At 34.9% G+C, this 72,089-nt stretch overlaps 4 protein-coding genes across 5 annotated transcripts; 2 read left to right on the top strand and 2 right to left on the bottom strand.

Moving 5' to 3' along the window:
• The first annotated feature begins 19,371 nt into the window (after window positions 1–19,371).
• LOC110008440 (oxoglutarate-dependent flavonoid 7-O-demethylase 1) lies at window positions 19,372–19,653 on the top strand. The gene has a single exon (XM_020675880.1). The coding sequence runs from the start codon at window positions 19,372–19,374 to the stop codon at window positions 19,651–19,653; it is 282 nt and encodes a 93-aa protein (XP_020531539.1).
• Window positions 19,654–21,916: 2,263 nt separating this feature from the next.
• LOC110008439 (fe(II)/2-oxoglutarate-dependent dioxygenase 1-like) lies at window positions 21,917–24,842 on the top strand. The gene is made up of 3 exons (XM_020675862.2): window positions 21,917–22,326; window positions 22,425–22,655; window positions 23,585–24,842. Exons 1-3 carry the CDS (start codon window positions 22,321–22,323, stop codon window positions 23,687–23,689), a joined length of 342 nt encoding a protein of 113 aa, XP_020531521.1. The 5' UTR covers window positions 21,917–22,320; the 3' UTR covers window positions 23,690–24,842.
• Window positions 24,843–42,539: 17,697 nt separating this feature from the next.
• LOC18447945 (fe(II)/2-oxoglutarate-dependent dioxygenase 4) lies at window positions 42,540–44,412 on the bottom strand. The gene is made up of 4 exons (XM_088858317.1): window positions 44,260–44,412; window positions 43,497–43,551; window positions 42,859–43,181; window positions 42,540–42,776 (listed from the first exon to the last, which is right to left on the bottom strand). The coding sequence occupies exons 1-4, from the start codon at window positions 44,410–44,412 to the stop codon at window positions 42,540–42,542; spliced, it is 768 nt and encodes a 255-aa protein (XP_088714443.1).
• Window positions 44,413–54,657: 10,245 nt separating this feature from the next.
• On the bottom strand, window positions 54,658–68,574 carry LOC18447943 (syntaxin-22). 2 transcript variants are annotated; one of them, XR_016049130.1, is made up of 7 exons: window positions 68,022–68,574; window positions 65,757–65,850; window positions 56,497–56,636; window positions 55,902–55,976; window positions 55,545–55,787; window positions 55,322–55,422; window positions 54,658–55,134 (listed from the first exon to the last, which is right to left on the bottom strand). XR_016049130.1 is itself a non-coding variant. In XM_006858026.4 (7 exons), exons 1-7 carry the CDS (start codon window positions 68,207–68,209, stop codon window positions 55,069–55,071), a joined length of 822 nt encoding a protein of 273 aa, XP_006858088.1. In that variant the 5' UTR covers window positions 68,210–68,574; the 3' UTR covers window positions 54,658–55,068. The 2 variants fall into 2 exon arrangements, 1 of the variants encoding a protein (XP_006858088.1); XM_006858026.4 differs by having other exon boundaries at window positions 55,545–55,702.
• Between the last annotated feature and the right edge of the window lie 3,515 nt (window positions 68,575–72,089).

The following is a 72,089-nucleotide window of genomic DNA, read 5'->3' as shown; positions in this document are numbered from 1 at the left end:
TATCACGGGTGAAATACAATTGAATACCATCACGGTATTTCAGATGTCGTTATATAATTGAAGACCATCAAGGTATTTCAGATATCGTTATATAATTGAAAACCAATTGAAGACCATCACAGTGTTTCAGATGTCGTTATATAATTGAAAACATTTAAGTGTCGTGATACTTCTCATAGTCATCATAGTAGTTTCAGTACCGTGATGCCTCAAAACATACGACCATCACAACACTGAGTCTACCGTGACTATCACAGTATTTCAGATGTCGTTATTTATTTGAAGACCAATTATTGCACCAAATTTCAAGTCTTTGTGTATTTAATATAGAGTTTTAGTACCGTGATGCCTCAAAAGATAAGACCATCACAACACTAAGTCACCGTGACTACCACAGTATTTCAGATGTCGTTATATAATTGAAGACTAATTATAGCACCAAATTTCAAGTCTTTATGTATTCACAACACTGATCTATCACAGTATTTCAGATGTCGTTATAGAATTGAAGACCAATTATTGCACCAAATTTCAGATAATTGAAGACCAATTATTGCACCAAATTTCAATCTTTGTGTATTATAATATGACCATCACAACACTGAGTCTACCGTGACTAGCACAATATTTCAGATGTCGTTATATAATTGAAGACCAATTATTGCACCAAATTTCAAGTCTTTGTGTATTTAATATAGAGTTTTAGTACCGTGATGCCTCAAAACATAAGACCATCACAACACTGAGTCTACCGTGACTATCACAGTATTTTAGATGTCGTTATATAATTGAAGACCAATTATTGCACCAAATTTCAAGTCTTTGTGTATTTAATATAAAGTTTTAGTACCGTGATGCTTCAAAACATAAGACCATCACAACACTAAGTCATCGTGACTATCACAGTATTTCAGATGTCGTTATATAATTGAAAACTAATTATTGCACCAAATTTCAAGTCTTTATGTATTAATGTGACCATCACAACACTGGTCTATCAGTGTATTTCAGATGATGTTATAGATTATAGAATTGAAGACCAATTATTGCACCAAATTTCAAGTCTTTGTGTATTATAATATGACCATCACAACACTGAGTCTACCGTGACTAGCACAATATTTCAGATGTCGTTATATAATTGAAGACCAATTATTGCACCAAATTTCAAGTCTTTTTGTATTTAATATAGAGTTTTAGTACCGTGATGCCTCAAAACATAAGACCATCACAACACTGAGTCTACCGTGACTATCACAGTATTTTAGATGTCGTTATATAATTGAAGACCAATTATTGCACCAAATTTCAAGTCTTTGTGTATTTAATATAAAGTTTTAGTACCGTGATGCTTCAAAACATAAGACCATCACAACACTAAGTCATCGTGACTATCACAGTATTTCAGATGTCGTTATATAATTGAAAACTAATTATTGCACCAAATTTCAAGTCTTTATGTATTAATGTGACCATCACAACACTGGTCTATCAGTGTATTTCAGATGATGTTATAGATTATAGAATTGAAGACCAATTGTTGCACCAAATTTCAAGTCTTTGTGTATTATAATATGACCATCACAACACTGAGTCTACCGTGACTAGCACAATATTTCAGATGTCGTTATATAATTGAAGACCAATTATTGCCCCAAATTTCAAGTCTTTGTGTATTTAATATAGAGTTTTAGTACCGTGATGCCTCAAAACATAAGACCATCACAACACTGAGTCTACCGTGACTATCACAGTATTTTAGATGTCGTTATATAATTGAAGACCAATTATTGCACCAAATTTCAAGTCTTTGTGTATTTAATATAAAGTTTTAGTACCGTGATGCCTCAAAACATAAGACCATCACAACACTAAGTCATCGTGACTATCACAGTATTTCAGATGTCGTTATATAATTGAAAACTAATTATTGCACCAAATTTCAAGTCTTTATGTATTAATGTGACCATCACAACACTGGTCTATCAGTGTATTTCAGATGATGTTATAGATTATAGAATTGAAGACCAATTATTGCACCAAATTTCAAGTCTTTGTGTAATATAAAATATGACCATCACAACACTGACTCTACTGTGACTATCACGGTATTTCAGATGCCGTTTTATAATTGTAAACAAATTATTTCAGATGATGTTATAGATTATAGAATTGAAGACTAGTTATTGCACCAAATTTCAAGTCTTTGTGTAATATAAAATATGACCATCACAACACTGAGTCTACTGTGACTATCACGGTATTTCAGATGCCGTTTTATAATTGCACGGTATTTCAGATGCCGTTTTATAATTGTAAACAAATTATTGCACCAAATTTCAAGTCTTTGTGTAATATAAAGTATGACCATCACAACACTGAGTCTACTGTGACTATCACGGTATTTCAAATGCCGTTTTATAATTGTAAACAAATTATTTCAGATGATGTTATAGATTATAGAATTGAAGACCAATTATTGCACCAAATTTCAAGTCTTTGTGTAATATAAAATATGACCATCACAACACTGAGTCTACTGTGACTATCACGGTATTTCATATGCCGTTTTATAATTGCACGGTATTTCAGATGCCGTTTTATAAATTGTAAACAAGTTATTGCACCAAATTTCAAGTCTTTGTGTATTAATATAATTATATAGTCAACGTGACTAGCATTCTCAGTCTAATGACTTTCAATTTTTTTTTTTTTTTGATGGACCACACAAATTCATCTTCTCTACCCTAGGAAGGAATCGAGCCTGGGAATTAGGCTTGACAATTTCAAGCGCTAACCAATCCACTCTGGAAATGCATCTGATGCTTATTTTCAGAATTATCAAGCTACCATTTGGAGTGTTATTTTTTTTGACCAGTTAGTAGTAAGCAGTAAGAACTCAATGTCGAAGGAGCCTTTGGCTTGATGTTGAGATGCCTGGTTAGCTCTCAGAGATCTTGCGTTCAAATCTCTCTTACAGACCCACGTTAATCTACCAAATTAGAGGGTCTTGGGTTCAAATATCTCTTACAGACCAAGTTAATCTACCAAATTATAAAAATAGTAAGAACTCAATGGCAGAAATGTTTAGGGCCTTTTGGATGAACCCATTGTTGCCAATAATTCACCGTTTTTATAAAATTACTCATGATTAGCCGACCCAAATAATTGAGATGGGTGCGCTCTAATTTGATATTTTAGAGCGTTGTACATATATAAATTTTTTTCCTTACATGTAAGTTAATATTTTAATAGAAAATAATGTGATAGGGCTGTAGCCTTTCTAAAATAAATAAAGTCTCACCTCATAACTCATGGAAAATTGTAACTCAAGCATTAAAAAATCTTTGCATCAATAATCAACATTATGGTTGTGAGAAAAAATAAGATTTCAGCCTCTAAAAATAGTGTATATTGTAACAAATTATATAGACCATCAATTTCGCCTTAAAAATAAGTGTTTATAGATCCACAAGATCTGTATCACTTTTTTATTTTTAAATTTCATTGTCGGTGTTAGAAATTGATTTTAATGCCATCATAAGAATTTCGATCGCAAAAAGTACTTTCCATACCAGAATTTGTGGTGGGGCTTTATTTTGTTTTCATAAATCCTGGCCTTATAGAAGCCTCCAATCCAGTCCAGTGCTTGTTTTGTCTAGCGTGGGGAACGAAGAAAAGGAGCCCTCTCTCGCCGTTCTACATCTAAATTCTATCTTCCAATCCCTGATCACCTATTCTCTCCAAATGCCATTGAAGTCTTGACTGTCGGTCTCTCTTTGAGCACCATCTGAGCTTTCTCTCTCTAAAAACCACTTTCTCTTTCTCTAAAAACCAATGGCACTTTCTAAAGTCCTCCCTTGTTTTACTCCCTCCACAACCACCATAAAATCTTCCTAACAAGATAAAGTTCTTTTCACTCCTTTCGCATCTCCATTACTAGGCTCAAGCTTTCAGCGATTATCCCCATCGAATTCTTATTACCAGGCTCAAGCTTTTAGAGATTATCCCCATCAAATTCTTAGAGGATTTTCTCTCAAAATCATAGGATTTTTGCTTCGACGAGGAAGAAGATGCATTGTAAAGAGTCAAACTCATTTTAAGGGCTGAAAAAGAACAATCAAAGGAAACATAAAATGATATGTAGGGCTGGGATGGGGCCTGGGATGGGGTGAGCCTTCATGTTAATCTGTTTTCCTTGTCACCATAGTGGGTTGAAAATAAATACACACATCTTCCACCTTCCAATATACTCTTCCCCTTGTTTTTTATTTGTCATCGAAATGAAAACATGCATCATCTTCCCATTTCAATTCCTCCCACCATTTTATCTACCTCATATGCTACTTGTAGGGTTCTTGTGAACCCCTAGCTTGCGGAATCGAAAATCTCAAATAACATAATCCCACCTAAAATCATGTACATGATTGACTAAATGCAAAGTAGATGATTACAACTATAAATCGAGTGCGAGAAATAAAGTAAACACAAAAAATGTATACCACTACAATACAAGATTTACGTGGTTCACCTCATACGACTACATCTACGGTCTCGGCAAGTAGAAATCGACTATCACAATGAATATTACAGTTTTTACAATAGATAATACATATCTCTAAATATTGGTAAAAAACCATCCTCAATTTTCCCTTCTCCTGCTCTCCCACCGAGCACTACCGTCGCTCATGATCATCTTTCCCACCGCAATACCGCTATTGAAAAGATAAATATAGTCCTTTTTACTTTCTTATAACAATATCGCTCTCTTGCTTCCATAATTTTCTATTTTCCATAATACCCTAACCTTTAGAAGAAAATATAGGTATAGTGATTTAGCTATCACCAAACCCAACACACTACTTAATTTTAGTAGGTTATAAACATCCAAGTACTCTAAGCGTTGAAATGTTGCTACTTTTATAACCCCCAAGTACTTTAAGCTTGGAAATGCTGCTACTTTTTTCAAGCATAAACCTCTTTAATTCCTGGCATAACCGGTCCTTTAGAGCTCATCTTGCTTACTAGTAGAGCGTCAATGAAATTCTTGCAATTTTTTTTATGCATAATCCTCTTGTACATGTTGCTAGTTTTCTAATGTTGAGTTTTGATATGACTCCTATTGCTTGTGACTTATAGCAAGTGGGTTCAGCTGTGTTAAAAGAAAAAAATGGTATAGACACGTAGAAAAAAATAGTATAAACATGCAAAAATTAAATCAATGTTAAAAAATCCGTGGATCTAAAAATTCATTTCAGTCAATTGAACCTTTTGAATACTAAAAACATTTATGCCGATTCATTTCAGCTAACTTAACTTTCTTAACCAAAAACAAGATGCGTGAGAGAATAATAAATTCCAAAAAAAAGCAATCCCTATTACAAAAACCAACGATGACGCGTTGAAGAAGCAACCCATATTGCAAGAAGTATGATCTTATGCAACATCATTTCATTATTTTTCCAACTATTCTTTACTATCCACGAATTTATGAGACACTCAATATTACATATCCTTTTGATTCTATCTTCGATTCTATGTTATCTTCTCATATATTGTCAAATCCTCTTCCAGTATCCTAATATTCTACTAGAAGTTGGAAACACTAAAAGTAGATGTATCAAAATAACATGTTACTCTAGAAACACCGAAAGTTATAGGAATTCAACTGGTCATTGCAAAGGCAGAACATTGCAATTCCATGGTGTGATCTCATAATCCTCCCAAATAGATCCTTCAAAATATCATCATCCTCTCGAAATACCAACAATATCTTCTAAAATAGCATGCTACTCAGGAAACTCCGAAAACATATGGGAAGCAATGCTTAACATCATTACCTAACTACTCATAATGGTATTGCAAAATCACTCTTGAAACACCTAAAAATATAGAAAGCTATGCGTGAATCATTATCTAACTGATCATAATTGTATTGCAAAGGCAGAAACACTCAATATTCCCTAGGCACAAACACTCAAAATTCCATACCTGTGATCTTTCGTGAAAATCCTCCTAATAATTGTGCTACATTTTCAATATTTGTATGCTACTATTAGCTGTTGAGAGATATTATGATAGAGAGATGAGTAAAAGAAGAGATATAACCTAGATCCAAACAGCTAAAAGACATCGGGTAACTACTATTATTTTTTAAATTCAAATTACCGAAAACTAGTAAAGGGGCAGGTTATTTTCAAAATTCAAATCTCCTACAAATTCAAAGAACCTCTTACAAAATTCGAATAGGTGTCTATGATATAACTATTTTCTCTTTCCTCGTTCTCTTATTGAAAGCTAAGAAGATAGGGTTGAATAAAAAGAATCTCTTACTAAAGCCTAACAACATGCTAAGAACATATAATTGAATAAAATGAAGTGATAAAAGATAACCCTTTATCCTTCTCCTTTATATTTCTTATTCTATTTTTAAATTTAAATGGATAGAAAACATGCGGTTATCTTATAAATTGATGAAAAAGAGAAGGAATAGATTGTGAGTTTCTCAAAAAATTTCAGAACATTGGAAAAGATCATCTCTGTATTTTCCTACAAAAAGGACTCTGTATTTTCCCACAAAAAGGTTTTCAATAACTGCATATGAGTGGTTTTTGTTGCTCAATTTTTTTAATGGAATTGATTTCTTAATGGGATTCTAATGGGTAAGTTTGGTTGCTTGAAATTTTGAACGGAATTCCAATGGGTAAGATTAGTTGCTTGAATTTATTTAATGGAATTCCAATGTTCAAAGACACCTTTGAACAATATTGTCTTAGAAAAAAAATATTACTCTACCTGAAAACTGTTGTAAGCTACCCAAATGCTAATGTTAGAAAAACTGTAGTCTGATAGCCAAGCTTGTAAAAATGCAGTTTCGTCAAAAACCATCTTGTACTCAGGAAAGGCCTTAAAATTACGGGAAAAAAAAAAGGTAAATTTTTAAAAATAAGAAATGCATAATCCTACCTCTAACATTTATAAATACGAAGTAAGGATGGATTATGGCACACAATAACCAACCAATAAAAAATATCCTCAAAAATTAAAATGATCGCTTGGTTATAATTGACCCATTACCTTTTTTTTTCTTTTTTTTTAAGAAAATTTTACAGATTAAAAATCTAATTTTGTTGAAATATTGCTCAAATTTAATACAAAATTTTTTAATTTTTAAGTATTTTGTAATTATCTAAATTAAAATACAAAACTAATTCAAATTTTTTTAATTTTTTAGTATTGTGTATTTATCTAATTAAAATGATTGAATGTGACTATTTTTAAATTGAGAAGAGATTGAGAATATGATATTTGTTTTTTTCTTTTTTTAAATATTAATGAATCACTTAAATTAAAATTAAAACATTATAAGAAATGCATCATCCTAAATCTAAAATTCACACCTACCAATTAAGAATGGATTATGACACACGATAAGCCACCAATGAAAAATATCCTAAAAAATTACAATGATCACTTCCCCTATCGTCAGGGTTATAATTTTTCATATTAAAATTTTTATTTTGTTTAACTATTGATCAAAATTATAAATAAATAATTTTTTAAAAAAAATTAATTCAAACGTTTTTAATTTTTTTAGTATTGTATAATTATCAAAATTAAAATTATTAAATGTGGCTGCTTTTAAATTGAGAATAGATTGAGAATATGATATTGATTTTTTTAAAAAAAATCAAATATTAATGAATCTCATAAATTTAAAATATTATAATATTAACTAATATTATATATATATAAATAAAAAAAAACCACTTAAAAGCAATATACCTCACTTTAGTCTCTTCCAATATCCTAATATATTGTATTCCCTATTCTAATCATATGTTTTGTTTTGCTAAATAAACTTATCTTGAGCTTTTGGTTTTTGAAAATTAGGTGGAAGTTATATAGAAAAATGCTTGAAAGGCTTAAAGAAAAAATGAAACAAAATATATATATCACAACCAAAGTATGTTATTCCAAAAATGTAATATTAAAAGCATGTTATTCTAAATAATATAATATTAAAAGCATGTGATTCCAAATAAAGAATCATTGCTTGGGAAAATTGAATTTTGATTTTATATATATTTTTTGGAATATTTTTTTGTTATTTCATTTTTGGATATATCAAACAAAAGTAAAAATAAAATAAAAAAGGAATACATATTTACGCCAAAATCACAATTGAATATAGCCAAAAAGTAAAGCATTACCTTATTTTACTTTATTGTCATTTTAAATATTTTAGGATATTAGATGAGACTAAAGAGGGATATTGATTTTAATTGGTTTTACTTTATTTATATAACATTAGTTAATATTATAATATTTTAAATTTAAGTGATTCATTAATATTTGAAGATTAAAAAAAAATCATTACCATATTCTCAATCTATTATCAATTTAAAGGTGGCCATGTCTAATAATTTTAATTTAGATAATTTCAAGTTTTAGTTTTGAATGTTGGCAATAAAGTTATATAAAAAAATACTTCAAAGGCTTATAGAAAAAAATGAAAAAATATATATATCACAAAAAAAGTTTGTTATTCCAAAGCATGTAATATTATAAGGATATAATTCCAAATAAAGAATCATTTTATTTGGAAATTGAATTTTGATTTCTTCTATGTTTTTAAAACCTTTTTGGTTATTTCTTTTTTGGATTACCAAACAAAAATTATAGAAAAACAAGAAGAAGAAAAGGAATGCATAATCACGCCAAAATCGCAATTGAATATCGCCAAAATAAAAATAAAGCATTACCTCTCTTTCTTTCTTTTTTATCGTCATTTCCTAAAAATAAAAGTGAAAGAAAGTTTAAAAGTTAAATGGGCCAAATTTACTTCTGTTTTTTTTCTTTTTATTTTATAATGTGATATTTTACTTTGATTCCTTGGATCAAGCAAAAAATAATTCCAATGATATTTATGTTTTACGTGTTTTCATTTCCAGAATAATAATTTTCATACATTGAATGTTTTATAAATCCAAAAATGCAAATAATTATTCAAAAAGAAAATTCTTTTTATAAAGTTCATTTTTAGTTTTTTGTTTCGTTTAGTTATGCATTTTATGTTTATCCTTTATTCATATAACTAAAATTGTAAAAAAAATAAAAAGATGCATAATCAGGTAGGAATCATGCCTATTCCATTAAACATTTTTCGCGATCCAACATGAATATGTGGTTACGAGCATATTTGATATTCTAGAAGGCCAGAACTTCGAAATTCACTTATTTTTTTTAATTTGTTACAATACACTCAAACTTCTTTTATTGCTTACATTTGCTATTTGAAATATTTTGTTATTCTTTTATTCTCATTGAGTATCGATGCTGTCTCCTATTGCAAGAAAGTGTGATTAGTTGTGTGAAAACCTTTCACATATTGAAAATGGGGTGGGGTTGTGGTGGCAGCATTACTTATGCCCAAGCTATGGTCTAGACTTCCATTCTCACTTAATACCTCAAAAAACCAAAATACTATTACATAGCATATACTCTAACTATGGCAAATATATCATAATATTTATGCCATTGACTATTTAATTTTTTACGTGTCCCATTCTCACCTAATGCCTTAAAAAACCAAAATACTATTACATACGTGCTCCATTCTCACCTAATGCCTTAAAAAACCAAAAACTATTCAATAACATGTACTCTAACTATAGCAAATATATCATAATATTTATGCCATTGACTATTTAATTTTTACGAACCCACTATTTTGGTGAAGGGAAAGTTAGAGTAAACCCACTATTTTGGTGAAGGGAAAGTTAAAACGAGAGGGAGGATACTTTATATGCCTTCACCCAAAGGAGAGAGACCAAGCATATATGGTATTAGAGAGAGCCAGAATGGAAAAAAATGTTAAAGCACAAAAATGAACTTCGAAATTCATTTATTTTCTTTAATTTACTACAATATACTCAAACTCCTATCACTTGCTTTATGATGTCAATAACTTTTATTGCTTACTTTTTCTATTTGAAATCTTTGTTATCATTCTATTCTCATTGCAAACCTATTCAATCTCCTATTGAAAGAAGATGTGATTAGTTGTGTGAAGACCTATCGAGCATCAAAATACTATTATATTACATGTACTATGTAACTATGGCAAATATATTAAAATATTTATGCTATTTGTTATTTAATTTTTACGTGCAACACATGTAGACCCGTTATTTTGGTGAAAGGAAAGTTAGAGAGAGAGATAGAGGTAAAATATTTTTTTATATGCCTTCACCCAAAGGAGAGGGAGACAAACACCATTGAATATGCGGTTACAAGCATATTTGACATTATAGCAGACCACCAGGAAAAATAAATGCTAAAGCACAGCGATGAAATATATTGTGTGTGAGATATGTTGTTGATGTAATACATTAATACGTAATACATTACATGTAAATGGATTGTTATTGTTTGGGTAGTATTTAATGTAATATGGGAAATTCATTATGGTTGGATTACACAGTTTAATATGGAATTATCTACATTGCACCTTAAATTTTTTTTTACATTACTTTTATTGCACATAGCAATTTAATATGGAATTATCACCAAGAGATCATTTATCTTTTGTATGCACAATCATTTGTGTTCTTTAAATTTCAAAATGAGTGGTTGTACTAGTGTCATTGAATAAATACAAAATTTCAAAAAGTAAATTCACTTCATCACTCACATCAAGCCATCCAATTTGACTTCTAATATTTGAGAATGATTGTGACCTCCCTTCACAAAAGATAAATGGCCTCTTTGTAGATATTCTTATTTAATATTGAAATGTATATGTATAGATAGCAAGACTATATCATGTTTGTCATGCCTCACACAATAATAACTTAATTGTGTGAATTAATATTGGTCATAAACAGTGAGTGAACTATTTTAGTCACAACCTTTAGATATAGTTAATTTGTAGTTTAAATAGTAAATGGTGATGTATTTTAAAAAAAATTTATTGTGAAATGGTCAAGTATTTTAAAAATTAGATTGAATTTTTGGAGGAGGCCAATGTGGAAAAAAAGAAATACAGCTAATATATTATAAGCAATTTTTCACTGCTTTGTAGGTAAACCCTAATCCCAAAAAATCATTTAAAGGGCTACAAGAAAATTGGGGATAGAGAGATATAAAAATCAATGTGCGCAAGAGAGTGTACAAATGGATGTGTATTAGTGGAGTTGAGAGAGAAAGTTGAAATGAATGTCCGCAGGAAAGAGGGAGAATAGCGGAGAATAGAAATTGATGTGTATAAGTGGAGTTGAGAGAGAAAGTAGAAATGGATTTGTGCATAAGAGAGAATGGCCGGGAATGGAGAGAGATAGAGGAGTTTTTTGGGCAACAGGCGCATAGATTACCAGTTAAGCGTGTAATGGATTTGACGGTCATACTGTGCGTTTGGGGAAATGTTGTGTAATTTATTTTCATTTTCTTACTATTGAAGTGTATGGTAAATATCATATTTCCTCGTAATGTACTTCCTTGTAATAGATTTTCAGGTACCCAAACCACTCCTTATTTTCTTAAAAACGTTACAATACACTCAAACTTCTATTAACAACTTTTATTGCCATTTGAAATCTTCTATCAACAACTTTTATTGCTATTTGAAATCTTTGTTATTATGCTATTCTCATTGCGTATCTATGCAATCTCCTATTGCAAGAAGATGTAATTAATTGTGTGGAGACCTATCACATATCAAAATACTATTACATTCTATGTAATCCAACTATGGCAAATGTATTCTAATATTTATGTCTTTGCTTATATAATTTCTATGTGCAACACGCATAAACCCACTATATTGGTGAAAGGAAAGTCAGAGCGAGGGAGAAAACCTTTTTATATACCTTCACCCAAAGGAAACAGAGGATTGCCTGGCTTTTTAATTAGGGTTTTTAAAGAGGGATTTGAATTTTAAGCGAGGAAATAAGGTATTGGGTTTTTAGAGAGAATTGACTTTAGAGAGAGAAAGAGAGAGAAAGGACTTTTAGGTAGAGAAAGAGAGAATGGGGTTTTACATAGAGATTATGAGTTTTCAACGAGAGAAAGAGAGATTGGATTTTAGAGAGAAAAGAGATATTGAGCTTCAAGAGAGAGAAAATATTTTAGAGAGAGATTAGTTTTTAGAGAGAGAAGGAGTTCTGGAGAGAAAGAAAGATTGGGTTTTTAGATAGAGAAATTAGAAAGAGAAAATTAGATTGGGTTTCTAAAGAGAGAGAATAGGTTTTTAGAGAGAGGTAGAGAGATAATGGATTTTTAGATAGAGATTGAGTTTCTAGAGAGAATGAGTTTTAAATTTTTTTAGCATATATATAGGGCGATGATTTCGTGCAATCGTTGCACAGTAATATGATGCAACAACATTAAAAAACTATCTTAGGACCATTTGTTTGATCCAAATTTTGAAATATACACTCTTTTTATTCTAATGAACAATCACAAGAAAAAAAAAATGAAAACACAACCTAGAAAGCATTTTTTTAGCCCAATTAATATAGGCCGTTCATTTTGGTAAGATGCTTAGATCTAGGCCTTAGAAGGATTTTTTTATTTCAATTTCTTTGGATGGTTGTATTATCATTAGATGAACAATGTTAAAAAAGAAAAAACTGATTTGAGTTTATAAAAGCTAAGACCTTGAATTCACAAAATGAATGCTCTATATTCGTTTGTGGAAGGGACTCATTTTAACCATATCTTGAGTTCAAATTGAATTTTTTTTTTGTTTTTTTGGGGGATTGATTATTGAGATTAAAAGAGTGCATGTATAAAATTTGGGGTCATACAAATACCACAAACATTGTTTTCTATAAATGTCGTTGTATTATACTATGATACAATCGTTGCATTGGATCATTGCTTTCATATATATATATATATATAGGAAAAAGCTGGGATTAGCCCACTAGCTCATATGAACATATGAGCCCAATGGCTCAGATTGAATCTGGGTCGATTTGACGATCACAGATGTTCGATAGTATTTGAATTTTATAATTTTTATACAAATCCAAATCATTTGAAATTTTAGGCGTGTATTTATCAAAAATAGGTGAACATTTAAAAAATATAAAAAAAATATTTTACATGAAATAAATTGGCTAAAATACCCCAAAAAATATTCAAGGGTATTTTGGTTATTTTATTTTTTGTGAATAATTGTTTTTATATTTTTATTATGTGCGTCTTGATGAAAATAGCAAATACCTAAAATTTCAAGTGATTTGGATTTGAAGAAAAAAAATAAAATTCAAGTACTTCTGTGATCGTCTGATCAGCCCATATTCATATGTTCATATGAAAAAAAAATGGGATTCATTAATTTTGTAGTCTATTTTTTTAAAAAAAATTACTTTTTTGGGGCAATTTTGTAAATTTTACTATAAGACAAATGATAGTGTCGTTATCTCTATAAGGGGTAAAATTGAAATTTTAACTAAAGGATAATGATACTCCATAAATAAAGTTTCAGGACACTAACTTCTCAAATACCATTATACTTTTGTAAAAAATTTAAATTTGTAAAGTTACCTATTTAAATAGCATCAAAGTATATTGTTTCAATACTAAAAATCTTTGAGGTGGTTTGATGTTTTATCTTCATCATAATTCTAAAATTTAGAGCTTAAAAAATAGTGTAGATTGAGCATATCTATAAACACTTGAAAATCGAAATATTGACTGCCCAAAAATACATTACAAGATGTACTATTTCAAGACTTGAAATTCGTTGTTTTTCATTTTATACACATTGAGGTCAAGATAATAAATTTGAGGATTTTTGGACATCAAAACAACTTTGTTTTAGTGAATTTTTTAGGTCCATCCTAATTTGATTGTTACTATATAAACTTTTTCTTTAAGATATACCATTACTATTCCCAATCTTTCAATCTAAGTGGACGACTGCGATAGCTTCTGTTACAATTTAATGCAACATAGTTTTATTTAGGGAAATTTTATCGAAATTCACATAACTTTTCTACAATTTAACCATTTATCCTTTTACAAGTATTCCAATTCATGGGTATTGTAATTTGATGGGCATTTTGAAATGAAATCAAAATATATTGGTGAATATATTAAATAGTTAAAAGTTTATAGTCTTTGATATAGTTTTTGATAAATTTCCATACTTAATTTTTTTTTTTTTGTGGATCATCTTGACATGAAATTAGTGAGCATGCTCATTCTCTAAGGCATACCCAATAAAAAAATGATAATTTTGTATATTTATTTATAAAATAACATGACCAAAATGTGCATGTAAGTTTCAATAGCATTTTGGCCAATATTTTATCAAATTTTTTTTTTTATTATTTTTATTGGATGGGCCCCTATTAACAATATGCTAAATTTCCCATTGCACTCTCAAGCATTATTGGGGCTATTTTATGATTTCTCGTAGGGCACGCTTGGTTCGTATAAAAACAATTTTGACGAAAAAAAATTTGACACGAAAGAACTCTTCCATGTGAGGAGATGAATGTTTTTGCGTACCAATTGGTCCATTTTTATGGTAATCTTTTATGTAGTTGATCAATTAGTGCGTAAAACATTCATGACTCCTCACCTGGGCGTTTCTTTCATGTGAGAAATCTTTTTTTGAAATGTTTTCATCTGCCCTTAATTATTTCTTCTTTTTATTTTATTTTATTTTCTTTGCTGTTGCTTGTCGGAGACCAAGAGATAGTATTGAAGGGAGACCTTGCCGATGCAATAATTCAAATGCTTTTTTTTCTATTATTAATAAATTTTTAATACCATAAAAAATAGTTACATTTCAAAAAGCAAAGAATCAAAATGGAAGACAGAAGAAAGAGTTTTCCCCCTTTTGGCCCACGTATCTGCCACCTCATTGACGTCCCTGTATGAACTGCCATGAGAGAATTCGAAACCTCCACTTATATTCATTGACCTCCCTGTATGAATTCCATGAATTGCAAAGAGAGAATTCGAAACCTCCACTTATGTCTTGCATCTCACCCCAAACAGCCCTCAAAGACCATGGACGTCTGCTAACAATGGAAAATATTAAGCAAATCACCTTCAATTATGCAATTGGACACCAAATCCTTCGCCTTTACCATCCTCAATCCATGGAGGTCTTCTAACAATTGAAAATATTAAGCAAATCACGTTCCATTATGCAAGTGGACACCAAATCCTTGTCCTTTACCATCCTCAATCCTTGAAGTAGTGCCCAAAGTTCGGCTTTATTTGCTGTTGAAGTACAACAAAGACCACTAAATGAGAAAAATACATGACTAGCAGAATCCCTCCCTAGACCACCAATTCCCACTGGCCTAAAGAGTTTCAATCAAAATTAGAGTGATTTATGTAGGAGCTTTAAAAGTTTAGGTAAAAGACAAAATGCTCCACTTCTATGTAAAAATTACAAAGAACGTCAATCAACTCTTTTTTTCCAAAATTGCCCCTTGTTCAACCCAAATTTTGATTTTTTTTTTTATTGTAGGGCAGTGCCCCAAGCTTTAAGGCACTACCCTATTGACGAAAATGCTAAAAAATACAAAAATAAAAAAAAATGGGTTGATCGGCCTTCTTTATAATTTCCGCATATAAATAGAGCAATTTGTATTTGACGTAAAATTTTAAGGTCCATACGTAAGTCACTGTCAAAATTAAATTTGACACATTTTAGTTCAGGACGCTTTCATCTTTCTCTATGTCTTCCCTTGAAAGAAAAAAGATGTATAAGACTCCTTAAATTCAAGAAACATATGCTTTGGACGTCCATAACCTTCTTTAGTTGTTGAGAACCAACTCCATAGATAGTTTTTTTTAAACCCCTCCGTGGTCAATAAAACTCTATCAAAGGTTTGTCTATTCCACTCCTTCCAAACTTCCACGGAAGCAATAAAAATCTTCCATAAAATTGACCTTTAGAAGGTAATCCTGGAATATTTAGCCAAAGCAAAACATGGTGAAGATTCGAGGACAATGCAAGAACAAGTGATCCCCCGTTTCTGCATCATCCTTACAGAGTAAACAAACATTAATTAACACATTTCCTTTCTTTTTAAGGTTATCAATAATCAAGATTTTATTTACATAAGAACCCATATGAAAGCCAAAATTTTGTGAGGAGCAACCATCTTCCAAACTAGCTTCAGATCTGGTTGGATCTCTGTCCATCGTTCATGATAAATGAGACGATATACTAATTTGACCGAAAAAAGACCATCATTCTTAACCTCCCATAACATTTATGGGATATGTATCATTGTTTTGTAGGGAGTGAACTTTTTTTCTTCAACTTCGCCATAATACATGTCTTTCCATTCAACTTGCGTATTCAAATAAAAACAAGATATGTAGACATGGGCGTAGAATGGACAAAAAAAAAGAAAAAACATTCCCTAATCCAATGCAATTGTTCATGCTTAAACCACTGTGCCGGGACTCGTCCGAGGACTTGACTTGGCCAAGTTGCTTAGCCTCGCCCTATACCCCTGAGTTGTGTGTACAACTTGGGCATTGAAAAAAAAGGAAAGAAAAAAAAGGAAAGAGTTTATATAAGGTTGCAATCTTAAAATATAGAATTACGGATGCGCATAAAAAATCTATTGAAAAAGATTGTTTTAACATTGAAAAACCCTCTAATTGATCATCTCGACATTGAGATTAATGAATATAAAAAAAAATAGATTTTCAGTTCTAGAAATATTGTATCTTGCAAAACATTTTCTAGACCTTTCATTTTCAAGATTTTCATATGTTTATAGATCTACTTGATTTTAACCATTTTTGGAGTTTAAAATTTTATAATTAGATATGAAAATAGATTTTCGGATAATCTTAATAATTTTTTGCACCAAAATTATATGTTATGATAATATTTGGAGGTACGCCTTAATTGGACTGTTTAAAGTTGCAATCTTATAGAAACTGCACCCTTAAAAAAAAACCAAATAGTTTTTTTTTTTTTTTTTTTCTATAATGTTAACCTTAAAAAAAAAAAAATGTAGAAAATAAAGATATGTTATACAAATTTTTCTTAGATGATTTGGATGTGTTTTGTAAAGATTGGGGAGCATTTTTTCCATAATCGCTATTTTATATTTTGTTTTTTTTTTTTGGAATTTTAAAATGTCCCAAACTATAAATTTAGTTTTTTTAATATTTTTCTCTACTTTTTAGTCTTTTTTTGCATTTTAAAGTTGTTTTCGGCTTAATTTTACTTTTAATACATGCTGTTTTGTTTTTTTTTTTTTTTTTTTCAAATTTATCATAATTTTTTAAAATTCATTTCGCCCTGTGCTTAACTTTGCCTATTGGCCAAGGGGCAAGTCCACTGCCCGAGGTGAGTCCTGGCTCATTGTGTTTAACGTAGCATGATCAGCAATCTCGTCACTCCAAATATGCCATGGTGGTGGCAATCCATTAGGACTCAACCCCAACAAGCGTGGTATAAAATTTAAAGCAATCAGTCCAGTTCTTCTCAGAGTTTTCAAGCTTCGCAGGTAATGTAGGGGTGTTTGAAATTCAACAGCTCTAATTCCCTAAGTGGATAAATATTCTTTGAGTTTGGTTTGTCGAGCAATTTTAGCATTTGCTACTGATGAATATGCCCACCGAAGTTGACCATGTCTACAATTCAATCTCCTCAAAACTAGCTCTAGCTCTACTCCACCTCTATCTCAATTCCCTAAGAACTACAGCTACAATCTAACTGAGAATTGGGCTAGAGTCGTTGTGGTAGTACCACCTGAGCCTCTGTTAAAGGTCATGGCCTCCTAATACTTTAAAAAAGTTGGCTCTTTCCGTAGGGGCCTGCAATCCCCACTAAGAATTTGAAAATTGAAGTTGGTTGAGGCGCCCTCGGAGTGGACTATCTTTTAGGGAAAAACAGTCATTTGATCGAAAGAAACAGAGGTTCATCAAGTTCCATAAGGACAGAGGCACTGGTTGATTACATGTTGAGCTAATATTGACCTTTTAAGGATGGAATTTCCACTAGAATTTGGATTTCCTGAATTAGCAATGCAGTGAGTCCTAGACATTTAGTCAATCTTGGAATTCCCTCTATATAAATTCCTCACTAGTGACTGATACCTATATAGCATCTTCCCTCTCTTCATCCATGGATGCTTCCTTCAGTACAAACCAATTTCCACCAAAATTCGTCCATCCACTTTTGATGAGAATCGGATCCATATTGCTTCATCATGCATCATGTTTTACTTTTACTAGACTTCTATAAACGAGATATCCGATCTATCAAGCATATCTCTATGAACAACTGAATCAGTGTGGACCTTTTTTCTTATATTTAAGCATATCTCTATCAACAACTGAATCAGTGTGTGTTTCTTATATTTAAGCATATCTCTATCAACAATTGAATTAGTGTGGGCCCCTTGTTTTTTATATTTAACGATATCTCTATCAACAACGGAATAAGTGTGGGCCACTTGTTTCTTATATTTTATAGAATATTTGACTCCACCATTGAGCTCTTCATATGTCCAATAATCTATCAACTCATCCTTATTAATAAAGTAAATAACAAAGGAAAATAAACATAAAAGAATAATATAAGGAATTGTATACTATGAGACCATTTATCATTAGTACAAGGAGGTCACAATCAATTTTAACCACTAGATGTCATATTTGATGGCTTAAGTTGTGTCACAAAGTTCGAAAATTTTATTTTCGAACTTTCAGTAGAGCCAATGATATGCTTATAATTATCCTATTTAAAATCTGATCGACATGAGTAATTGTGACCTCCTTATGCTAAAAGTAAATGGTCTCATTGTATACTTTTCTATAATATGATAGAATTAAGCACGTGGGAAGTCAGACCTTTAGGCTTGGTATCCGAAGTTGGGAACTGGAGAAGATAAAAAATGACATGTCCTTCCTCCTTTCACCTTCAAGATTTGTTGAACTAAATTATCTTGAACTTTGGGCAAAGTTTGCTTAGGAATTTGCTTGGAAAGGCTTTCCCTTGCTTAAGGTCTATAGTAGTTTGCAGAGACTAAGATTTCGATTGACGTAGGATTTGGATGCAGGAAGCCAGGGTATGAGAAGGGTTGGAAGATTAAGATTTTTGTATATGGAAGAGGCCCAAAATTTATCGGAATAGGTCTATTTATAGCCCATTCAGGCACCCCAGTCCAGGTCTATATTTGAGTGGACGAGAGAAAGAATAGAAGCCTAATTACAAGCATTGAGAGAGAGAGATGGCGTGTCATAGACTCAAGCTACATACAGGCACCCCAGTCCAGGTCGAAGTCATGGATCCTGGTGCCCGACGGCTTCCCTGTGATCGGCCTGTCTCATATGTTATTTCAGGAGGTTTGTCGTGAGCCAAAGGCCATGGAGAAACTGGTGAACCAAGTCAGGACAGCTTTAAAAGAGTGGGGCGCCTTTCACGTCATAAACCATGGCGTCCCTTTGAAAGTCATCCGAAACATGAGGGCGAAGTTGGCCGGGTTCTTTGCTCATCCCCTTGAAGAGAAGCAAAAGTTTGTGAGGGACATTCTGAGCTCCTCAGACTACCATAACCAGGATCACCGCAACAGGGACTGGTGTGAAGTTTATGACTACTTGCTCAACAGCTCTTGCCAGAAGCCAGAGAACCCGCCGGGATTCGCGTAATGAGATCTTCTCTCCACATAGACCCTTTCACATGCATATAATACATATATACTTTTGTTAATGGGTCACAATCTCTCTTAGCCGTCTGATGTAAAATTGAGGAACTAACGATATGCCACGGAGTTCAATAAAAAACTGTCGGTTTTTTAACTTAGTGAATGGCCTGTGCCCAACCGCCCCATTTTACATCAGATTGCTAAAGACCATTGTGACATTCTCGTAACTTGGATATTCATTTTTTTGGACTATCTCTTGGGGCCTAATTAAGATGATGGAGAGTAAAAACACTACTAATTATTTAACTTATTCGACGATTTTAAGCTTTTTTTTAGTTATTTCTGGCTCAAAAATGTGATTTTCATCTGTCCATTTTGGATGAAGTAAAAACAACTTTTTAAAAGATAAACTTGTATTTAAAATTTCGTTTAAGTTTATCAGGTAATTTTGTGAGAGACATTGACAAATAATAAATAATTCATTATTAGGATTAACGCTATTGAAACATTGAATTGTCAAGGACTTGTCCGTTCTTGTTGTTGTTCTCGCGCTGGCCTCTCCTATAGGTGCAAGGATTTAGGATTAAGGTTATTTCTCTTCAGTGGTGTGCACAGGAAAATTCAGTTGTTGTTGTGTGTATATATATATATATATCAAAAAAATATTTTTCATGAAATAAATTGATCAAAATATACTTGAAAAGATTTGAAGGGTCTTTTGGTCATTTTTTTCACGAATAATTTGTTTTTATAGTTTTATTCGGTGCTCCTTGATGAAAAAAATACACACGTAAAATTTTAAGTGACTTGGATTTGTAGAAAAATAAATAAAATTCAAACACTACCGGACATCTATGATCGTCAGATCGGCCTAGATTCAATCTGAGCCGTTTGGCTCATATATTCATATGAGCTAGTGAGCTAATCTCAAATTTATCCTCTATATATATATATATATATATATATAAAGAGAGAGAGAGAGAAAATATTCATAATAAGAAAAAGTTTATATAAAGTTGCAACCTTAAAAGAATTAAGGTGCATCTCAAAAATCCATCATAAAAGATTGTTTTGATGTTGGAAAACATTCTAATTGATCATCTCGACCTCAAGATGTATGAATATGGAAAAAAAAAAGGATTTTCAGTCCTAAAAATAGTTTATCTTGCAACACATTATTTGGACCATCTATTTTCAAGATTTCTAAGTATTTATAGATCTATGTGATTTGAACTATTTTTGGAGTTTAAGATTTTATAATTAGAGATTAAAATAGATTCTCAAGCCTTCCTAATAATTTTTTATACGAAAATTATATTTATGATAAAATTTGGAGGTCCGCCTTCGGATAGGTGGGTTGGTTGCCTACTTAACACAACCCGCCTCCTCCACTCGAGCTTAGGATAGGTTGAGAGAAAGTTTATGATACTCATCCTTATCAGACCAATACACACAAACACGCTTTTTCCTTTTTTATTTTGTTTGAGTTTTTTATTTGGTTTTTTGAAGATTCAAATGATTTCGAAATGAAATGAAAACAAGATACTCTTGGGCAATATGATAATTTTGCTTTTTGAACCTCGGTGGTAAGTGATTTGTAGTGCATAAGATAGGTTGAGAGAAAGTTTAAGGTCCTTATCCTTATCACCAATACTCACACAAACACACCTTTTTTTTTATATATTTTTATATTTTGTTTGAGAGTTTTTTATTTGGTTTTTTAAATATTCAAATGATTTCGAAATGAAATGAAAACAAGACACTCTTGGGCAGTATGACAATTTTGCTTTTTAACCTCGGTGGCGAGTGATTTATAGTGTATACGGCCACATATTTACCATTTTTTCTCAACAAAAAAGAATTTAAAAACGAAGAATACCATATATTAGTAGTATATGGTAAGTCTTACCCTGTAAATATCAATGTTCTCAAAATTGGAGTAGCCAACGTATCAACAAGGGCATATTCTAGTAAAAACAAATTCCAACAAGGGCATAGTCTAGTAAAAACAAATTCCACCGCTGGTCAAACTAAGTGGACAATATTTTTCAAAATATAAATTTTTTTAAAAATAATATCATGCAATATGAAATATACTATAAAAAAAGAGATGAGTAAATCGATAAAAAAAAAGACTAGTTGACGAGCCTAATATTGGTTTCGTCTTGTTTTATGAGTAAAACTAATCGTCTTGTTTTATGAGTAAAACTAATTTTTTGTTTGAACTAGTTCAAATTTAAATGATTGGACTGTCCCGATATACTAACGGTAGAAAATTTAGAGACATGTGAGGCCCAACTTAGTGTTTTGCTCTTGGCCGAACGTAAGAAATAATCTTACCTGTATACACACACAGGCATGTGAGGCACATGCAAAAGCCACAGAGAAACTAGGGTTCAAGATTTTGGAGCTCATAGCTCTAAGCTTGGGACTTTCTGTGAAGAAATTCCACCCCTTGTTTGAGAACCATGGCAGTTACATTCACCACAACCATTATCCTCAATGCCCCAGCCCAGAGCTGGCATTGGGCAAAGGATCACACACAGACCTCTCTGCCATTTCAGTCCACATCGAGGATGATGCTGGTGGCTTCGAGATCAAACGGAATAATGGAAATTGAGTTAAGGTGAAACCCCTTTCAGGTGCGTACGTCATCAACACTGGAGATGCCATGAGGGTATTGCAGAATCTCTGTCTCTCCGTCTTTCCTATCCATATCTATAGACAATAGCTTTCTTTGTCTAAATTCTTTTGGGGGTTCTTAACATTTTGCAGGTTTTTTCTAATGACCGAATCGAGAGTGTAATACACAAAGTCTTGGTAAGTGGGGAGGACAGGTATTCCGCAGTTCTCGCAATCGAACCGGCTCGCAATGTGATCATTGAGCCTTTAGAGGAGTTTGTGAATGAGGAGAACCCTCCCAAGTACAAGGCTTTTATGTGGGAGAAACTGTCAACCTCTCGAAAGCTGAGTGAATTTGTGAAGTCGGATGTGGAAACTATGAAGGCATAAGCCCGTTCTCTTTGAGCCCTCAATCCCTCTGTTTGAATATGTGCACACGTATATCTCATTGTCTGTCTTTTGCTCTATGTCTTATTAAGGTGCGAATGAGTCCCTTTGTGTTCTACATATGGACAACTGAAAGGGTTTGTATCTTCTTAGGATTGAGTTATTACTTGTGTGGAGAGGCATGGGGTAGTAATTACTTGAATTTTGATGTGCATATGGTCCTGTGCTTTTCAATACTCAATAAAATGTCTGCATAACAAGAATCTTGCATTTATAATTCCCTCCTTTTTAATTTTTTTTTTCTTGACATATTTCTTCTCAAGAATGCATTAGTAGTGTAAGGCCTATGGTACATAATCGAAGGTTCAATCATATGAATCTCTGACATGACGAGAAACTAAACTTGGCAAATGTATTTAGAATTTATTCTTGTATTTTTTTTGATGTATTTAGAATTTATTGGACTTTAGGTTCTGTTATCTGTATACTAGTGTTAATAACGTATGGAGTTTTTTTATTGAACTTAACTTATCATTTTTATGTTCTTCGTTTCCAAATATGCTTCTGTAAATGTTTTTTTTGAAATGTGTGATTTTTTATTTGTTAGTTTCTTTTGGATTTGGAGGATATAATTAGAATGTACTGGACTTCGGATTGTCTGTGCTGTATATTTTAGGTGTTAGAAATCAGCTGCTAGGAAAAAGAAACAATTAATATTTATTTAGGAACTTGGTTTTTTTTTTGTTAATAAATATTTGGGACCTTAGAAGAAGGTGGATTCAAGGTCACTGCCATTGACCTAACTGGTTCTGGAATAGATTCCTCAGATGCAAAGAGTATTACAAGTCTCTCACAATATGCTAAGCCTCTTCTTGATTATCTTGAAATTTGACTGGAACAATCCTTCCTTTTCCATCATAATGTAGGTCATTTTGGTTGGGCATGATTTTGGAGGTGCTTGTATATCATATGCTATGGAGGCTTTTCCACAAAAAGTTGCAAAGGCTGTTTTTGTTGCTGCAGCAATGTAGACAAGTGGACAGAGTGCACTTGATTTGTTCTCTCAACAGGTATGCCTTACAATCTGTGTATCTCTGGCCATGATGAAATGCATTTGGTATGCATGCATGATATATACATGGTGGTTGATCTTGTGATCTTGGAAGCTATCCCTATCGTATTCCAATAGTTTCTGTGAAGCTATAGTACGTGCTGTTATTTGCTTTTTGATTATCTGTATGTCGCTAAACAAGGAAATGATAAAACCAGGCATCTATCATGTGTTTCCTATCAACCTTGGCATCTATCATGTGTTTCCTCTCAATAAAACAACTGTTACGCTTTCTCCAAATTTCAAAAAAAAAACAAAGGTGACCTTCTGACATCATGCCGAAGATGATTGGAAGAAATTTGTTATTTAAGATTCATTGGTTGGTAGAGAATGTTTCTTATCTTTGTGAATTTTGGTCACAAAGGCTATAGAGCCCATTATCTCCCCTTCTATGGATACTTTCATTGGGGCCAGGCTACTTTTTCTTGGGGCCCTAATTTCTGAATGAGCTCGTGGTATTTAGAGACATAGAAGGGGAGAGTGGAGTTGTTGTATAGATATTGGAAAATATTTGTGACCATCTGTATTGGGCATTGTTCGACTTGTTGTTGCCTATGATCCAAGCAAACTTCTATATGCTTAATAATATACCTGTCTTGCATCATGTCAACACTGATACTGGTACCAGATACTCCTAGGATAATTGTCAATAAAAAATGGCATAACTATATAAAAATAAATTATAATTTTATGAATTATGGTATCTTATATAAACGTATCAATGTGTTGCGTGCTTATATTGATGTAGTGCAGTTTGGATTGACCAATGTCACCAACTAAAACCCATTATATTTAGATTTACTTATGAATAGTTTCACATTGCTTAGTACTGAATGTAAGTAGTGCTCAAGTTATTACGGGTTATTGTTGAATGGGCTGATTTCTTACTGCTTGTATTGTGCATGTGTGTTTGAATGGGCTGATTTCTTAGTTCTTGCATTTTTAATTATGTATGTTTAAACTATTACAGGTTATTGTTTAAACTTAATTAAATTGAGGTTGTGCTTGACATTGTCTATAGATTGCTTTAATTTTTAGGTGCAATGAAGTTTATCATGGAACATTTGTGTCAATTGGTGTACAAATGTATCTCTCTCTAGGACGCTTCTCTCACTCATCAATAAAAGTCTCTCATAACTCTCTCTCTCTCTCAATCCAACATACTTTACTTTCAATTGATATTGTATTCCAAAAAATAATATTCTACAAATTAATAAAAAACAAATATCTAGGTGTCAATTATAACATTTACATCTTGCCTATTACTTAAAGCTAATCCAATACAGATATCCAGATCTTCTTTTACTTCTTAGGAGGTTATCAAACAAGAAACCAAAAACTTCTTAACTTCCCAGAAGGTTATCAAACACAGAAGCCGGGAACTTCTTAACTTCACAGGGAGTTTATCAAACACAGAAACCAGGAACTTCTAATTTGAAGTTCTTCAGGAACTTCCAATTTACAGTTAATGAACTTGCTTCCAGTTATCAAACAGGCCCTATAAGTAAGGGTGCGGTTTGTATAGAGCCTAGGCTCTAAACAATCAAATTAGAGCTTACTTTCAAATAGTGTCGAGAAATGTAGTTTTACTACTGGAAATCTTTGTGATAGCTTGAAAAAATATTTTTATATTTATTTTTAAAGTTCAAAGCTTCAAAAGCAGTGTAGATCGATAGATCTATGAAAACTTGAAGAACTTGAAAATTGACGGTCTAAAACTGCGTTACAAAATACACTATTTCTAAAACTTGAAATTCATTTTTTTCTCATGTCCATGCATCTTGATGTCGAGATGATCAATTTGAAGATATTTAGGCATCAAAACAACCTCTTCTAGTGAACTTTTTTACGTAGGCTCAAATTTGATTGTTTAGAGCCTCGGCTCTATATAAACTTTTCCCTATAAGTAATGCTTGATTCACGCATAAGTTATAAAAGTGAACGATGGATGCCATGGAGGGTTATTTAATAGTGCGGAAAGCACGAGACTGGCTTGCTCATTTCACGCTATTATCGTATTTTCTTTGGTTTGATTCTAGGGAAAATGCACTAGGCCCCGCCTAATGGGTATCTGATTTTCCATGGTTAGCATTATGACATAATGACCCTCAAGTTAGTGAAAGGGGCATTACCCATTCTCCCACAACCCTTTTTTTGCCCCATCTCTCTTATCACTCTCACATTTTCCTTTGAGATTTTTCTATCTCCTCTGATCTTTGTCTTTCTCTCTCTCTCTCTAAAATGGTTTCTTTCTGTGATGGGCCTCAACTCGAGCGTAGTGTATTCGGCCACCCTGACCACGTCCGCGGTTTCTCTCGAGGCCTATCCTGAGAGAAAAAGTCTAAAAAGGTGAATGAAGAAAGGTATGTTATAAAAGGTTCGATCAAACAACCAACCCATTGATTTAAACAAAAAGGATAGCATATCTCATGCAAACATCTAATGGGATTTAAATACCCATTTATAGTGGACCCAATACTTCACTACTTCCTACAAACAAGTGGTCGGGCCTGGATCTACCTCGCTCGATGACCCGGGTTCCCTCTTGAACAACCGCTTGACCTCACGAGCACGTGTGTGTCTTGTGTGTTACCTAACTATGAGAGGATTTTAACACGATGAAGAGATGGACTCGAGATCCAACCTCACCGTGGTTTTGAGTTCGTAGGATAAGCCCTGACTATTGCCCTCTTATATCAATGAACGAAAGCCCTCCAGCAGCATGGTTTGAATTTGGTCCCCTCTCTAAACTCAACACCTCACCTCTACTCTCACTGGAAAGCTGTTGATGAAATCCAAATATCATGAACTACTCTTTGATGTGCTTTTTATGAGTTAATGGTTCTAGTTTTGGGGGTGGAGTAGTAAGACAAAGAAGGAAAAAGAGAACAGAAATGAGTTGGTGAAAACTTGGTTTAGAGGTGAGAAGAAGCAAGTAAAGGAGATAAGTGAAGAGACGACCCAAAGAAATTTGGGCAGCCTCCTGGCGTAACCTCTCCTAAGAGGTATTATCGGAGACAAGGAAAAGCACGAGGTTCGAAGCCTTGGTACCAGAGGATTTGGAAAGTGGAGTTACAAGACTTGGCCTATAACTATGTCACTAAACCAAAAACCCCCCAAAAAGCGATCAAGGGTTAGAAGACGGTGGGGAGAGAGAGAGAGAGAGATAGAGAGAGAGAGAGAGAGAGATGAAGGCCTCTCACAACCCGAGCACTGCGTGACTCAGTGGTTAGAGTAGTGAAAGCTAACTCAGGATGACCCCAACCCGAGTGACCGAGTGTAAAAGAATCAGTGTCTCTTATGACCTGACTTCACTGTATGGGTTGATGGTTAGAGTAGCAATCAGAGAGTTAAAATTGTAGAGCACTATCTTAGGACGACCCCTAATCGAGCAATCAAAAAGTGAAAGAAACAACGAGTAAAGAGAGAAATAAATGAACGATGAAATAAAAACAAAATAAAATAAATGAGAAGTTGATGTATGATATAGAGAGAGAATAGAGCATTTAAGGTGAGAGAAAATAAGATGAATGGGGTCAAAGAATGATGGACCCGCCTATGATGTGGGTCCAAACTCTAAGGGGAGATGAGAGGGTAGAGGAGGTGAGAGAATGGAGAGCAGATGGGGCTAATATGAGAATGTGGGGGAGATAGAGTAGTGTATAAAGTGTGAGGCGGATAGGGGAGTTTGAGAGTAGGGTGAATAGGGTAGAAAGTAGGGGGGATAGGGGAGTATGAGAGTAGGGCGAATAGGGTAGTGTGAGGGTAGGGCATATAGGGGTGTGTGAGGGTAAGGCGGATAGGGGAGTATGAGGGTAAGGTGGATAAGGGTGTGTGAGGGTAGGGCGGATGAGAGAGTACAAGAGTGGGGTGGATGGGAGAGATGAGAGAGTAAAAGAGTGCGGCAGATGGGAGAGAGAACAAAGAGAGTACAAGAGAGAAATAGAGAATAGGGCAGATCCGCCTAAGGCGCAGGTCCATCACTTTGATGAGAGGGAAAGAGTGAGTAAGAGAGTGAGGAGGGAGTCGGGCCCGTCTTAGGCACGGGTCTGGGCTTGAGCGGGAGAGAAGGAGAGAGAGAAAGAGAGTGAAGAGAGGGAGGGCTCGGATGCACCCTAGGTCCGAGCAGAGGAGAGAGAGAGAGAAAGAAGAGAGAAAGAAAGAGATGAGAGAAGAAAGAAGAGAGAGAAAAGGAGAAAGAAGAGAGAAGAAAGAAGAAAGAGAAAAAAGAAGAGAAAGATATAAAAAGAAGAGAGAGAAGAGGAAGGAAAGAGAGTAGACCTAGAATAGGCTTGCGCTTAGGTGCACCTTCGTCGGTCTCTTTGCATGCACATGAGAGAGAGAGGTCTAAGCTTTTGGTATATGGTTTAGGTAGGCTAGGTTAAGGTGTAGTGTATAAGAGCTAGTGTCTATGGTATAGGATAAGGTGTAGGATAACAAGGTATATGGGATAGGCTAAGGTGTATGATGTATTATATGATCTAGGCTAGGGTGTAGGCAAGCTAAAGCAGGGTGTAGGTGTATGGAATAGGGTTGGAAGCTAGGGGCCCTAAGGTGTATGGATGCTAGAAGTTCTAAGGTGTATGGGATTGGGGGTTGGAGATCCTAAGGTAGTTGGAATTTTGGGGTTCGGAGTGGAGGGTTCTAGGGGTATTTTCTCTCTCTAAGAAATGTTGCTCTCTCCTCCCATCTTGAACCTTGAAGTTGAAAGCAAAGCAAAAAGAACAAGCCTAGGCCTTAGAATTCTCAAGCCTTTCTCATTAATTTCCAACACTTTCAAGAGAGATCAAGAGAGCTCATTTACAAATGACTTAATCCTTATATAGAGCAACCACAAAACTAAGGTGTAATGCTAAAAAACTACCAAAATTGTCAAAAAATACATATTTTATGAATTAAAATGTGAATCACAATTTTGGACCAAATGACCAAAATACCCTTAAGCACTTTTCAACAAATGACAAAACCATCCCTCCATGAGGGGCTTCTTGCCATTGCTAGGCCTCGGGAGCTTTTTCGAACGCTTATGGTGGTAATTTGGGCGATCAATCATCGTAGAATTGATGTTTGAACTGTTGTGCACGTTTTGATACCCTTTAATCATCTTGTAACTGATTTTTAAGGAAGAACCCAAAATTCGACGAAGTTCCATATACTTGTGATTCTTCAATCACCAATCTGGCATGATATATGACGTTCCATGCCTGCATTTTGATTACAAACTGAAGAGGATACTATCACGATCATTTTGTGATAAATTTCGTCCATTTTGGTCTCCATTTGAGCACGTTCCAATTTTGGGAAGTTGTTAGAAAGTGGGATTCCGGCAACCGAAAAAGTATGCCATCTTTGACCTCAAAATTCGTGTAATCCGGCCTCCGATCATTGACAAAAACTATCTCAAACTAGCTCGTCGAAGCACGGCCGCAACGGACCCATACTTGCGACGATCCGACATCGACATCTTGAGCTATGCCCTCTCAAAGAATTGAATGTTCTTCTTTATTAAATCTTAATTTTCATGTTTTGAGCCCATCTTCTCTCTAAATATTCTCTTGTTTCGGGCCACGCCATGATGTGTGCCATATGTCAAAATGAGTGTATCATTGAGATCTAGCTCGTGTCCGAATTTGAGGTTAATTGGACTCAAAACAAGCAAGTTATGAGAATTTGAAAATCATTCCGAAATGAGAAAACACAGTTTCCGTCAATGGAAACTGGTTCACCACGGCTACACCGCAATAGTGTAAAACCCACAATTTTATGGTAAGTTGGGACCATAATGGTCCCAGAGGGTTCGATTTAATCGAAATTTCGTTTCTAGGGGTTTTGGGCGTTTTAGATCCAATGACGGTAGTCTGATAATGTTTTGAGACCCAAATAATAAGGCTATAGTTATAGGTCTATTTTCATCATGATAGGAACTGGATTTGAAAACTAAGTTTCTTCTTGATCATATCAAAACTTGTCAGAGTGCGACGAAACTTATGGGTGTCCTTAGGGTATCCAAAAATACCCTTTTATGCAATTTGAGGCCATTCTAACACTTCTTTAGAGGTAGCCCAATTTTAGGCTTATTGCTATAGTGTTCCTATGGTTTGGCTGCGTCTTGGGCACCGACAGGACCAAGTTATTGTCGACTCTTTCCTTGTTCGGCCCGAGGATACAAGTACGTCAAAAATGACATATAACAACAAGAATTAATCTAAGCAACACCCTTGGACTTATGTTTGACTCATCTTCATGATCGGAGATCCAACTAACCTATTACACCCATTAACCCAATTATCTAGGGCTTGCAATAACAAACTCTTGACCCACTACCAACAACTTTAACCCAGTAGACTTGAGAACAAATATATAGCCCAATATTCCCGACACGTGACACTTTCTCTCTCTAGTACTTTCCCCTGAAACCATGTCAGCTCTTTTAACCTTCTTAGGAAAAGCCATTTTATGTTTTCCTTTTAAACATGATTCACATGCTTTAAAAGCAAGATTTTGAGCTTGATTAAGAATACCCATAGATTTTAATAGTTGTTTTCTTTAAAAACTAACTAATAGGAGCTAATCTAGTATGCCATGAGCAGGCTGAGCCATCATACTCACACACATACGAGGAATTTGAATTTAACATGATAGCAGTAACTGATAGCAACATAAGTAAACGTTTTTTTTTTTTTTTTCTTTGAATCAATTAACTTCATATTAAAGTAAATGTGTTGTGCCCACTAAATAATCCCCCTTGGGGCAGATAAAAGAAACCACTAAATGTGGGTTATACAAAGGAATCACATGAACACAGAGCTATACATCCAATACCGTGATTAGAAACAAGGAACCAAGTGCTTAAAAAGGTGCAAAATTGGATCCTGATGGTGCCTTTGCAAGATTTCCCCTTCTGTAGACAAAATTTCTGCAGCTATGTTCGACTCTCGCCACATGTGCCTCCAAGTGATGGACAAGTTCCTAGTGAGGTTCAAGATTTCATCAAAAAGGCTAGCCGGTGCATGGGAACGCTTGAGGTCCAAAGGATTACATTTTTGGAATCGCCTTCAACGATCAAGTAAGAGCTGGGTAAAAAGGATTGAGGCCCTCTAGGAGGGCAAGGTTTTCGGAGGGACCAATAGACTTGGAAAGGAGAGGAGTGTTCTTCCTTTGTGGTCTCTAATGATACCCCAATACCAGCCGAGTTTGGGTTGCCGAAGGAGTAGAAGTCAAAGTTGAGTTTGATATGCCCGGGATAGGGAGGTCTCCATAGAGAGGCCTGGGGGATGCGAGTAGGTCTAATGTGCAGCATGGCCTCCCAATTGAGAAGGCAGTTAGAGTGGTAGAAGTGTTCGAATAGACTGTTTTTCTGCACAGAATCCTTCACCTGGTGCTTCAATACATTGCGAGTCTTAAACTCGCTACATGATATCCTATTGTTCCTCTTGGTCCAAATCACTCAAAGGGTGGCTATAACAGACGCCTTCCAAAGCACAATGCCAAATTTCTCCCAAGGGAATGAGTGCAAGGAGATAAATAGGTGAGGGTAACTTCTCGGGGTCACCCAAGACCAATTGAAAAGCTGTACCAATTCTCCCCATAGGTTGGCGGCCACCATATAGTGGATGAATAGGTGGAGGTTTGTTTCTTCAGCCCTCAAATACATCGTGCACCTGTTGGGTACGGGTAGGCCCTCCTTTGGAGCTGATCCATAGATAGGGCTCTTTAGGCTAGGGTTATCTAATTGAACACAAATTCTTGGGGGAATGAAGGGAAGCCATGCCTTTTCCAGAAGGGGGAAAGGAGGGGCAAAGGGACGAGATGCAAGTAAAAGTGAATGGTAGAAAAGGACACCGTGAGGAGGCCGAAAGCAACAAGGAACCAGATGATTCTATGTTCGCCTTGGGAAGGGAGGAGGACTGTTTGGAGTAAGAATGATAGGGTAAGGAAGTCATTGAGCTCATTGTTGGCCAAAGATCTTCGAAAGTTAGGATTTCAGCTTCTAGATCAGCCCAAGGTTTCAACGGTCATCCTGACTTGATATATCTTTAGAAGATTTTTGTGAAAGTATAAAAAAGATTATGCTATTTTATAGAATGCATAATATTTTAATTAGATTTAATTTATTTATTTTCTAATGATGGAAAAATGGTTAAGGAAAGAGGGGGTAATGGTCCATGTACCTTCCATAATGTTGATGACCCATCTATGGAATGGATGGCTCAGATCTCTCACCCCACAAGTTATCTTGATCAACGGTTTATATTCAATCTCAACAAAAGAGGCAAATTATGAGAAACCCTAAGAAACCCTAGACCTAATTTTCCACTATAAATAGGGTGTTCCCCCTATTCTCTACACGTTTCTCTCTCTCCCACAACTCTCTCTCTCCTCTCTCCCATAGAGGCACACCCCACTCTTTCTCCTCTTACCTCTCTCCAAACTTTCTCTCTAGCTCTCTCTCTCCTAACCCATAGAGGGGCACACCCCAACCCTATGGTTCTAACTTTTCTCTCTCATCCTAAAATTCTAAGGGTTGGTTAATGTGGGGATTAGCCAAAATATTTGAGGGTTAGGTTTTCAGCTTGTAGAGATTTAAGGGTGCATATATAGTTTGGTCGAAATTTGCTTTCCCGGTTTGAGATTAAAGCTAGATCGTTGATCCCGCGTCATCGGATGGTGGTGACTCAGTGTGAGGTGTAATAAGCCCGGTTGAAGTAATCTCCGACACTCTTCCTTTTGTTTCTTGCAATCTTATCTTTTATTCTCAAGCATAGTGCATAGTTGTTTCAATGGCATCAAGTTGTTAAGATCTTGATTTTATTGTTATGTTGATTTTATTTTGAAATTTATCTTGTTGTAATAAAGACAACCTGTAAGTGATCTTGCCAACGAAAGGGGAGAATTAAAAAAAGAAATTTCCCTGATAAAAAGATCACATAGGTCTTTCTTTCATTGGTATCAAAGCAAGTTTACTTGATTGCCATTAGGAGTCTTTTCTTATTTTTGCTTGAGAATAAAAAGATATGGCTGCTCGTACTTTCGTCTTAGAGATCCTGAAAACCGAAAGGTTTGATGGGACCAACTATACTTCCTGGAAAAGAAAGATTCGATACGTGCTTTATGAAGAAAACTTGCATGAGATACTTTATGAGCATCGTCCTCATCGTCCAACTGACGACTCATCTCAATAAGCTAAAGATGAGTACGCCAATTGGAAGAGTAGGAATTTAAGATGCAAGCACATCCTTTTATGTGCCATGACCGACTCATATGCTTTTGAGTACAAGTCAATTTATACTGCAAGTGGAATCTTTGATAAACTTGAGAGAAGTATGTTGAACCCTCTCTCACGAAGCAAACCAGGGCTATGAGAAGGTATAATGAGTTAAAGATGGTAGAAGGTACCAAATTTGTAGATCATGTGCACGTCTTTTGCGCATTAGTCAGAGAGTCAGAAGACACCGGCATGAAACCAACTGAATCTATGCAAGTGATTCATCTCACGAAATCACTTCCTAATTCATGGGAGACCTTTATATCTTCCATCTCGACGAGAAGAAAGGCACCAAAACTGGAGGAGCTTATCGCGACGATCAAAGCAGAAGAGAAGATGAGGAATTCAAGGCAAGCACTGACAACAACTCCAAGGGAAGCCGTACATATGGTAAAATCTTCACCATCTTTTAAACCTAAGAAACGAAAAGGAAGAAACAATTTTGGAAAGAGAAGAGACTTTAAAAGGAGAGATTTTAGAATAAAAGAGGAAAGAAAGAGACTAGGACTTGCTTTATTTACAAGGTGGGCCATATAGCCAGTAATTGTCGGTTCAACAAATTTGGAGGAGCTAACAATGAACTGGCTTGTGTGGTCTTTGAGACACTGCTGGTTGACCCTAAGGAAGCTTCGTGGTATTTTGACTCGGGGGCTATAGCTCATGTCACAAACACTAAGGAAGGTTTCCATTCTTTTACTCTCATGGGGCCAGGACAACAACATATCTATATGGGAGGTAATAAAAAAACTGATCTACTTGGAGTTGGAGATTTCGAGTTAAAATTGAAGAGTGGGAGCACCTTGATCATAAAACAAGCACTTTATGAGGAAGTGCTTGGTTTCGATTCCAAGATGTTGCTGGATTCATGACCACTTTCATTTGCGAGAAGTTGGTGGTCAAGAAAGGGAATAGTGTTATTATGACTGGACGTCTTGTAGACGGGTTATTTGCTATTGAAATAAAAGAGAACGTTGCTTATGTCTCGTCCCCTAATGAATTAGATGCTACCCTATGGCATATGAGGTTAGGACACATTAACTTCAGAAGATTGGAAAGATTGAAAAAGGATGGATTACTTCAAAATTATAAGGGAGATTTGTCGAAAGTGTGTGAGCCTTGCGTGCAAGAAATTTCTCCCCAAAAGACTAGGGAAAGACTGGCATGCCCCATCATACTCCTTACCATTTCCATCAAGGTCTTATTCTATCTCTCGACTATACCATTTTGTTCGGAAGTATATGGCATGGTGCACTGATGGATGATTCCGTTTTCAACACATAGTTCTTTGAAAAGTTCAGAAGAATATTTCCCCCCTTCTATCGGTTCTAAGGACTTTGATTTTCAAGTTGGTTTGATTCTCTACCTCGGTTTTATATTCTTTGAATTTTTCTAAGGCTTCAGATTTTGTGAATAAGGTACACATAACCATATCGCAAGTGGTCATCTATAAAAGTGATGAAATATCTTTTACCGTTTTTTGTAGCCACATTCATAGGTTCACATATGTCACTATGAATGATTTTTAAAGCGCTAGTAGCTTTTTTTGCCCCATGTTGACGGCATGTTATATCTTTAATCAGACTCCCACAAAAGTTGTTCCACTGACTCCTCACGAAATTTTCAAAGGTCGTGCTCCTTCCCTTGATCACCTAAAAGTTTGGGGTTGCTCAGCCCATGTTCTCATCTCGCACGAAAATAGAACCAAACTTCAACCCAAAACTGTTAAAACCATTTTCATTGGCTACCTAGACCATGAAAAGGGGCGGTCATTGAGAGCTGTGGTGCTCACTTCTTCGAGGAAGAATTCTTTGAAGCAAGATTGAGCTAAAAACAAGCCGACTTTTTTGAGGAGGCAAGAAACAAATCTGTGCTTCGAGAACCCAAACCTGAATCTTCCAAAATACCTGAACTTAAAACCAAACCCTCAAAACAAAATGAACCTGAACCTGAACTCAGATGAAGTAATCGAATCAGTAGACCTCCTCTATACCTAGGACACTTTGTCTACCTGGGGGAACATTTTGATAGAGTTGGGGAAGATCCAGATTCTGAACCCTAGACAAACCATGAAGCCTTGTCCTGTCCTGAAAAGGAATACTGGATAGAAGCCATGAAAGATGAATGTGCATCCATCAACCAAAACCATGTATGAGAATTAGTACCTCTACCTCGAAAACGTAAGGCCATTAGTTGAAAGTGGATTTTCAAGAAAAAGTTGAACTCAGAAGGGAAAATAGAAAAATACAAAGCTAGGTTAGTTGCAAAGGGTTTTACCCAAAAAGATGGAATAAATTATGAAGCGTTTCCCTGTTGCCAAATTCCCATCTATCCGAATCATAATATCCATAGCAGTCCATTTTGATTTTGAGGTTCATCAGATGGATGTCAAAAGAACCTTTCTGGTAATTTAGAGAAGAAATTTACATAACCCAACCCGAGGGATTTGAGGAAAAAGGCAGGGAGAACCTAGTGTGAAACTTAATAAATCCCTCTATGACCTAAAACAAGCATCGCATCTGTGGTACATAAAATTTCAATAGACCCTTGCTGTTGCAGGGTTTCTACAAATAATGAGGATTATTGTATATGTCAAAAGGTCAGTGGGAGTGATGTGATCTTTATTTCATTATATGTGGTGATATGCTAATTATTAATAGCTCAATTGCCCTAGTAGTAAAGATGAAAATTTTTTTTGCACAACACTTCGATATGAAGGATCTTGGAGAAGCTTCATATGTGCTGGGCATCAAGATAATGAGAAACATGAGAGAAAAAACTATCCAACTTTATCAGGCAACCTACTGTAAGAGGATACTGAAAAAGTTTGATATGAGTATATGTAAGCCATGTCTACCCCAATAGATAAAAAGATGAAGCTAAGCAATAAAATGTGTTCTACCGAAGATATTGATAAAAGAGCTATGGAGAGAGTGCCTTATAGGAGCACAGTTGGGTCCATGACAGGAACAAGACCTAACTTGTCTTTCGTCATGAGCCTGGTTAGTCGTGTCCAAAGCAATGCTGGAGAGGAGCATTGGAAGGCTGTTAAGAGAATCCTTAGATATCTAAAAGGGACCATGAACTATGAGCTTACATACAAAGGGGGAACTGAAATAGCAATAGAGGAATATTCAGATGCCAGCTATCTCGCGGATCCAGATGATGCGAAGTTTACATCTGGATATGTGTTTATGCTTGGAGGGGGTGCAGTTTCTTGGAAGTTGAAGAAACAAGACATAGTAGCATTATCCACCATAGAAGCGGAATATGTGACATGTTGTCTAGCGGCTAAGGAGGTGGCATGGATCAAGAAGTTTCTTAATCAACTCGATTTTCATCCTGTGCGTTGTGGGCAGTCAGGATTTTCTGTGACAATATAACGGCAATTTGCGTGTCTAAGGAGCCACGGTTTTGCAAGAATTTCAAGCATATCAAACCCTATTTCTATCACCTGAGGAATGATGTGAGATTGAAAGAGATCGAGATCAGTTACATATCCACAGATCTGATGATCGCAGATCTTCTGACTAAGGGGGTTGCCCCTAATGTTTTTGTAAGACATATGAGAGAGATGGGGATGAGAAAAAGTGAGGAAGAGAGAATGTAAGGCCTTCAAAGGCCAAGTGGGAGATATTGGGATTATGTGGCCGTTAAAGGCCTTATGAGTGTTTGTAACGAAAACATTTGATATAGTGGAGCATAAACTCAGTGGGAGTGTGGTCCCTCGTGGACCATACTATGCAAGCAGTGTTTGCAGATACCGATCTGTGTTTCACAATCTAGGCCAGTCGGTTGGGAAAAAACCCATGTTACCTGAGCATTAAGAACATACCGAGGAGGGTTTATGGGTTAGCCCTTGATGAGGTCGAAGAACATGCCCGGATGAGTGAACTAAGGGACTGTGTGATCCTTGTGTGTGATGGTGGCCTACAGAGACATGGGCCAAAACCTTATCCATATACCATCACACGGCATGCATATCGATGAATCGTTCGGGAAAGCCAGAAATCCACCTTTTAGGGTGAAGCATATGCATATGCGAGAGATACCCCTATGCGCCATAGTGTTGTGATTGCATAAGGTCTTGGTGACCTTGATTCATCTCTAGGGGATAAGTTGTAATCCACAGATTGGGATTGCGACCCCTTGGCTCATCAGCCAGACTTTGGTGACCCACTAATGAGGCCCTGTTTGGACTGTGGGTCATGGGAAATACTGGGTCGGTCTAATAAAGCAAGTGTGATCCGTGGTCCACAATTGAAGGCGGAGTGCCCTATGATTGTTAATTCGATTCATAAACCATCTGGATCCATTTCTCATCAGATTAATTTAATTGTGTTTGTTTTATGATAATGATTATTTTACAATTATTATTTGAATTTTATGAACTTTTGGATATTTTATTTATAATTTTTGGATTTATAAAATTAAAGATATTGATTTTACAATGTTTTAACATTCGTTAGAAATTATTTTATTAATTTTAAAAGGTATAAAAAATATCATGGGGTCTCATTGTGCACATGGGCCCACCATGCATCTAGTGGGTGGGGCCCACACATGCCACACATGAGTGGCACGCCCCACCTTTAGGATTCTTTCTTTGAGATCAAGTTTTTTCAAGTTTTAATAAGTTACATTGTGACATGTGGTCAAATATGATATGAGATTATTTTGACCATATATTGACCAAATATTGAAAGTATATATTGACTTGATATATCTTTAGAAGATTTTGTGGAAGTATAAGAAAGATTATGTTATTTTATAGAATGCATAATATTTTAATTAGATTTAATTTATTTATTTCCTAATGATGGGAAAATAGTTAAGGAAAGGGGAATAATGGTCCATGCACATTCTATAATGTTGATGGCCCATCTATAAAATGGATGGCTCATATCTCTCACCCCGTAAGTCATCTTGATCAACGGTTTATATTCAATCTCAACAAAAGAGGCAAACTATGAGAAACCCTAGGCCTAATTTTGCACTATATATAGGGGTGTACCTCCCTATTCTCTACACCTTTCTCTCTCCCACAACTCTCTCTCGCCTCTCTCCCATAGGGGCACACGCTACTCTCTCCTCTGACCTTCTCTCTCTAAACTTTCTCTCTCTAACTCTCTCTCTCCTAACCCATAGAGGGGCACGCCCCACCCCTAGGGTTCTAACTTTTCTCTCTCATCCTAAAATTCTAAGGGTTGGTTAATGCGGGGATAAGTCAAAATATTTGAGCGTTAGGTTTTGAGCTTGTAGAGATTTAAGGGTGCATATATAGTTTGGCCGAAATTTGCTTTCCTAGTTTGAGATTGAAGCTAGATCGTTGATAAGGATGACTTGTGAGGTGACAGATCTGAGCCATCCATTCCATAGATGGGCCATCAACATTATGAAAGGTGCATGGACCATTATCCCTCTTTCCGTAACCATTTTTCCATCATTAGAAAATAAATAAGTTAAATCTAATTAAAATATTATGCATTCCATAAAATAGCATAATTTTTCTTTTACTTTCACAAAATCTTCTAAAGATATATCAAGTTAATATACACTTTCAATATTTGGTCAATATATGGTCAAAATATTCCTATGTCATATTTGACCACATGCCACAATGTAACGTACCAAAACTTGAAATAACTTGATCTCAAAGAAAGAATCCTAGAGGTGGGGCATGCCACACATGTGTGGCACGTGTGAGCCCTACTCACTTGATGCATGGTGGGCCCATATGCATAATGGGCCTCCATGATATTTTTTATACCTTTTAAAATTAATAAAATAATTTTTAGTGAATATTAAAACATTGTAAAATCAATATCTTTAATTTTATAGATCCAAAAATTATAAATAAAATATCCAAAGGTTCATAAAAATTCAAATAATAATTTTAAAATAATCATTATCATAAAACAAACACAATTAAATTAAATTGATAGGAAATGGATTCATATAGTTTAGGAATTGAATTAACAATCATGAGGCACCCCACCTTCAACTGTGGACTACGGACCACACTTTCTTTATCGTACCGACCCAGTATCTCTCATGACCCACAGTCTAAGCAGGGCTCATTAGTGGGTCACTAAAGTCTGGTCGATGAGCCAGTATGTGGATTACAGGTCCTTCCCTAGATACGAATCAAGGTCACTAAGGCTTTATGCAACCATGACTCTATGGCGTATAGGGGTATCTTTCGCATATGCATACGCTTCACCCTAAAAGTTAGATTTCTGGCTTTTTCGAACGATCTATCGATATGAATGCTGTGTGATTGTACATGGATGAGGTTTTGGCCTTCGTCTCTGTAGGCCATCATCACACACAAGGGTCACACAGTCCCTCGGCTTACTCATCCGGGCATGTTCTCTGATCTCATCAAGGGCTAATATATAAACCCTCATCGGTTTGTTCTTCATGCCCAAGTAACATGGGTTTTTTCCTAACCGATTAGAGATCGGTATCTGCAAACATTGCTTGCATAGTATGGTTCCCACGGAGTTTATGTTCCACTATATCAAATGTTTTCATTACAAACACTCATAAGGCCACATAATCCCAACATCTATCATCGCCTTTGGAGGGGAGGAGGACCATTTGGAGTAAGAATGATAGGGTAAGGAAGTCGTTGAGCTCATTGTCGGCCAAAGATCTCTGAAAGTTAGGCAATACGTAGGGGATCAAGAAGAGGGACATGTGAAAGATAGGAACATTTGAGAGAGTTGCCAACTTTCGGTCGAATTATCTATGAGGTGACTTCATTGACTGTATTTCAGTTTTCCAAAGCAAGAAGTAAACTCAGGCAAGTTAAAGGTAGGTCGTTAACCTCACAACTCCATTTGCAGCCAAAGAGGTGGTGTTATGGGCATCAGCAGCCACCCCTATCATTCTAGTTTTGCTCATATCACTATGAAACATGTGGCTAGTTCGAAACATTTGAGAAAGAGAAGCAAATGGTCAATTTGTTGAAAGTCAGTCGCGCATAAGAGTAGGGTATCGTCCGCGTATTGCAAGTGGGAAATAGTCAGTGCTTGGATCCCAATTTCTCTTTATGGATCTACTAAATATTTCCCCTACAATAGCAAAGAGGAAAGGGAAGAGAGGTCTCCTTGCCCGTTGATAGGTTGAAAGTCTTTTAGTTGCTCGACACCTTCAATTTTGGGAATGAGGGCAATGAGGTTCATGTTCATTATGGTTTTGGAAATGAGGGCGATGAGGGTCGCGTTCATAGGCCTTCCTCGGCACCTTCTCTAAGTCGAAAGGCAACATGCTTAGACTTTATGTTGACCTTTGCATTTCTAACCATGTTTTAAAACTCCATTGGTGAGGCGTATTTTTCACCTCTAGATCTGTGTCGGATTGCTGAATCGTGATTTAGATCGGGTTTGGATCGGTCTAAATGGGTTATCCAAAAAATAAAAAAAAATAAAATAAAATATACTTTTAAGTAGGGATTTATGGGCTGGGAATTTAAGGGGACCTAAGGAAACATTAGCTAAGCTAAAAATATATATATAAAAAAAAAGGAGATTTTAGGGGGAACCAAGTTGGGACCCATTCTTCCCAAAAAAAAGTTCAGTCCCTTCCAATTCCCATATATATCGGTGATCTAGATCGAAAATCACATAATTTTAACATTGTTTCTAAAACTAACCACATAATTGGCCATATCATGTTTAGGCATGATGATCAGTGACCTCATATTTGGGGACTAGAGCATTTTCTTGAGCCAAATGCATTTGCTAATCTCTACCTTTAGCATGGAGTATCCAATTCCAAGTTCTTTAGCTTTATCAGTGTAGCCCATACATGTATAGTGCTTGTGCTCAAGAAGCTCAACCAAGAATTTTTCAGTGCATCAACCATAAAACTTTACTGCAATCAAAAGTCCCTACTTCCTTATATTGATTAGCACTACGATTACTCAGATTCTTCATCAGCATTGTCATGCATAACGTCCAGGTTTTCTGCATTTTAAACATTCAATCTGGGAGGTAATTTCAAAATCCAAGGGTCATAAAAGGAAAGATCATTTGGGAAAACCAACAGTCACATGTGCTATAGAGGCTTGCTTATGACAGCTTATGACAGTCGTAGTTTATCATGAAAAACAAGAGAATGATAGCTTACTTATGCATTAAATAAGTTTACGTCATGCGTTCAAAACACATCTAATCCCTATTAAAACCACGCAAACCATTCCAGTACTAGAGAAACTTATTTTGCAATTTAAATCCTTGTAAATATATAAAAAATTAGTTCATAAATTGGAGTTGAAGTGAGGAAGTTACAACAAAAACAAGCTACATATGTCATTATGGTTTGAGCACGGATGATAATGTCGCTAATGGGCAACAAATGTTACCAAAGATTATATAACTTGAAACAAGGTTTATTCTGAGTAACAAAACATTGCATATTAACTAGCTTAATAAGGAATCGTGCTTGGGCTTGAGTGGGTGGTTGCTCATGATTGGAACACTACGTCTTGAACTCAATTCCTGCTACTGAACTACCCCAAAAAAAAAAAAAAATTCTAAGCTTAATTAACCCCAGTCCATACATATGACTCAAATATAAGTAATTCATTGAGGCCATAAGACTGGATATTTTTCAATGGGTCCCGCAATAGTCATGCTATGTTCGTGTGTATAAAATACTAGAGTTGAAGGAGGAAAGAGAGCTATCCGGTCCGTAACATGGATCGATTGCTATGAACTCATACTAGTACAAGGTATAAATCCATTTTAGATGCCTCTTCATCAATAACCCTATCAGCTCAAAATGCACATGGTTTCCCATTCATCAAATATTGGATGGCCATGGAAACATAGATATGCCTCTTTTTTTATCTTATCTTTGTTATGCTTGATTTGGTGATTTTATCTTAAAGACTGATGAAGATGCTAAATCACATATATCATCCACACAAACCCAGACACACTAATCCACTATTTCAAATGAGTTGCATGCATCGGTGAACAACTTACTTAGGCATCAACTATACTGTTTTAAGTCACAAAACCATCTAAGTCAGAAGACAAACCCTTGTATGATAGGGGCACATCCTATAGATGTACCAAGAGACTCCCTCACACAAACTTCTTAATATGGTTCAGTCACAACACCAGATTACTGGTGGATTTAGGTTTGTGTCGACTCGATACAAATGGTCACTGTCATAGGATTTTGAATCCCAGTGCCATTACAATTGAAATTAAGATCCGAGCCCTCTCACTCATGTGCTACACTCTAGAACCAAATTTAGGGTTGAAAAGCACAAGATCATATGCACATCAAACATCCTAAGTAAATACTACCCCATACCTCTCCAAACAAGTGACGACTCCTTCCTAAGAAGATACAAAGCCCTTTAGTTGTCCATATGTAGGACACAAGGGACTCATTCACACCTTAATAAGAGATAGAGAAACAGACAAACAATAAGATATACATGTGTACATATACACAAAGAGGGATTGAGGGCTCAAAGAGAAGGGGCTTATGCTCCCAGAGTTTTCACATCCGACTTCACAAATTCACTCAGCTTCCGAGAGGTGGACAGTTTCTCCCACATAAAAGCCTTGTACTTGGGAGGGTTCTCCTCATTCACGAACTCCTCTAAAGGCTCAATAATCGCATTGCGAGTGGGTTCAATTGCGAGAACTACTGAATACCTTTCCTCCCCACCTACCATCACTTTGTGTACTACACTCTCAATTCGGTCATTAGTAAAAACCTGTAAAATGTTAATAACCCCCAAAGATATGCCTAGAGATATAGATAGGAAAGATAGAGGAGGGAGACAGATTCTGCGTTACCCTCATGGCATCTCCAGTGTTGACGACGTATGCACCCGAAAGGGGTTTCACCGTAGCCCAATTTCCATTATTCTGTTTGATCTTGAAGCCACCAGCATTGTCCTCGATGTGGACCGAAACGGCAGAGAGGTCTGTGTGCAATCCTTTACCCAAGGCAAGCTCTGGGTTGGAGCATGGAGGATAGTGGTTCATGTGCATGTAACTGCCATGGTTCTCAAAGAAAGGGTGGAATTTCTTTGCGGGAAGTCCCAAGCTCAGAGCTATGAGCTCCAAAATCTTGAACCCTAGCTTCTGTGGCTTTTGCATGTGCCTCGCATGCTTCTCTGTATATACAGATCAAATTATTTCTCACTTTTGGCCGAGAGTAAAATATGCTCTCAACTCTATAGATTCTCTACCGCTATACATGTTGATGTTAATGGGACATCGAACCTGACAGCCAATCATTTCAACTTGGTCTTCTAAAGTAAAAATCAGTTTTGCTCATAATACAAAACAAGATCAATATTAGGTCCGTCAAGCTATCTTTTCTTTATCGGTTTGCTCATTTTCTTTTCATAATATATTTCATATTGCATGATATATTTTCTAAAAAATTTCTAAAATTTTCAAAATATTATCCACTCAGTTTGACTAACGATTGAATTTGTTTTTACGATTGGGCCCCTTATTGGTTTGTTGACCAGTCCAATCCTGATAACAAATATATATACAAGGTAAGATTTACCATACACTACTAATGTATGATATTATTCATTTTTAAAATTCTTTTGGTTAGAAAAAAGACGGTAAATATATGGCCCTATGCACTATAAATCACTCACCACCAAGGTTCAAAGAGTGCCTTGTTTAGATAAAGAGAAAAAAGGCATGTATGCTATTTTTCGACAAAAAAAGAACATTTATCAAGTTACAAGAAGGTCACAATGATCTTTAGCAGCATGATGTAAAATGGTGCGGTGGGACAAGCGCTATTCACGGAGTTCAAAATCCAATAAAATTGTTTTTTGAACAGCGCACCGTCAACGGTTCAATTTTATATCAAACAGACTAAAGGAGATTGTGACCTTCGAACAAAATTACACATGTATCATATGCATGTGAATGGATCTATTTGGAGAGATGATCTCATTATGCGAATCCCGGTGGATTCTCCGGCTTTTGGCAAGAACTGTTGAGCAAATAATCATAAACTTCACAACAGTCCTTGTAGTGGCAATCCTGATTATGGTAGTCGGAGGGGCTCAGAATGTCCCTCACAAACTTTTGTTTCTCTTCAAGGGTCTGAGCAAAGAACTAGGCCAACTTCGCCCTCATGTTTGGGATGACTTGCAGAGGGACGCCATGGTTTATGACATGAAAGGCTCCCCACTCTTTTAAAGCTCTCCTGACTTGGTTCACCAGTTTCTCCATGGCCTTTGGCTCACGACAATCCTTCTCTAATAACATAGGAGACAGGTCGATCACAGGGAAGCTGTCCGCCGCCACCGGAATCAATGGCTTCGACCTGAACTGGGGTGCCTCAATATAGCTTGCAGCTATGACACACGCCATCTCTCTCTCATGCCTCAATATAGCTTGCAGCTATGACACACGCCATCTCTCTCTCAAAATGCTTACTATCCCTCAGAGGATTCAAATGCTTGGACGTCGCCCCATCTTTTTATAGGCCTAACCGCCACATGCGACGCCCAGAAAAATATCCTAGAATGTTGTACCGTTTCATTGATTGGATAAAAAAGAAAATTGTTTCATGTGGACTGGATCAATATGCCGTTCAAAAGCATTCATCTTAAAGATGAGTGGAAATAGGTGGTCCATCTAATATAATTATTATTTTTAATTTTAAAAAAAAAAAAATCATATTCATGATCTCCATGTTAAAGATTATATATTCTTTAAAATTAGGATCAAATTATTTTTAAAAAATATATTTATTTCCAAGGCCCTCCTGAGGCCTTGCATAGGCAGGAACAACACTGGGTTACGGCCTTTTCTGTATTTATTTCCAAGCCTGTATTTTTATAGTATGCAGGCTGGTCGTATAGAAACCGTGTCCAAATAAAAATCAACACAACTCTTCTCACAAATGATGTCTGACCCATGATTTTAAGGGTTGGCAAAAGGTTGTGTCAAATCTAGGTTTGTCCGGGTTCAGATTCGGCTGGACAGGGACCCAAACCTAAAAAATATAAAAATATTATGGGACCCAGACTTGGACCTAGAGCCAGAGCCAAACTCGATTGAAAAAAATTAAAATATCTATATATTTAAATATATTTCATATATATGGGATTCAGATTGAGACCCAGACTTGATCGGATCGGATTGGACATACACCCAAACCCAAATAGCAATTTGGATCCAAATCCAAATGGCAATTTGGGCCCGAACTTAACCCACCGAGTCCACTTTTTAGACCCATACCCGGATGCAAGTGGAGTCTATTCACCGGGTCTGGGTCCGGTCCGGTCCGTTGCCACTTTTTTTTGGCGCACGACCGTCTTTACTATCTGATTTGCTTGTGAAAATATTTTAGAACGTGTTCCAAATATTGCTTTTTCCATTAAAAAAAAATATTTTAGAAACGTCTGTAACTAACTGCTATCTGGCACTTCACGTGCCCTCTTTGGTGGGAAATGTTAAAACGGAGAAATTTGCGGTTGAAAACGATGTTATTACAAAAAAAACAAAAACAAAAGTGAAGCTTATGGAGAAACCTGTAAATATTTGTAGAACCAGAGGACACTTCATATTATCCCAAATTTATGGTGAGGTCGAAGTCTCTGACTTTTTTTTTTTCTTTCATTTTTTTGTGTGTGTTTTTTTTAAGGACAAAATTTATATAAGGTTGTAACCTTAAAATGTAGATTTAAAGATGCACAACAAAAATCTATTGGAATAGGTTGTTTTAATGTTGAAAAACCTCTAATTGGTCGTCGAGATACATGACTATTAAAAAAAAAAAAAAAAAAAAATTTGAGTCTTATAAATAGTGCAACTTACAACACATTATTTAGACCACCTATTTTCAAGATTTTCATATGTTTATAGATCTACTTGATTTTAACCATTTTTACAGTTAAATTTTTTTTTTAATTAGATGTGAAAATAGATTTTCAGATATTCCTAAGAATTATTTACACTAAAATTACATGTTATGATAAAATTCGGAGGTGCGCCTTAATTGGATTGTTTAAAGTTGCAATTTTATAGAAACCACATCCTTTTTTTAAAATGTATTTAGTTTTGCTTCCAGGTCGAATCTTAGTTCAATATTGGTAACACATGACTGTTTTTTTAAGTTAACTCTAGGGTTCTCAGATAACCCGGATATTAGATAACCAAAATTATGAGTTAATGTGATGTTTCAAACATCCGACCGCTTTAATATTAGGTAGTACAATGTTTGAAATATTGGATCTATCCCTTGTTTTTTTTCCAAGTTGTCTTCTTGAGTTAATTATGATTTTTTAAGAGAAAGATTCCAATTTCCTCATTCATGATAGGTCTTCCAAACTCCGTAATTCAGCCAAAAATCCCATTATCCTCCACCTAGGCAATTTCTTGGTTTAAATGTGCGTGTTAACTTTATTGGAAATTTTCTTTTTCCTAGTCACAAGTGGTCTCTGGGAAACTAAATGTCCTAATAAATATCTTTTTCCTATTCACAAGTGGTCTTTGGGAACTAAATGTCCTAATAAATATCTAGCATGCCTTTTAGATACCTATCTCTTCTTCGTCTTTTTTTCTTTTTTTTTTCTCTTTTCTTTTCTCTTTCTTTCTTTCTTTTTTTTTTTTTTTCCTTTTTGTTTTTTTGTTTTTTGTTTTTTGATCTTTACATCAAGTTTAATATGACTTTACTTGTTTACGCTTTCATGATATCAAGAGACATTGAGTGTAGGGAAGGGGCTCAGATTGTGGTGGTAGCACACATCATATTTCAGTTGCACGTTGTGTTTCCATTATCAATTTAAAAACTATTAACTAATTAAAAAACCAGATAAATGGAAAGATGAAATATTTGAAAAGATGTTGGCCAAATTATGAGAGACAAAAAACGTGGCCACTGCAAGCATAATGTCAATCAATGTTCTCACTTCTGGGGTTGGGGTTGTGGTGGTAATGAAATGTATTTCCCATTGAATTGCTCCAAAAAAATGTTTGGAAAAATTGCTTAAAACCTTCAAATATAGGTTTTTTACACCTAAATATATTTTTTTTCAAAACCGACTTTTTTAGCTAATACCCTGATACAAAAAGTTCGTTTTCTTTTAATTGCTAATACACAAAAACACCCTTCCTATACATAACAAATCATTTTCAGATCCTAATAAAAAAAAAACGATCGGACCGCACTTGTACAATACCGGACTACTCATTTTAAAATGCTGGACTGCCCCTTCAAAATGTCGTACCGCTACTTTAAAACGTCGAACTGTCCCTTCAAAATGCCGAACCGTTATTTCAAAACTTCGGACTACCTATTTCTCCATTCCCTAGACCGTCACAATGAAACGTCGGACCACCCATTTCAGCAAAATAATCGTTGGACCGCCTCTTCTAAACGACAGATTGCCTCTTTTAAATGCCGAACTGCCTTCTCCAACAAAAATAATTTGTTATGTAAGGGAATGGTATTTTCGTAAAAAAAATAAAAATAAAGTTTTTATGTTGTGGGTATTAGCTAGAAAATTGATTTTGGAAATAAATATGTTGAAATGTTGAACTAAAAATAAAATGCTTAAAAGGTCCATATTTGGGGGTTTCAAATAATTTTGTTTTTTTTGTGTTTTTTCTCATTACAATGGAAAACAATGAAAAAGTTGAAAAAATCATTGTACTTGGGACCTTTCGATGGCCGCACATACTTTAAAAATTATTGTACTTGGGACGTTTGATGGCCACACATACTTAAGAAATTATTGTACTTGGGACGTTTGATGGTCACACTCATATTGCATGGGTCCTGCATTGGCTTAACTTCATGTGACATTTTTATAAGGGGAAAGCTAGTTCTCCATACAACATAAAAGTTCTATCTTTGTTCTACCATCTAACCGTCCATTTTTTTTATCAAGAGTGTTACTCACTATTTTATTTTAGATCCGACATTTCAAAGTATTTTATTTTTAATTATTTTAATACAAATTTTTTTAATATGAAATTTGGTACTTGTCATCTTCTCATTGAGACACTTATTAAAAATATTAACAATAATTTTTCGATAAAATATAATGACCAAAATACACCTTGAATCTTTATGGGGTATTTTGGTCATTTTATTTTATTAAAAATATTTTTTTATATTTTTCTTTAGTGCAAGCTTAATTGAGGAATGAACGTCCAAAATTTGGTACCAAAATAGTTTATAGAAAAATAAATTAAAAATAAAGTAGTGTAGTGACGTGATATTGTGATTGAGGCAATCTTAGCTCCCCATTCAGATTGGATGGTTGGATAAGGGGGAGGATAGAACTTTTATGTTGTAGGGGGAGCATAGAAAGATTTTTACGCTGATTTTTATGCTCCCCCTACAACATAGAAGTTCTATCCTCCCCTTTATCCAACCTTCTATTTTTGAATGGAGGGCTAAGATTGCCTCAATCACAATATCACGTCTCTGCACTATTTTATTTTTAATTTTTTTCTATAAACTATTTTGACACAAAATTTTGGACATCCATTCCTCTATTAAACTCGCACTAGTGAAAAATATATATAAAAAATATTTTCAATAAAATAAAATGACCAAAATACCCTTGAATGTTTCAAGGGGTATTTTGGTCATTATATTTTATGAAAAATGAGTTTTAATATTTTTTATAGGTGCACCCAAATGAGAAGATGGCATGTACCAAATTTCATACTCATACAATTTGCCCAAAAAAAAAAAAACTAAAAATAAAATACTTTGAGACGTCAGATCTAAGATCAAACGGTGAGTGGCTCTCTTGATCAAAATTGGACGGCTGGATGGTAGAGGGAGGATAGAACTTCCCTTAACATCAATACAAAATTTGAAATTCAAGATTTGAATTTCAATTCAAAAAATTTGGTGACTTCCAGCACTTCCCTTAAAGTTGGAGTGTAAACATTGAGATCACCCAACTTGAAAGAAACTGAAATTGATATTTCCTAAGAGCTTTTGTGAATATTTTAGGTCGTTGAGAACTAGTTGGAACATGAGCAGTACAAATTAGACCCTGTTGAATTTTCTATCGAACTAGATGACGATTAAGTTTAATATGTTTGGTTTGCTCATGGAAGACTTGATTTATTGTCACAATAAAACATCATAGAGCCATTATGAGGAATACCAAGATCAGAGAATATGTATTTTAGCCAAGTACAATATGCAACTGTCATGGAATGATACTCTACTTTTACAAATGATAGTAAAATTGTATGTTGTTTTTAGTCTTCCAAGATATTGGGTTGTTTTCCAAGGGAAGTTCAACCTAGGACCCTGTATTATTGGCTTCTAATGCAATTATCTCTTTGCTCATTGTTTCTCTCCAATTAGGATCAATAGATGCTTGTTTGAAAGAAGTAGGTTTAGTTGTGGTAGAAATGGTAGTAGCAAAAGTTTTACAAGGGGCTGAAAGTCTAACATAGGATATGACAACACTTATTAGATAGCGAACATCTTGAACCGGTTTTGGAGAAGTTATAGCAAGTTGAGAATGCACAACGATGGAACAATGGTAATCTTATAAATATGTTGCAGGTTGGTGAGAACAGTAGACACGTTAGGTATTATCGAATCGTAATCTTGTTAAACTTTGTAACATTTTTTGCTGAATCATTTTCCAATACATTGTATTACCCAATCGTAGGGTATTTATAAAAGATATATGAGGTTGTAATCCTTTGATTGTGGAGATCTATTTAACAAAAATAAAAAATTTATAATGCTTGTCCAACTAGATTAGAAAGTGTACAGCAATATGAAATTTGAAATTCAAAACTTTTGATAACTCTTAGCATGGATTCCATATATATACATGGTTCGTACCGATAAAAATGTCACGTGAACTCATGCCAGCCATGGAGTATAATTGTGGCCATAGAGATCCCAAGTTCAATAATTTTGCTAACTTTTTATGTGTATGGTCACAGTAAGAAAACAAATCAAGACATTGATTGACATTATGCTTGCAGTGGCTACCATTTTTGGGTTTAATAATTTAGCCAACCTCTTTTCAACCATATCCTCTTCCCATCTTGCGTGGAAGTTAAATAGAAACATCCAATAATCTCCAATTGGTCCACTCTATGGCTCTTGATATCATGAAAATGCAAACAAGTAAGTTCTTATTAAATTTGAGGCTATGAAGGAGGTTAAAATATCCAATAACATTAGAGGATTATTTTTTAGAAGATTTAAGGGATAAAATCTTCTAGCAATACCATGAAGGAGGTTAAAATATCCAATAAACATTAGAGGATTATTTTTTGGGTGCGGTTTCTGTAAGGTTGCAACCTTAAACAATCCAATTAAGGCACACCTCCAAAAATTATTATAACATATAATTTTGTTGTAAAAAATTCTTAGGATTATCTTAAAAACTATTTTCATATCTAATTAGAAAATTTTAAACTCCAAAAATGGTTAAAATCTAGTAGATATATAAACATATGAAAATCTTGAAAATGGACGGTCTAGATAATGCGTTACAAGATGTACTATTTTTAGGACAAAAACTTTTTTTTTTTTGAATATTCATACATCTCGATATCGAGATGATCAATTAGAGGGTTTTCAACATTAAAACCACCTTTCCAATAGATTTTTGAGATGCATCTACATTTTAAGGTTGCAACCTTATATAAACTTTTTCCTTAGTTTTTTATCTATATTTCACTAAGATATCTCTTTTTTAAATTATCAAATTTTCCCTTAATTCAAGGTTAGAGGAACTTTAAGAAAGCAAGGATTCTGGTGATTAAACCTCTGTATACAAATAGTTGTAAACCATAATTTAATTGGGGTTACTATTATGAGGTAATTTAGTTGAAACCAATTTGACAACATTGGTTTAAAGATCATAAAAATTCATATTGGTTTCTTTGAATGAAACTTTAAGTCCCAAGTGATCACGAGTAATAGCATGATCGAAATTCGGACCAATTTGACAGTTACCCGCAGTCAGTTAGCCAGCTTGATTACAGTAAACCTGGTTAACATGTCTAAGTTTTCTTTGCATTGTTACCCACATTTTGTCTCTTTTGTATCCATGTGTAATGGTATGATGACGCACACATGCACCTATGTGGTTAGACATGTGGTATCTTCTCGTGCCAATGTGTCAATTCTGGCACGTGAAAGCTTGATTGGTGCAATATTCCCTTAAAAATTATATATAAGCCATTTTGAATTTTGATTTTTTTTTAATTGATATTCGTAAAATTTGAATGGTGGATCAAAATTCATGTAGCTAACTCTATAGCCAACTCCAAATAGTTGGAAAAAATTTCGGTTGTCACTCTCCTTCATAGGCAAAAAAAAATCATCGGGCCTAGGAGGCTCGTTCACTACAGGCAAACAAAATCTTGCAATTTCTTGAGCCATAATCGATGGTTCTCAGTAAAATTTGTTTCAAATCAAAGTTGATGAAGATTTCAACCAATCTGAAAACAAAATCAATAAAGAAGTTGTGATTTTCAAGGGTTTCGAAAAAGTGCAACTAAGAGAGCGTATGGTGCTTCACCAAGGTTGGTTGTATCCTGAAGGTGTGTTTGCTTCATCTAGAGTGCATAGTGTTTTTATTACCTAGTTAGTTGCATTTAATACTTCTTCTTGTTTTTTTGAATATTTAGTGGCATTTAATAGTTCAAAGGGAGTAGGACCATCATCCTTTGCGTTCAAGTTGAAGATGAGCTCTGTTTGACTCCAAAAGTAAGCCATGGTCAATCCAGAAATTGAGTTCCTTAGAAACTCTAAATGGGTTCAATCAAAACTTTAAAATTAAAAACACTGTTTAGTACTCTACTTTGTACAACATATGAAATTTTGATTCGATCCAAAAGTCTGAATTACCAGGCCAAATTTGAACTTGGCCTAAGGAGGATTCTGTTCAACTTATTTGCAAAAGTAGAAACATCATCAGAATTCCAATAACAAAGAGGAACAGTTTGCAGGTGGCAAATGACCAGACAATTTATGAATATAAGGAACAAATCATTCTTTGCAATTCAAGAAAAGTAAAAGAATCATAAATCACCAAAGAAATGGAACAGAGGAGTAGAAAAATTAAAGCAGAAAAATCACTTAAAAGATTGTGGGAATATGCAGATTTCCATGTAGTTGATAACCCTATTCACCAACGGTTGGAGATATACATGACATATTCGAGTGAATGCTTCAAGATACATCGCACGCACATACACATAGACACATAATGTGCCATCTTGAGTTTCATTTCTACCATAAATAAAGAATCATTTCTCTGTGTAATTATCAAAAAAAAATATACAAAATAAAATAAAATAAAACCCAATAAGAAGGGGCTTTTCGAATACCCCTTTCAATGACATTTATAAGAGATGACAAAACTTTAACGTTCAAACCCTTTAACTCTTCCATGCAAATTGGTCTCTCGCCTCAATACCAAATCCTTGATTGCACAGTAAAACCGCGATCCAAACCGCCGATTCATCGATTTGGACCGATTTTTACAATGCTCAATCTTGATCGCCGATCCGTTTTTTAAATCTCTGAGTTAAACTATTGATTACGCCAATCAAATTTCGTTCAATGCTTTTGGATCTATTCGAACTAAGTGAGAGAGTAGTGTTGCATGGCATTCAATAAGAGTGAGACACTGTAGAGAGACACTACAAGGTAAGTTATCCATTGAAGGGTTTGGATAGCACTCTACTGAGTCTGTAATACCTAGTTATGGGAAACCTGCAAAATGGGAGTTTTAAGGTATTCTACCTATTGATCCAATTCAATCTCTTATCTCCTCCAATAATAAATACTTCTTTTACAAAATTTTTACAAATATACATAGGTTAAAGTGGGACCCTTCGAAAATGGATTCAGGAAGGTTACTTATTTGACAGGACTACACATTTTGAAGAACCAATTTTTCAAACCTGTTCAATCTCTTTTCCCTCCCACGATAAATATATTTGTTGCTAATTTATCCGGCAACATCTTCTAAAATTTTTTATGAACTCTTTTTCATAAATACTTTATATATCCCCAAATTACAAAATATAGGCTTTCAAATGTAAAAAAGAAAAAACAAGAAATTCCCCCTTAGTCTTTATTCGGTAATATCTAATAAAATTTACTCAAAAAAGGAAAAATTTAATCATAAAATTTAAGATAGAGTATTTGAAATACAAGTTTAGTAATAATAGGAGTAGAAAAGAGAAAGTTGAAAAAGAACCAAAAAGATCGCGCTTTCAATATCTTTGATCGATAATCCAAAAAAATGGAGAAATTGAGAAAGATGTCGTACACAGAATTAAATCCGATTGGGCGAAGTAGAAATCTGTAACCAGAATTTTACGTGAACATCGCATACGAATGAAAATGAAGGGCAACTTAAGACAACCGTGAGACCAGCTTTGCTCTATGGGACGGTTAGATGGACAAAAAAATATACCTATAAAATGAGTGTCGGGAGATGTCGATGAGTAGCAAGACAAGAAGAGATAGAATTCAAAATGAATGCAAACGAAAAAATTTAAGTATAACACCAATTGACGATAAGATGGAAGAGAGAAAACTTAGATGGGCTGATCATGTGTGACACAGACCTAGTACAACACTTGTTAAGAGATACAAGTTAGTTCCAATAGAAAGCTCGAAAAGGGCAAAAGATAACCGAAAAGCACGTGATTGAAAATAAGCTTTAAAGGATTTGAGAACTTATAGCTATGGCTCTTGCTAGAGCAAAATAGCAAAGCAAAATTGGTACAGCGGACCCTAATTAATTGAAAAAAGATTGTAACAATAATAAAGAATAAAAAAAAAACAAATTCTTTTTAATAAACATTTTATCTATACATAAATTTAGAAAAGTGTGGTTTCCATAAAGTAACAACCTTAAACAATCCAATCAAGGCACACCTTCAAATTTTATCATAACATATAATTTTGATGTAAAATATTTTTAAGTTTATCTCAAAATCCATTATTATATCTAATTATAAAATTTTAAACTCCAAAAATAGTTAAAATCAAATAGATCTATAAACATGAAAATATTGAAAATAGACAATCTAGATAATATGATGTAAGATGCACACTCAAAATAAATTTATTTTTCATAGTCATACATCTCGATATCGACATGATCAATCATAGGGTTTTTCAACATTAAAACAACCTTTTCCAATGGATTTTTGAGGTACATCCATAGTTCTACATTTTAAGGTTGCAACCTTCCATAAAAATTTTCTATTAAAGAATAGCCGGTTTGAATGTAAGGAGAGATTTCCTCTAATATTGAAAATATCGACTACATTCCGAACCTAATCTCCCAATCCCTAAATTTCAAGAATTTTGGCTTCAGAAACATAAATGCACTTTTGCACCTTAAAAACTACTTTGAAAGCGCATGACACGTGCCAATTGCTAATCTAGCAAACAGTATAACCTTTGGAACCAGATTGGATCAGACTGGCCCCCATCTTTTTTGTTTTAAAGTTCTGTAAAAACGTTAAAACCGAAAAAGAACTGAAAAATGAGAAGTTAATGAAGGCCACTCTTCTCATTTTATTCGAACTGGAGCGACCAGAAGATGATGACAAGTCAAGTGACAACTCGAAACTGAATCGTTTAGACATGAACAGAACAAAGAATTTTATATTCGTTAAGAAAAAATAAAGACTGGAAGACTTCAAACCATTGTTAGTCCCTGTTTACTGAACAGAATTGAGACTGGATTATCAACAAGTAAGAAACGAATACACAGAAAACTTGCACAACCCCAAACCTCCATAAGAAGACATGCAACCAAATTTCCACTCATGGTTACTTATATAACTCAGATTTCAAAAGCTACACAAGAAAATCATAAACATTAAAACTGAAACAGGTGACATGAAGGATCAGAACTTTGCACCCGAATGAAGAGAACAATAATAACAGGAGAGCACTGGCTTTGAGCTCCGATCCCGTGCCACCCAATGGAACTTGATTTTTTCCTTTCTTGGTTAAGAAATGATCCAACAAAAGAATTAAGCCAATCAAGCAGCCAAGACTATAATCACAATGAGTAGAACCACACCAAAGATCACCAATAGCAAGCATGTCTGCAAAAACATAAACAGCATTTATTACATATTCAAGGTTAACTAAGAGAAACAGTTAAATGGGATTACAAGTTATGTTGCTTCCATACACCAGTGAACATCAGCTTGAGAAATATTCTCAAGGCAAATGAGCTAAGAAATAAGACTAAGATTGAACAGGAGATTTTTTTTTTCATTTTTTTTTTACCAGAGAGGAATTTGATTTTTGGGTTTTGGCTGCTTTTGCAAGCTGGGATTTCGCCTGTGCAGTCGCAGAGTAGGAGCCCTCAACATTGGAGTCAATGTCGTCTGCAGGCAACACAGGAGCATTTCATATGTTTATTTATCAATCCATTCACGATAAATAATAGCATACCCAGTTTAATAAATTGCAAGTATGACGAACCCTCGAGGGTTACAGAGAGACATACCTATCATAACCCCTTGCTCATGAACCAGAACGGCAAGATCCTTGAAAATTTCATTCACTTCACCGATTTGTTGTTGGATCTCCTGAATCCCTTGCTCCCTCTCTTCAATGACGGCATCATTGAATGCTATGTCATTATCCAGTAGCAAGACCTCTTGTCTGTGGAATTAATTATACGCTTTTTGCGTTTTTGTCAGCACATGTTTAAGAAGAAACAACTCGAAAACTTCTCAACAACTGAAATCTGAAGATATTAATGATAGTATAAGATTCAGACTAACTGAGATTGCTACATCAATAAAAAATCAATACGCCAATTTAATATTTCATTTTTCTTTTGATTAATTCTAATGTTCACCTTCTGGACTCCACAAGAAGAGCCCGCTGTTCAGGAGTTTTGTCTGGACTTATGTCTAGCTCACTTGCGGTAAAGCTGCAGAAATGAAGCACGGAGAAGACGTCAAGCAAATATGTCAATCTTCGTTGTTAAAATAAAAAAAAAAGAAGCAAATGTATAAATGAAATAAAGAAGAGCATGTAGAGCATTCTCCTGGTCAAAAGACCTACTCAGGAAGATTTTCATGATCAGTAAGTCTGGGACACACTTAAAAAACAATCGATTTTCAGTTCCTATACACTTAGATGAGAGTCCAAAATTTGGTTACTAGGTTGAGAAGATAACAGCCTCCATAATTTGGAGTCCTAAAGGTGCTCCTAGACAGAGTTTTTACATAAGGGAGTGAATGCATGATATGCTCCCAGGGGAGCATAGATTCTTGTCGCATAAAAGGAACTAACACAAATTTTACCCACGAAATACAGAAGGTTAACATTTCACCGAAAACATCAAGAAACCTGGTAAAGATGCCTCCACATTAATTATTTTGGGAATTCAGTGAAACACAGGATGGTGCAACGCCCAAGCACAAGCAAGATCTCAAGCAATAATTTACCTTGTCGGAAGAACAGCCTGGGGAACAAAAGGAGTATATGCAGTTTCTCTCTCTGCTGCCATCCGCTGAGCCTTCTGAAACTCTTTTAAAACTGCTTGGAAATCCTTCGCAAGCTTAGCATCAGCTATCTTTTTGCTGGCCTGAATCCAGAGTCAAGAAACCTTAATATCTCAATATTCACACAGTACGACCAAAAAATAGGAACCTAAAGAAAAAAAAGGTGAACATTTGAAATTTGCATAAAAATTTGCCAAAAGCCCTAACTAATATAGGCCCAAGAGGACCATCAGAATGAAACTACCAAATGACACATAAACGTTACCATATGAAAGTTGAGGAGAATTTGCATCCAGGAAACTTGAAATATTTTCAATGATAGATGCAACAAAAATGTCAAATATCTTCATCAAAAATAAATAAATAAATATCGAATCATTAAAAAAAAAGATACTGAAACAAAGAAGCATATGGGATGGCACATATCTTACATACATCTGTGGTCTAGATGTATGTTGGGGAAGGATCACAAGCTTCACCATTTTACATGTCCTCTTATGGCCACCTGGAGGAAAAATGTAGTTCCAAACTAAGACATAGCTCATGCTCCATGTGCCATAGCCCTGTATTAAGCTTCAGCAATTGATCTGGGCACCACATTTGTTTTTTACGCTTCCAAGAAACCAGATCCCAACCAACAAAGGTACAATAACCTGTAGTTGACCTTCTATCAGTCTGTGAACCAGCCCAGTATGCGCTAGTGTAGATTGCAACACCCATATTACCATGATAAGTAAACAACAACCCTCTACTAGGAGATGACTTCCAATACTTTATGATGTGTTCAACAGTATCTAAATGAGGTTTTCAAGGGCCATGCATGAATTGACTAACTATACTCACCACATAAGATATATCTGGTCATGTAATTGTGAGGTATATAAGCTTGCCCACCAACCTCCGATATTTATAGGGATCCTTCAGTAACTCTCTCGTATGTTCATGATGTCTATGATTGGTTTACATAGGTGCATCTATTGATTTGACGTCCAAGTTCCAAACATTCCGATTTGTTGCAATAGATCCAGCACAGCCTTCCTCCGAGAGATAGCTATTCCCTTCTTTGACCTCGCCGCTTCAATACCCAAAAAACTATATTCGTGGACCCAAAAATTTTACGCCAAACACTATACAAAGGTGACATTTGAGATCTTCAATATCTGTTAAGCTATCCCCTAACACTATAATATCAACGATATATGCTGAGTGTTATCACCTTTTACGCCAAACACTATACTAAGGTGACATTTGAGATCTTCAATATCTGTTAAGCTATTCCCTAACACTATAATATCATCGATATACGCTATCTTCAATATCTGTTAAGCTATCCCCTAACACTATAATATCAACGATATAAGCTATAAGTGTTGTAATCCCGACACTATTTTGCCGTACAAACAGTGCATGATCAGCTTGACTCCTAAACCCAAATCATAGCAAGGCTTTACTAAATCTTCTAAATCAAGCTATCCGAGATTGATTAAGTCCATAGGTCGCCTTTTTCAATCGGCACACCGCACACCCTTCCAGTCTCCTAGAAGCTGAAAACCTGGAAGCATGGCCATAAACGCTTCCTCATGAAGATCTCCATGTAAAAAGGCATTTTTCACATCCAGTTGACGCAAGGACCAAGATATATTTGCAACCAATGAGAATGATTCTAACAGTATTCAACATCGCTGGGGAGGCAAAAGACCCTTTGTAACCTATACCATGTCTCTAAGTATACGTAAAACTTTTTCCAAACCGACCTCGCCTTGTGTCTTTCGATCCTGCCATCTGCCCTGCATTTTATTGTAAGTACCCTCTTGCATCCTACCACCTTCTTTCCTTTACGGCCTGTTTGGATCCCTGAATTTTTAATCCTGGGAAAAGTCAACCCTGGAATTGAGATTTCCTAAAATTGACCTTTCCTGGAATATGGTGGATGCTATTTGGATCGCATACGATAGAAATCAAGAAAATGCAAATTCCCTGTTTGGATTGCCTGGAATATCGTTTTCTTGGAAATGCAAATCCTTTCTCTACTTCTCTAAAAATTTTGAGATAGTTTCTTTCTAAAATTTTCTCTAATATTTTAATACAATCTCTTTCAAAAACTTAAAATTAGAAATAGCCTCTCTCTAAATAATTTGAGATAATTTCTTTCTCTAAAAATTTTATACATTTTCTCTCTCTAAAAATTGATGTAGTTTCTCGCTAAAATTTTGTGATACTCTCTCTCTAAAACTGACACTTTGAGATAGCTTTTCTCTATAAAAATTTTGAGATAGTTTCTCTCTAAGCAATTTCAGGTAGTTTCTCTCTCTAAAATATGATATAGTTTCTCCCTCTAAAATTTTAAAGTACTTTCTCTATCTAAAACTCAGAGATAGTTTCTTTCTAAAAATTCTAAGATAGTTTCTCTCTCTGAGAAATTTTAGGTACTTTCTCATACTAAAATTTGATATAGTTACTCTCTAAAATTTTAAGAATCTTTCTCTCTCTAAAACTTAATTTTTTAGATAGTTTCTCTCCCTATAATTTTCATGCAGTTTATCTCCCTAAAATTTTAATATACTTTCTCCCTCTAAAGCTTAAATTTTGAGATAGTTTATCTAAATTTTTTTAAATAGTTTCTCTCTCTAAAAATTTCAAGTACTTTCTCTATCTAAAATTTTATATAGTTTCTCTCGCGAAAGTTTTAAGATAATTTCTCTCTCTAAAACTTAAAATTTGAGATAGTTTCTCAAAAATTTTCAAGTAGTTTCTCTCTCTAGATTTTTAATAGACCCTCTCTCTGAAACTTAAAATTTGAGATAGTTTATCTATCTAAATTTTTAAAAAAAGTCTCTCAAAAAATTTCAGGTACTTTATCTAAAATTTGATATTAGTTTCTCTAAAGTTTTAATATACTTTCTCTCTCTAAAACTTAAAGTTTAAGATAATTTCCCTATCTAACATTTGATATAGTTTCTAATCTCTAAAATTTTAATATGCTCTCTCTAAAATTTAAAATTTAAGATATTTACTCTCTCTAAATGTTTTGAGATATTTCTCACTAAAATAATTTAAGTAGTTCCTCTCTTTAGAATTTAATGTAGTTTCTCTCTCTAAAATTTTAAGATACTCGCGAAAACTTAAGATTTGAGATAGTTTCTCCCTCTAAAATTTTAATATGGCCTCTCTAAAACTTAATTTGAGATAGTTTCTCTCTAAAAAAATTCGTATATTTTCTCTCTCTAAAAAAATTGTATTTTCTCTCTAAAAAAATATCGTATATTTTCTCTAAAAAAAAATTTGTATACTCTCTCTAAAATTTTAATATGTTTTCTCTCTCTAAAATTTGATATAGTTTCACTCTCTAAAATTTTGATATTTTTTTTGTTCTTCAGCAGCAAAATGGGTCATTTCCACGAAATGTCAATTCCACCTATCTTGGTGGAAATGAGATTTCCAAAATTTAGGCTTAAAATGAGCATTCAGTATCCCACAGATATCTCAATTCCAATGGAAATGTCAATTCTAAGCGAACCAAACACGATTGACCCAGCTTTTCTAGGAAAAGTGACTCCTAGAAATCTGAATCCGAGGAGACAAATGGGCCCTTAGGAAGTTCAGTGAGTTCCTAAGTACTGTTCTTTTCAAAAGCCTGCATTTCCTCCTGCATCGCAGCCTTCTGTTCTGGTCGTGATAGAGCCCTATGTTACACAGGATGGAATGCTAAGAGTAGACAAAGATGATAGAAAACAATGACAGGAAGGTGACACAACATTATAAAATACAAAGTTTCGTATAGCATATTGTGTACAAGAGTGTTTACCCTTGCATAAGGCAATAGGTAAATTTACAGCGGGATTGGACTGAGAGGTGAAGAAATGGTAGATGAAGTAGTAGTAGGATAAGAAGGGTTACTACCTAGATCCAAGTCGACACTTCAGTCATGATTACTCTGGACTGAAAGTTGTATCAGCTTCTTACTTCAAACATATGCCTTCAACTCCTCCTTGGTTGCAACTGGAGCATTTCCATCTTCATTTTGAGACATCTTAGAGACTTCATAAATAAAGGGAGTGGGGGTTGAAAAAGATAGAGATGGTCATACTGGACTGCTCTCTTCATGTCTAATATGCTCCCCTTGAAGAAGTATAGTGAACTTTCAAAGAGACATTGTGAACTTTATTAAATAGGACCATAACATTTGAACGCTTTTCTATTTCTTGGATACCTTAAGAAGACACAGTTAAGGGGGCTTCAGGACTTTCTCTATTTTAGAACCAAAACATAAGCAAAACACAGCGAAGAACTTTGGGATGTACGGGACGAAAGGAGTACCAAGAAGACGTGTTTGTATAGAAGACTTGCCTTGAAGAACCCTTGACGGCATACGATTTACCAAGAATGACACAGTAAGAACAGCTTCAGACCGTAAGGCTTTTGGGATATTCATTTCAAACAAGAGAGATCTAATAACTCCCAACAAGTGTCCATTTCTTCTCTCAAGAACTCCATTTTGATTAGGAGTGTAAGGACATGTTGTCTGGAACTCCATACACTGATCCCTCAAGCAATCCTTGAGATCTTTAGAGTAATATTCACCTCCATTGCCAAAGTGAAGTATTTTAATACTTGTAGTATATTGAGTTCTAACCATTTTATGATAACTTGGAAAAGAGTTACAACTTCATCTTCATATTTCATTACATAAAGTGTAGTTAATCTGGTGCAATCATCCACAAAATTAACAAGAAAACGAGAACCAAAAAGTGATTCAACTAGGGAAGGTCCCCACACATCAATGTAAAATAGAGAAGGGAGAATCACTTCTTTTATACCTGATAAGAAAGGAAGTTCTACAATGTTTTGATTGCTAACAAATCTTACATCGTAATTGAACTTGACTCAACGAAGAACAAGTTTTACAAAACGAGGAATACAAAATAGACAGGGGAGCATGACCAAGACGAGGGTGCCTCAAATACACCCGCTCTTTATTAGCAATGCATGACACGGTCACAAGGCAGTGGTTTGAGTTTCTGTAGAAGCTTGTTTTGGGTCTCTAGAAGGTACAACCCTCTATACTTACGACCACGCCAAATATCTTCCCCATCACTAAGTCCTAAAAGATGCAATAGGATGGAAAAAAGGTTACACAGCAATTAAAAGTTTTTGTAAGATTACAAAGAAAACTTGGAAACATGCAAAGCAGACAACAAATTTATGGAGGAAGTTAATGGAACAGTCTCTTTTCCTTTATTGGGTACAAGGGATCCATCAGCAATCTTGACAGACTCATGGTTTGACTAGGTAGCATAAGTAGAAAAGAGATTGGACAAAACGGCCATATGTTCAGTGGCTCCTAATGAACATTCCATGGAGCTTGAGAAGTCATGGAAAAATGGTGTGCAAATGCAGACGAACCTGATTGACGGATGAGACTTGAAGGAAGAAGAGGGCTCAAGATCACGAACAGACGCATGCTGCTCAAGGTCAAGAAGCTCTCGCTTGAAAAAAAATGTCACAAAATCATCCTCATGTAAGGAAGTACAGCTACGCGATGGATAACGAACAACACCTTGTTGACGAGGCATGTTGTGACTAGTGTCCTCATTAATAACAAAAGCATAAGCCTGAGTTCTATTGCATTTAGGGTGTCCAACAAGATCCCGGCATGTTTCCTTGGTGTACTGGGAATTTCCACAATGGATACATTTTAACTTATCCTTTTCATAAGTTGTGAAGCTTCTACAGCCACCACTATGGCTTCCACCTCGACCACCACTACAGCCACCAGCCCACCACCATGATTATTTAAAGAATTGGAAAATTAGGGAAGATCTTTTAGGTTCACCAATCGACACAAGCATGATTTTTCGGTGAGCTTCTTCACCTTAGAGGAGGGGAAGAATTATTCTAAGTGATGGTAAAGTTTTGCACCCAAAATATTAGATCTGATATTTTCATATTCAGGATTGAGGCCCCCTAAACGATCAAATATGATCCATCCTTTATCTATGCTCTTTTGCACAATGGGAGAAATTTATAGGTTGATAGTGATTCAAATCATCCTAAAAACCCCGTAAAGCCGCATGATAGTCACCAAGTCACAAATCTTTTTGTTTGAAATTACTGATTTGTTACTCCAACTCACAGATTTTCCCCATATTCTTCTTTTGTGAGTAGGCTTCAGCCATTGCATCTCGTAACTCCTTTGAAGTATCACAATTCATAAATGTGTCACTCAAGTTCGGTTGCATAGAGCTTAAAATCTAGTTCATATCAATCATCTCATTAGCCTCCAATCAGCACAGGAAGGCTCCTTCACATCTGGCTTCACTATAAGACTGCCAATATAACACAACTTTTTTCTACTTCCAAGGAATGAACTAACAAATCTGCTCCATTCCAGATAGTTTGTGCCATGAAATTTAAATGAAGTGATTTGAAGTCCAGAGTACTTCGAACTTAATGTTCGTTGTGACATTATTCCTTTCCCAAGGAAAAAACAAATCACAATGTTGCTTAAATTCTGGATACACTTTCAGATTTCTCTCTAAATACTTTACGTAAACACCACAAGCACTACCCAGTGCATTGGCTGGTTGATTATAAAATTGTGGCAGCAAATTCCAGACGTAACATGGCCATAAGGCTATTCGATACACATCAGACAGTTGGTATCAGTCCCCAAAAAATAAAACTCGATAAATATATTTCAGACATCTCATAGGGAGGAACAAATTTATGCAACCTGGTTAACCGCTGGATCCCCCATCTATGGATCACGAACCACCCTAGGCTTTGGCGACAAACCCTAAACCACTGACACCTTACCCAGAAAACTAAGATCAGAGAACAAACCTTAGATATAACACTTCCATTAAAACAAAAACACAGTATATAAGAAGGTTTTCACCATGATCTTCAAAAAATAGCTCTGTTGGGATTTCTTTTTGCCAAACATTCTTCCATTGTCTGGCTGTACAAGTGAAACCAGCAGTTACATGGCCGGTATTTAACCACTTGACTCAAACTTCTACAAATCTGGACCTCAATCTGATACTAAGTAGAAAAATGTAATCTAAATCTACAATAATCAGCAAGTATTTGATAGGGGAAGGGGAATGAAGGGTGGAAAGAAAGAGAAGCGTGTGAGAGAAAGATGGGAGAAAGAGAATGATGTAATGCCCCTAATGATGTAATGCCCCTCTTACGACCAATCATATGTTTATACTATTACTCATATGTAATAGGAACTCCCTTTCAGATCTCCTAAAATGCTCGAAAACTGCTTGATGTGGAATGGACATCCAAAATAAACGTTGACACAGCAGTGAACACACTTCTAGGCCTCCAAATCCTTTCTTTTCAAATCTATGATTGTGGTGGGAAAACAAATGGACCTGCAGAGTTTAGGGGCCTTACTGAAATCATGGAGAATGGGGTGCTGTTGTTGTCCTCTAGGCGACATCAACCACATCATCAAACACTTAATCCTTTTCTTCTCGATAATTGACAAGTTTAGTGATATGAAATGCATGCACCAAGTTGTCCATCTGCTTTTGTCTAAATACCCAATCCGTCTCTGTTTATATGTTCTTTCAGACAAAAATAGATGGGTACACTGGGCTCACACAAAAAGACATCGCAAATAAATGTGCCAACCCTCAAGATAAAGATTGGTATTCTCACTCCTTGTTAAGCCAGGGATCCATGATCAGCATGGTCCTCATAACACAGATCATACAACTTCCCAATGAATGGACACAACTGTATCAAGAGACTTGACATCATCATGTCACTTAGCAGCTCCAAGATATTTCTTTCCCACAACCAAATTACAACACCACAGTATAGTAGCATGGTATACTAAAGCAGAACACACCTAATGAACAACTCACCTAGCATGGGGCCCATATCAAAGAAACCTAAAGCAATCCTCAGAGGCCATAAAGGAAGCATCTGTACACTTTCCCAAATTCTTATTTATGTTCAGTGATTCTCCAGAAAGTAAATACATCATCAGTGTTATACAACAGATACCATTGATAGAAGCATTAGGAACAATCAAATACAAAATGCAGTGGTAAAATTATCGAGTGAAAGGGCCTTGGCAATGGACAGCACCTCTCTGGCCGCCATCTGCCTAAATAAGAAATTCTTTGGCATCCTTTAAGACCATGGGAATGTTTTTCTGTAACAAATAAATACTGAATTAAGAAAACTGGCAACACAGGAAAATACACCAAATGATCACATAAAAGATATCCATTTGGGGCTCATGCATCTATATGACATTTAGATTTGCTCGGAAGGCAAATGACATAACTAGCTTTAGTTTTTGTTTGTTGCGAAATACATCATACTTGAAATTAACCCAAATTTTCAGTAACAAGCAGACTTCTGCCCTTGTGCAAAGTGATTACTCCCCTAGAGGTGCTAAAGCTGGCAGGCATCATTGCCAGTCCATTACCAATCCATTGTGTCTATTACCAATCCATTGTGATCTTGCCTACATAAATAGAAATAACTTCTACAGTAACTTGTTGCAACCTAATCTGGACTTAAGTGATCATAATCGTCACAGTCCAACCTGACCTGGCTCAAACAATTATTAATATGAATTATATGAGAACCACATACCATTTTCATACAAACGCAAACACGATATCTGCATTAGTACTAATTGGTGTGAGCACCTACTTGACTGAGAGTAGGCATTGGGAAATCCTCACTCATGCATCACACTCACATGAAATACACAAAAAGGAAGAAAATGTACATACAACACTACATCCAGGAAATTGTGTACAAAATACAGCATCCAGTAATGAAAGATGAAGGATTTTAGATTCCATGGTGATTTATCTGCAATTATTTTTGTATGTAAAATGTAAGTTTAATTAGGTATGAAGTAAATCATCTAGAATTTTAAAGTAGGCTAATCCACTGCAAAAGTAAATTGGAGAGCAGTAGCCACAGAAATTAAATGAAAGCAATTAATATTCCAAACTAAAAAAACCACAAGGACATTACAAACATATGATCATATGCTGTGAAGAAAATCAAATTATAAGACCATAAGACATACTTCACATGTTACTAGTGGGGATAATTTGTCCATAATTAGATAATAAATTTTCAATGAATCAAGTAGGGAATAAATTTTCAATGAATCAAGTAGGGACAAAGTAAATGAAGAAGGTTAGAAATATACTCACACTAACTTCAGTATATTGATCAGTTTCACTAGCGGCTTTTAGTTTAGCAGATGTTTCTTTCACCAACTGGCCAATGTGTTGCCTTGTCTTATGCCTATGAAGGTAAAAAGATTCTAATGAAGAAGCAACAACATAACTTCGAAGTCTTACAAGACAAAAAGCAATAACTCCAGCCTTTGGAAAGCACACATACAGAAAAGACCTAGCATCTTCCAGACAAATGAAATAAGGGTTTATTACAAGCAACAAAAAGAGACAGACAACTTACTAACTTACCAAAAACCAAGAATATTAACCAATTAATTGCAGTGCGAAACATTTTTTTAAGAAGGTCAACAATAATGTACAATTTCCAACCTACAGGCTAATTGACAGACAAGATCATTATAACATAATAGGTCACATAAACAATAAAATCTTTAGCTCAAAAAAAAAAAGTGTTTCATGTCAGAGATATATTCATTTTCTGATGTTCCAAATGGTTAGGACAATTATCAACTCACATGCCCCAGACAAATCTCAGTTCATTACATTTCTAAGATGTCTTATCCACTTTATATACAACAAAGACTTCAGAAAGTAGTAGGATCAAACCATGGTATACGGCACCCAACATGCCAACAACTAGCAATGAAATGCTCTCCAATATACGTAAAGATGACACCGCCTCATAAATCTCTCAAAAAAGAGCAACAAAAAGCAATGACAATAGCTAAACGAATTCTCACTTGTCTTTCAATTTGTTTAATATATCATCCACCAAAACCCAAGGTCTTCACATTTTCTAGGATAAATTGCCATAAGATCTCAATTGAGTTAGGAGATGATATCATAGCCCAAAGGTGTCATAGATCAAAATATCTGGATTTACGAGCTAGGTGGCATGAATTCGTCAGTTTGAGTACATACAAGTATCAAACACAAATCACAACATATGCCAATAGATTCTTTTTCTCGTTCATTGTCCATTTCATGCATAATTGATATAGGCTTGACCGTCTTTCTGTGTTTAGAGTAGACATTTGACCTTTGAAAATCTGCATGACTTCATCCAACAAAGCCATAATTGAATTTGCAGCTACTCATAATGGAATGGAATACTAGAAACCAACTTTTGATTTCGTTGTCTCTTTATATTTTTACCATGTCACCAGTATCCTTGTCTGACACTTATACAAGTACCCATCGCCATGCAACATATTTTACAAGCACATTACAACCAAAGATATAATTTTTTTAAGTTGAAAGAAGACCAATATAGCTTGATTCACAGGAGAGTAACAAGAAAAAATAGCTAGCTCAAAGATGCTTCATTTATATTGATGTAAATAAGTTTTGCAATATAACACTAAGGCACAAAACCAAACATCGCAAAAACAGTTAAAACTTATGATCAATGTCATTTTGGCTTTTGGTGGGTAAGATTTTGATTTATGTTATTAAGACATAAGGACACCCAAAATTAACAAAGGTAACCTAACAAAGCATGCCAAACCGCATTTACTTAACTTCCATGTGAACAACCAACTCTATGTGGATCATTGAATCCAAAATAAATTCAAGTTAACAGGCCAAAAGAAAAATGTATTCTTATCAGTTGCATTTGGATCAATTTTGCAGGAATCAGATTAGTAGCGATCATTTACAAACTACCTCGATCACAATTTAATACCCAACAACCAAGACCAGCATCACTTATCCTATACATGCACATATGAAAAACCTTTAAAATGAAAGGAAGAAAGCAAGCATTGGGAAACAACAAACTAACTGATTCCCCATCCAGATTGAAGGAAAAAATGCTAAAGTTCATAATGATGAAAACATATGCAAAATTGCCTAATTTCTCGCAGTATGGCTTTATTAATTTCCTATAATTATAATTCAACTTTCCAATGACTTTTACTTCTCTGAAGACAAGAACTAGCGGCCATGCAACCAATACTGCACATCTTGACCAGGAAAGTTTTTTGCCAAAATCGCACTCATAAGGTGGATAACAGTAACAATTTCTCTAAAATTTGCACGAATATGTTGTGTAAGAACAAGAGAAAAAATCATCAAAAATCATAACACATCTATAGGACCTAAACCCAGAAACCCTCCGTTTCAAAATTAATAAATCCAATAACAAAACCATAGTAAGAATTGGAATAATAATCAAATCCAACAAGAATAAAAACAAGAACAAGAAAAGGGAGAGGAATTTTGGTTATCTTTAAAAAATGGAATTTGAGCAACAAGACTCTAAAGCGAAACACTTACAGCTTCTCTCGAAGCTCTGGTGTGTCCTTTGGCGTGCCGAGGGTATTAACAAGCCTCTGAAATGACGAAACTGAAGTATTAATCTGAAAAACCCCAGCCGCTACAGCCTGAGAAGGCTCCTGCTTTCCATTAGCCATTCCTGTCCTCTTAGTAAAAGGCCTTCCAGCTTCTAGGTCTTGGAAGCTCATTTTCAAAGCCTACTTTCTCTCCAAAAACCCAAGCACTCGATCTCTGAACCAAAAGGAACAAATAAACACCAACCCTCGCTGCAATTCAGCCTAATTTCCACCAAACCACTAGAATCAAATTCTAGAGTCGAACAGGTCGATCTTCACCAGAATTTTGCCCTAAATTCCCTTAGATCCCTAGAAATTAAGCTTCGGGGCAAAATAAGGGTCGATCTTTACAGATTTTTCGCCCTAATTCGCCCTGAAACCCAAGAAATAGATCTTTGAAGAAATTAGGCAAATTCTGGAACCGATCAAGCCCAGGAAATCAGAACCTAGGGACACAGAGAGCTTTTAGAAGCCGTTACAGAAGGGACTTATAGGGCAAAAAAGCGTTTTGTGAAAGTCTGTAAATAGAGTTTTTTTTGGAGGGTGGAAGTATATACAAAATCGCGGAAAAATAATAATCGCATAAAAAAATGAGAATCCTAATTTGACCTCTCATAGTGAGTACCCCATAAAAAGAGTTGACAAAATTACCTTCAAGTACGTGAAAAAGTATCTAGAAGGTCGCAACTCTTTTGACCGACCAAACGATTGCTTAGGGGTGGAAACACGGTAGGGGTTTAGGGTCCGGCTGAATTTGGACCAGAACAATATACAGGTGCAGGTTTTAGACTTATACCTGGTCTTTTGGATCCAAACTTCGAACTTAAATTTAGAGTAGAGGTTGGATCTACCCATTGCTGATCAAGTCCATTGCCACCTTTGGACTATAAAATTCATTTTTGTTGTCTTTTTTTTATTATTATGAACCCAAATTGTCGATAACATTTACATTCTTACACAACATTTATGAATACCTAAGTACACTTCTATTTCTTATCATTTTAAGAAATAATAAAAAAAATTTAAGAAACAAATTATTGGCATAAATATCCACATATATCAATATTATTCGAGTTGAGTCTAAGTTTTGAGCCCAAACTCAACCTTTCGAGTCCAAAATTTAAACCTATACTTGAACTCGATATTGAGGCTACCCGTTAAATTCCATTGCCACCCTCAGCTTTCTCTTACAAAATGACCTATATACCCTTTCTTTTACTTGGCTGCCTGGTGGTCAGGAGTGTCTTTTTGCATTTGGAGGGTACTTTGGGCTTTTGTTGTACACAAGGGACGCTTATGTCTTTTATACAAAATAAAAGCGTATTTCTGGCATTTAGGGTTAGACATGGAGTTGGATTCGCCGGCCCTGACGTGAGACACGCCGACGCCACGCTCCCTTGGCGGGACAACTGCGAGAAACAATGATTAAAATGCCCTACACGTTCTCCTAGACACTCGAAGACGCCCATCTTCTGTTTTGCAGATCTTAAAAACAAATTTCACATTTTCTAGAAAAAACTTGTTTTGGAAAAAATTTATATAGAGCCGAGGCCCTAAACAATCAAATTACAGTCCATCCTAAAATTTTCACTAAAAGAGGATGTTTTGATGCTTACATATCCTCAAAGTGATCATCTCAACATCAAGATGCATAGACATCAGAAGTAAAGTGGAGTTCAAGTTTTGTAAATAATGCATCTTGTATCGCATTTTTAGATAGTCAATTTTTTAGATTTTTAAGTTTTCAGAGATCTGTTCTATCTATACTATTTTTTAAACTTTATATTTTATAATTAAAAATAAAAATATATTTTAAAGCTATCACAAAGATTTTTAGTTTGAAAACCTTATTTTTCAACACTATTTGAAGGCGCACTCTTATATATAAGGTTGGAGCCACGCACCTCAAAAATTATTTAGATGAAAGTCTTAGAATATTGGATAATGCACTCAAATGATCATCTTGATGTGTGGATATGATGAAAAAAAAATTAAGTATTAAAAATAATATATTTATCTAGACCGCCTATTTTTAAGTTTTGAAATATTTATAGATCTACATAATCTAATTTATTTTATTATTTTAGCAAAGATTGAAAATTATTTTGGCTATGAATAATTATTTTTATATATTTCTATATTTCAAAAAAAAATTTAAAAGTTTCCCTAAATAGAAATAAATTTTCTAAGATCTATTTTCTACTACTTTTGGACTTGATTTGAATATGTTTTGTTAATCCTGTTTTAAATATAGAAAAAGTTTATATATAGTCGAGGCTCTAAACAATCAAGGTCACTTCAAAAATTACACTAGAAGAGGTTGTTTTGATACCCAAATATATTCAAAATGATCATCTCAACATCAAGATGCATGGACATGAGAAAAAAAATGGATTTCAAGTTTTGAAAATTGTGCATCTTGTAACACTATTTTGAGTCGTCAATTTTCAAGATTTTTAAGTTTTCATAGATATGCTCGATCTACACTATTTCTTAAGCTTTAAATTTATAATTAAAGATGAAAAAATATTTTTAAGATAAAGATTTTCAGTATTAAAACCACATTTCTCGACACTATTTGAAGGTACGTTTTACTTTGATTGTTTAGAGCCTCAGTTCTACACAAACCGTACCTTGTAAATATATTTTCATATTTTTTAGAAATTGGTTGTATTTTTTATTTTTTTAATATTTTTAGGACAGCCACGACCTGTCCGGTTAGACCAATTGAATCAGCCGATTTGTCGATTACTTGGACCCGGCCTTTAGCCAGTTTTTTACACCGGTTTGATTTTTTTGAACACTAACTTCATCTCTTTACCCAATGTTTTTTTGACTTTGATGCCTGTTACACTGTTGAGAGCAAGAGAGGGAGATGGCAGGCCTGTGTCGAATGGTGTCGGCTAATCATGTAGAGATAGTAGCTATGTTACAAGGGTTCCTAATTTGTAGGTACAAATGCATGGAGGATAACTTGATCATCGAAGGAGACTCCAACAATGTCATAAATAGGTGCATTGGCTTGTCAATACCTCCTTGGCAGTTACTTTCTTCATGGCAAAAAGTAATGAATCTAGCATCGATCAAGAGGTGCTCTTTCAATCATATATATAGCGAAGCTAATTCCTGTTGAATAACAACAGGAGGTGCTCTTTCAATCATGTCTATAGAGAAGCGAATACCAGTTGAATTGACAAAGACGTCAGTCTTTTTAGCCTCTTTAGTTGCATCCCTTGTATTGTTTTAATTTTTTAATTATAATTTATTAAAAAAAAAGTTTATATAAGGATGCAACCTTATAATGTAAAACTATGGATGCGCCTCAAAAATCTATTGGAAAAGGTAGTTTTAATGTTGAAAAACCCTTTGATTGATCATCTCGACATCGAAATGTATGACCATGAAAAATAAAAAGATTCTAAGTCTAAAAAATAATGTATTTTACAATATATTATCTACACAGTCCATTTTCAAGATTTTTACGTGTTTATAAATCAACTTGACTTTTAATCATCTTTAAAATTTAAAATTTTATAATTAGATATAAAAATAGATTTTGAGGTAATCTTAAGAATATTTTGCATCAAAACTATCAATCATGATAAATTTTGAAGGTACATCTTATCTCTATAGCTACTAATATGAAGGTACATCTTATCTCTATAGCTACAGATATACATATCCGTATGCCAACTGTACCTTTTATTTAATAATATTTAATATTCTTGTTAAAAATAATAATAATAATAATTATAAAAAAAAAGAAAAGGGTTTTTAAACGTGTTGGGTTAAGGGCGAGATGTGTTGGGATAAGCAACATATTGGGAAATAGCGGCAGACGAAGAATGGTTGTTGTTGTTGTTTCTTCTTAAATTGCGCCACATGACGATATTGCGTGGCCCCACTCTGCACACTCCCACACTTCTAAGTTAATTCAGTTTTATCAATTTTAAGGAGAGTTATCGAAAGCGAAATACACCTGTTTTTTACTCTTTAATATATTAACTATTTT

Source organism: Amborella trichopoda, chromosome 2 (genome assembly GCF_054954075.1).
Source record: "Amborella trichopoda isolate Santa Cruz 75 chromosome 2, AtrichopodaSantaCruz75HAP2 v2.0, whole genome shotgun sequence".
Lineage (NCBI taxonomy): Eukaryota > Viridiplantae > Streptophyta > Magnoliopsida > Amborellales > Amborellaceae > Amborella > Amborella trichopoda.
This window is presented reverse-complemented; position numbering and strand designations above follow the sequence as displayed.

Excerpts from the sequence above, each read along its gene's own strand:
- LOC18447943 (XM_006858026.4), bottom strand. The coding sequence starts at position 68,209 with ATGAGCTTCCAAGACCTAGAAGCTGGAAGGCCTTTTACTAAGAGGACA. Across the intron at positions 65,851-68,021 it reads CCAGAGCTTCGAGAGAAGCT|GCATAAGACAAGGCAACACA; the intron begins GTAAGTGTTTCG and ends TTACCTTCATAG. Across the intron at positions 55,135-55,321 it reads AAAAATCAAATTCCTCTCTG|ACATGCTTGCTATTGGTGAT; the intron begins GTAAAAAAAAAA and ends ATGTTTTTGCAG.
- LOC18447945 (XM_088858317.1), bottom strand. The coding sequence starts at position 44,412 with ATGGCGTGTGTCATAGCTGCAAGCTATATTGAGGCACCCCAGTTCAGG. Across the intron at positions 43,552-44,259 it reads CAAAGGCCATGGAGAAACTG|GATTGGACTGGTCAACAAAC; the intron begins GTGAACCAAGTC and ends ATTTGTTATCAG. Across the intron at positions 43,182-43,496 it reads TCGTAAAAACAAATTCAATC|AGAAGCATGCGAGGCACATG; the intron begins GTTAGTCAAACT and ends CTGTATATACAG.
- LOC110008439 (XM_020675862.2), top strand. Across the intron at positions 22,656-23,584 it reads CGGATGTGGAAACTATGAAG|GTCATTTTGGTTGGGCATGA; the intron begins GCATAAGCCCGT and ends ATCATAATGTAG.
- LOC110008440 (XM_020675880.1), top strand. The coding sequence starts at position 19,372 with ATGGAGAAACTGGTGAACCAAGTCAGGACAGCTTTAAAAGAGTGGGGC.